General features: G+C 42.9%; 1 protein-coding gene across 1 annotated transcript; it reads left to right on the top strand.

The window, feature by feature from the left end:
- Window positions 1-715: 715 nt before the first annotated feature.
- Window positions 716-40,694, top strand: Ppp4r2 (protein phosphatase 4 regulatory subunit 2). Its single transcript, XM_032906014.1, has 9 exons — window positions 716-973; window positions 1,756-1,839; window positions 23,071-23,241; window positions 32,181-32,274; window positions 33,800-33,837; window positions 35,284-35,358; window positions 35,722-35,865; window positions 36,542-36,840; window positions 36,993-40,694. The coding sequence occupies exons 1-9, from the start codon at window positions 942-944 to the stop codon at window positions 37,307-37,309; spliced, it is 1,254 nt and encodes a 417-aa protein (XP_032761905.1). The 5' UTR covers window positions 716-941; the 3' UTR covers window positions 37,310-40,694.
- The last annotated feature ends 20,254 nt before the right edge of the window (window positions 40,695-60,948 follow it).

The following is a 60,948-nucleotide window of genomic DNA, read 5'->3' as shown; positions in this document are numbered from 1 at the left end:
AGAAAGCCTATGGGTCTATGTATGCTTTCATTCATAGAATCCAAGCAGAAATGAGAGAACCAACTCCCCCAAGTTATTCTTTGATCTCCACATCCATGCTGTGGTACACCCCCTTCCTGATTATATATATATATCGACACACACACACACACACACATATGTAAAGGCTTACAGGCTGGATTATGTCTCAGTTGGTAAAATGCTTGCCAAGCACTTGGTTTGTATCCCAGCACCCATAAAAACAGGAATGGTGGTTCACCTCTCTCGTCCCAGTGCTTGAGAGGTAAATCAGAAGAATTAGTAGCATAAGGTCATCTTCCAGATCCTCCAGCTTGGGAAACATAAGATCCTCAAAAATCAAAAAAAAACAAAAAAACCAAAAAAAACCATTGAAAATGTATTCTCTGAGCCCTTGTGATGACAACAACAGTACACATGGACCACACCAGAGCCTTCAGTGTACGGATGGGGAAACGGAGGCGCAGAGAAGCGACGTGGACACTCCGGTTACAGTCCTGCTCAGCGCCACAACAGCCTGCAGCGCGCCACAACAGCCGCGGGCTCCGAACTCGCACCTCCGTCCCTCGCGCCTCCGCAGCGCACGCGCACTCGGCGGGCCGGGAGCGCTCCTGGGCGTGTGTGGGTGCGCGCGCGCGCGCAGCGGGCGCGAGGACGACAGCTGTGGGGAGCGTGCGCGCGCTGACGTGCTGGGCGCCATGTTGGAGGGCTGGTGGTAGCGGCTCGGGGAGGTTCTCGCTCTGTCCGTCTCGCTCCGTCTCTCGCTTTCCCCCGGCTCCCTTCGGGACCCCCCTCCCCGATCGCCGGCGTGTGGCGGAGTGTTTGCGAGGGCGGGGGCGGGCGTCGGGGGGGCGGGGGCGGGCGCCGCGGCCCCCGGGACGGCGGCCGAGGGAGGCGCCGGCGGCGAGGGACTCCGCGGCGCCATGGACGTCGAGAGGCTGCAGGAGGCGCTGAAGGTGGGGGTCGCCGCGCTGCGGCCGCGCGCTCGGGCGGAGGCCGCCCCGCCTCTCCGCCGTCGCCCGCGCCGGCTTTGTGTGGGTTGCGGGAGTGGGGGGAGGGGAGCGCCTGGCACCGGCGCGGCCTCGTCGTGTGGCCGCGGCAGCGGCCTCAGGGCCTGGGGAGGCTCGCCTTCACCATGCTGAGGCTGAGCCTTGGCAAGCAACAGGCTCGAGAACACTGCTTCCCAAACTTGGAACCGCGGGGTCCCGGCGTTCTGAGGACCCCCGCCTTGGACGTGCAGGAGCATTTGGAGGATGGCAGCTTAGTTGGGTGGCTTGGGGCTGGATTCATTCAGATACACGCTGCAGCGGTCGGGGCTCCGGTCGGATGCCGGTGCTCCCCTGCGCCGCTCTTGGGGAACACTGAAGGATGGTCTGTGAGGTGGAGTGCCCCCTTTAGGAGACTTCTCACTGCCGGTGGAAAAGGGTGACGAGGTAGGGATTCAGGGTTGCATGTATGTGGGTATTTGAGTGAAAGGCTGATTTTCTTTAAAAATAATTTGGGGGGGCGGGGGCAGGGTTTTTCTGTGTAGCCTTGGCTGACCTGGACCTCGCTCTGTAGACCAGGCTGGCTCCAGAGATCCGCCTGCTTCTGCCTCCCAAGTGCTGGGATTAAAGGCGTGACCCACGGGCGCCCAGCTGAGGCTGATGTTCTTGTCTCGACATGTAGAGAAAGAGTTTGAATAAAGTTTTCTTGGCGAGGACATAGTGATAACCCTTCTTTTCTTTCTCTTAATCTAGATTTTGAGAAGAGAGGGAAAAAGGAAGTTTGTCCTGTACTGGATCAGTTTCTCTGTCATGTAGCCAAAACTGGAGAAACAATGTAAGTAAAGAACATGGGTTCGTGCCGGCAGGCCTACCTGTCATTCAGAGTTGCTCACGATTGTGGGGGAAAGAGGATTTCTGAACACTCCTGAGATAGATCTTTCAGAATTGGAGAGCCCCGGGGATGGGAGAGAGAGCCCAACAGGTTAAGGTGCTTACTTTAAGCCAGGCCTGAGGACTTGAGCGTTTGATCTGGGAGGCCCACATAACAGAAGAGATTCCCAAAAGTTGTTCTCAGACACGTACACAAGTCAAATAAATAAACGAGTGTAAAAATTGGAGATGTCTTAAAGATCACACACAGTAAAGGTGAGAATCCTTTCTGTGTGTTGCATAACAATTGTTAAGAATTTATCAGAGTTTTCTAGATTTTTTTTTTTTTTTTTTTTTTTTTTGGTTTTGTTTTTTTATTGTACTGTTGCTTGCCAGCCTTTTGTTGTCTTGCTAATCCTTGTAGTTGTTTGAAGTCTTAACTTGTATTTATTGCCTTGGGGACTTAAGGTGATTATCTGACACATTCCAGATGGTGAAGTGTCACTGTCTTGACTTTCTAGGTTAGCTAACTTAGGTATGCCCAACATCTTACTAGGCTTTTTTCCAAGTGTTGATCTGAACTTACACTGTACTTTTTCAAAAGGAAGGAACTGGTTTATTGTTTTGTAGCTTTGTGAGAAAAGTTGCTTTCACAGTTTGGCTCAATTACTCTAGAAGATAACCCATCTTTGTGTGCTGCTCTGAGTAGTGTAGGGTGTGGGGCCGGAAAGAGGAAAGGTTATTTTGGGTTCAGTGTTGTGAGCTGTCTACTTAGTTTGAATATAACACTCAGCCGGTGATTATATAGCTTCTCTGTCATTATCAGTTTTTAGTCAGGGTCTGTAGCCCTGGCTGGCCTGAACCAACAACTGTATAGAACAGGCTGGGTTTGAATTAAATGATCCATATTTCCCCTGCCTTCTTTTGTTTTTGTTTTTGTTTTTTTTTAATATTTTATTTATTTATTTATTATATATGAGTACACTGTAGCTATCTTCAGACACACCAGAAGAGGGCATCAGATCTCATTACAGATGGTTGTGAGCCACCATGTGGTTGCTGGGATTTGAACTCAGGACCTCAGGAAGAACAGTCAGTGCTCTTAACCACTGAGCCATCTCTCCAGCCCTCCCCTGCCTTCTTAATTAAAGTCTTAGGTAGTCAAGTCAGGCTGTTTTTATCTTTTGAGATGCAATCTCCATCTAGCTCAGGTGGTTTGGAACTCAGGTAGCCCAGACTGACTTCATACTCTTATCTAGTCAGTCACTCAGCCATCAAGTGCTGGGGTTAAAGATGTGACAGCCACCTCAAGCTTCCTCCATCCTTGTCATCAACATCTTAGTATTACTCCCAGCGGCACTGGAGCTGGAACCTAGTGCATGTGCTAGACAAGAGCCATAACACCAAACTATATTCTCAGCCCCCTTAAAAATTCATCTTGAAGCCTTTAATCCCACTACTCAAGAGGCAGAGGCAGGCAAATCTCTTGGGAGTTCGAAGCCAGCTTGGTGTACAGAGTGAGTACTGGGGCAGCTAGGGCTGCACAGAGAAACCCTGTCTCGGAAAAAAAAGATTTTGAGAATTACTGTCTCTTTAAGCTACCCGTACTGACTTTGAACTTAGGGTCCTGCTTTTTTACCTCAACAGTGCTGGGATTACATGCATGCCCCAACATGCTCAGGTCTCTGTCTTTTACAAGATTGATTTATGGTTGTAGTTTAGCTTTCTAATAACTAGCTGCATTTTAGGAAGAAAAAATATCTGGTGTAGTGCATAATTTAGTAGTTACACAGCAGGTTTTCACTGACCTGTTAAAATATATCTGTCAAACTAATGTGACTGATTCATTTACTCCACTTAATATTTCTGTGCATGTCAGTTTTTTTTTTTTTTTTTGGTTCTTTTTTTCGGAGCTGGGGACCGAACCCAGGGCCTTGCGCTTCCTAGGCAAGCGCTCTACCACTGAGCTAAATCCCCAACCCCTATGTCAGTTTTAAGAATGAAATCTTTACAGGACATGGTGGTGAACACCTTTTATCTCAGTAGAAGATTAAAGGCAGAAACGGGTGGATTTTTGCCAGTTCAAGGACAGCCAAGGCTACATAGGTCTGACTGCTCTTCCAAAGGACCCACGTTTGATCATTGGCACCCACATGGAGGCTCATAGTAGTCCCTGGAGCTCCAGTTCCAGGGGATCTGATGACCTCTTCTGGCCTCCAAGGGACAACATACTCACATGGTGGATATTTATACATGCAAGCAAACACCCCAGAAAGAATGCAAGTCACTAGTTTTACTTATATAGAAAAGCCTAAAAATGACTAGGCACTATTTTTCAAAAGTAGTCCCTAAATGAGTCCCTAAAATATCATTGCTTATATTGCTTCTCTTCCTCTGGAGCTGTTGACTGGACTGAACTATTTTTTTGTCATTACAAGAAAAACATTTCATTTCTGCAAAGTGGGTTTTTTATTTTACAAAAGATTATCTTAACTTGGAGGTGGTGACTTACACCTTTGATCCCAGCACTTGGAAGGCAGAAGCAGGCAGATCTCTGAGTTCCAGGCCTGCCTGGTCTACAGAGTGAGCTCCAGGACAGCCAGGGCAATGCAGAGAAACCCTGTCTGGGGATAGGAGAGTGGTATCTTATCAGTCAGGTCTATACAAGTTGCCCTCTTTGATAAGTACAATGCCTATAGTTGGTCTGTTCTGATTTAGGAATTGAACTCTCACTACATTGTTTGGATAATGTTTGTTTAGATGTTTGTAATTAAAATGACTGGTGCTTTTATATTCTTCATTACATTTAGTGGAGTTTGAACAGTATTTTTCCCCCCCAAACTAGGTGTAGCCTTTGTTTGCTTGTTTTTCACTATAGTGTCCTTGGGGTGGAACCTAGGTCTTGCATATGTTAACCCACTGCTCAGCCTTTGAGTCACAAGTGCAGACTAGATAGCAATTACTTTGTTTAAATGGTTCTGGAGATGATACTCATACCCGTCTGTGTTCTAGGCAAGTACTGTACCACTGAGCAACATCCCCAGTCCAATGCTGTGAGCTTTTTTATGAACTTTGTCCACAACAAATCCCCTGGTTCTGGATATTGAATGATCGGATCAGTATGTCTCACAGTTACTACACGAATCTATTTTACAGGAGAAAAGGTGGAAATAACGCCAGTGTAACTTCCATGAAACAAGAATGTTAGATTTTTAAGGTTTACTTACTTAACTTACTATTAATGAATTATCTTTTTGGCTTTTGAAGTTAGGTTCACTGTATAGTCCTGGCTATTGTGGAATATACTCTGTAGACCAGGCTGGCCTCAAACTCACAGAGATCCTCCTGCCTCTGTTTCCCGAGTGCTAGGATTAAAGACATGTGCCACTCCTGCCCGGCCTTATTTTAATGTGTATGGGTGGTTTCCCTGAATGTTTGTCTGCATTGTGTGAATGCTCTGCCTGCCAGGATCAGAAGTGAATAGAGTTTTAGGGGGTTTTGAGCTGCCTGTGGGTGTTTGGAAATGAATTCAGGTGCCCTTAACTGCTGAAGCATCTCTCTAGCCCCAAGAAAGTTATTTTATTTTTTAACAAAAATGTATCCACTTCATAGCGTTTTCCTCTCTACCTGTTTTGAGGCAGGGTCTTACTCTGTACCCATAGTCTCCTTATGTGGGGTTGGTTTCTGAACATGAACTTTGTTAATGTCATATTTAGGAGCTCAGTGAGCACAAGTGATTCCTTCACATCGTCTAACTCACTGGTGGAGTGGCCAAGAGTATTTCATTTGTAACTGCTGCTCTCAACTCAGGCTGCCATGGCTCTGGTGATACCTGTTGGACCGTGTGTGTGTGTGTGTGTGTGTGTGTGTGTGTGTGTGTGTGTGTGTCTGTCTGTCTGTCTGTCTGTCTGTCTGTCTTAGTCTACCATTCATTGTTTCCTGTTGAATAGGTAGGTCCCAAAGGGGTTTTTAAGAGATGAACAAAGCCAATAGCCAATAATGCCATTCTTTTTGGTTTCTTTTTTTCTTAAAAGAAAACTTAAATCCTTGCTAGATCAATGTTGTGTGACAAAACTTTTTTAGGGGAACAGGATACTCACCCCAGATAGGGAGCCCGCAACAGACCAAAGTATGGATACCACCAAAGTCCCACTTGGTGAACCAGTGAATTTTACTGGGGTTACTTAACAGGAACAGAATGACTCAAAGACACCTGCATTACTACCAAGGCCCACCCCAGGTAGAGTGACAGCTCAAAGTCTGATAAACCTGGAGCACTGCACAGCCTGCAGGTAGCACAACAGGTGTTGGAAAGCGCACTTTCCTTGTGTTTAAGTTGGAAGTAAAACCTTCCAAGCAGCTTTGCTGCCTTCTGCTCCTTCCAGGCAGCTGGTCTCTTCTTAGAGTCTTTGAAGCTCAGCTTCTCTTCCCCTGAGAGGGACTCACTCTTAGCTTTATTGTTTACTCAGTCAGTGACAGGACTAGTGAATCTGTTCAGCTTTAGGGAGTTCTTGCTTTGTTTACCTCTTGCCTGCAGGATGGAATGTTTTGGTCATGGAGGAAAATGTTACACAGCAGCCAGTTAAAATAAAACTAGTACCTCAAATAGTATGGAAATATATGCAAAAACCCCAGACCACTACTTGGTGCTAAATAAATAATAGCTGTGGTACAGTTTGCAGCTGTGGCTGTGGTGGGACTTGGAAGAGGTCTAGCTATTGTCCAGGTTAGCCTGGAGCTTGGTTTATTGTGTAGGTTGGTTCCAGCTGGCAGTCCTAGCTGACTTTCCTTATGTTTATATATATGATACTCAGGAAGGAAATAAAGTTAGGTAACTTAAAAGTAGTTACTTGTCACTAGGAATATCTACACTATTACAGCATGAGGTTGGTGGGTCTTTTATAATCTTGTATTGCTGGAGCATATTGATTTTGTTTTTCAATCTTAATTTTTTTAGTGTGATACTTTAAGTGTGGAAGTCAGAGGACACCTTGCAAGAATCAATTATTAATACTTTTACTATGTGGCCCCAGAATCAAACTCAGGTCTTCAGATTGTGTTCCATCTTACTAGCCCCAGTTTTTGTTTTGTTTCTTTTTTTATGAGGGGGAAAAAAAAACCCTATAGATTAAAGACTTTGTTTTTTTCCTTCCTCAGGACTAACTTCTGTTAATTTTCCCTTTAAGGGTGTAACATTTAAAACCTAGTCTGTTGTATGAGCTGTAGTTTTGTAAATTAATTTCAGTGTGTCTATAAACACTAAAGTATATATTCCTTTTGTGTTATTGTTTGTTTGTATGAGCTCTGGGGGCACGCCTCTGCACATACATGTGGAGGCTAGAAAAGTGGAAACTCAACTTTTGTGGCTAAGCTGGTTTGGTTGGAGCTCAGTATCTGCCTATCTCCACCCTGCAACTCTGGGGTTATATGCACGCAAAGCCATACTTTGCTTTTTCTGTGATGCTGAAAATTCAAACTTAGTTTTGCCAAGCATTCTTAACCCTCAAAACCATCTCCCCAGCTCTGCTGCTTAAGATTTTCTTATTAGTATGTATTCATACATAATGGGTTTCAGTGTGAGGTTTTTATGTTTTCAGGGTTTCACTGTGTAGCTCTGGGTGGCTTGGAAATAGCTATGTAGATCAGGCTGGCTTTGAACTCAGAGATCCTGCCTCTGTCTTCCAAGTGGCTAGGATTAAAAGGCATGTACCACCATGTCTGCCTGGCAATTTTCTTTTTCCATTGAGTACAACTTTGCTCTGTAGCCCAGGCTGCCCTTTGACTTGTGACCTTTCTGGTTTAGCCTCCTTAGTACTAAAATTGCAGGTAAGCATATGCCTGGCTTACATGGGAATTTCTGTGTAGGGTTGTTAACTGTCTCCCACCAAACCTCAAGGAAGACAATAAACCTATATTGTATAAGACATCAAATATTTCCTGTACATACCCTGCCTTAGTCCTTGTGACTGTTTTCTGTGATGTATGTATTCTGTTTAAAATGGGACTAGGCCTACAATCTTCTGTGAAGGTGATAAGCGATGCAGTCATCCTTGGGTATGGTCAGTATCACGTCCTATCAAAACTCCTTCCTTGATGCACTGCTTGTGCTGTGTTCACTTGTGCAACATCTTCCCTCTCCACCAAAGCGATCTTACTTAAAACCACCATGAGAATTCATTGTCATCGTTGTTTGAGGTTGTCATAGGTCACCTAAACTGACTTCATATACCTGCACAGCTTTCCTTCCTGTGTTGCGCATACAGCACATGTCCCGATGCCTGAGTCCTGTCCATGGGAGAGGTGTTTGGACAGGTATTGGAAGGTTGTGTTGGGGATGCTTGAACACTGGCAGGAAAATAGGTGACCCACGTACTCGTTAACACTTTGTATTTTGACATTTCTAGCAACTTCAAAGGCTGAATAGTTTATGTAAATACTGTTTTTGCAGAGGCATAAATTTGGTATGACATTGATGATTAGATCGATGCATGCTATTTTAGTTTGTAATACATAAGCCTAGCTTTTTCATTATATGAAGGCATAAATTATGGAAGTATTTGAAGTTTGAGGGATATGAGAGGTTTCACTGACACTGGTATAGATTTTGCTCTATTGTGTCTATAAAAGAAGATAAGGTGGCTTATCAACCATTATCAAATTGTCTAAGTTTTGCATGCTAAAGGGAATTTGTTTTTATAGATTTTTTTTTTTTTTTTAAATTATGATCGTATTTTAGGGATCTTTCCACAGTGACTTGCAGTTATTTCTGAGATTTCTGCATTCTGTATCTCCTACCAGTTCTGGGAATGGAAACTGGTCTCATTTTTTAGGGGTTTTACAACAGTATTTCTTGATAGAACAATCTTGAATGTGGGTAAAATTTGAACATTTTTCTTTTTAGAGACAGTATCTTGTGGCTCAAACTGGCTTTGAACTTTGTATATAACCAAGGATGGCCTTGAACTCATGATTGATCTTCCTGTTTCCACCTCTGTAATGTTAGGATTAGAGGTTTGTGCTACTGTGCCTGGTCTAATTTGAAGGTACTTACTAACAGTGAGTAGATACTTTGTTGAGTTCAAGATAGCTCACAGTGCTGTTGTCTTTCATTTTGGTTATTTTCTGGTCTTTGCTACTGTTCATTTGGTAGGTTCATAATTTCCTTGTTGCTTGGCTTTTTTGTATTTTCTGTGGTCGATGGTCTTACTGTCCCACACACTCTAGGATATGATTGAAATCACTGGTACAGCCCAAATGTGACTACTTTAAAAATACTGTTGATGGTTCAGTGGTTAAGATCATTTATTCTTGCAGAGGTCTTGTGTTTGCTTCCTAACACCCACACACCTCAAAAACCATCTGTGTGGGGCTGGAGAGATGGCTCAGTGGTTAAGAGCACTGATTGCTCTTCTAGAGGTCCTGAGTTCAAATCCCAGCACCCACATGTGCTGCTCACATGTGGTGACTCACAACCATCTGTAATGAGATCTGATGCCTTCTTCTGGTGTGTCCAAAGACAGCTACAGTGTACTCATATGCATAAAATGAATAAAAAAATTAAAAAAAAACCATCTGTGTAACTACTTTCAGGGATTGACATCTTCTGGCCTCCACGGGCACTGCATTGTGTGCACATGATGGTACATGTACATACATGCAGACACAACTCATACTGATAAGAATAAATCTTTTTTAAAATTTAAATGTCTGTTGACAATTTTTTAGGCTTTTCTCTTTTCTCTCTAAGACAAGGTCTCTGTGTAGCCTTCCTTGGCTGTCTGGGTACTCTCTGTAGACTACTAGACTGGACTCTTAAACCCATAGAGATCTGTCTGCCTCTGCCTCCTGAGTGCTGGGATTAAAGGCATGTGCTACCATGACCACTTACCATATTTTAGATTTTTCACCATAGAATTACTTCATCTTGTCATTTAAGATTGTTCAAAGGGCTCTCTACACACAGTCCTGTATCACTTGATGGGGTTATTTTCTGAGAACCTTGAGAGTTGATACTGTTTGCAAACAATGAAGATTGCACTTACAAACATAGGTGTGGTGGTCAGGCAGTACGTCCTCTTGGTGTCTGGGTCTGCAGTTTGCTGTTATTTAGTCAACTTCAGCTAGACTAGTTTTAGCTAGAGACATTTCTCTAGTAATAAAACGTATGTAGGCCAGTGAGTCACATGTTCTTACCAAGAACTATGCATCATAGTTACTGTATATGTATTACAGTTCTAAACTACACAGTGCAGTGGGTTCTTGGGAAACTCATGTGACTGTAGTGTGTTGCAATACATTATTTTGATGGCAAGACTGTGCCATCACACTAGGCAATAGGAATTTTTTTATTTATTCTGTTGATGACCATAGTTATAAAGTATCTGACCAAATATTTTATATGCAAAATTTTTCATGGTTGTATTTCTTCATAGAAACTTCCATGATTCATATGTGTTGATGATTTGTTTTTACTCATGGTTCTGTGAGTGAATAGAGCTTGACTTGTTCTCCAGTGTGGTACACAGCTAGGTTAACAGAAGAAAAAGCTTTTAAAAAAATTTACAGTGAATAAAACTGATGTGCATAGTAGTGCTGAGAGGTGTAGAGGGAGGGGTTGATGCAGGTGTTGGTTTTCAGTGGTCATCCACATATATCTATATCTAATCCTTACCTCATCAATAGGTAGATAGGTGGGTGGGTGGGTGGATAGGTAGATGGGTAGGTAAGTAGGTAGATCTAGAACTCATTATGTAGATCAGGTTGTCTTTAATTCACAGAGAGCTAGCACACTTGGCTACCTTGGTTTTGAGATGAGTTTTCTTACTGGGACCCTGGACTCACTAATGATGGTAGAGCTCATTCGTTGGTCCTAGGAATTCTGTCTTCACCTATCAAAAACTGGGATTACATAATTACCCATCACCATCTCTAGTTTTTTCTCAGATCCAGAACAATATTTTAACTCTAGAAAACAATAGAAAATATCTGAACCTTGACTGTCTTATGTATACATATCTGGAGTGAGTATACCTTGCTTACTTTCAATTTCTGTATGTCCAGAATCTGTATATTCTTTAATTAGTTTATCCATCTCTTAAATCTTTGATTGTCGAAGAATACAGTGATCTTGCCCATTAAGTTCTCACTTTGCTATGAATGTTTTGTTAAAACCATGTCTCATGCCAAGCCAGTTTCCTTTGGATGTCTGGTCATTATCTGTGTATTTGTGTGTGTGTGTGTGTGTGTGTGTGTGTGTGTGTGTGTGTGTGTGGGTTTTAGTTTTTTATTTTAGAGTCAGAATGTCTAGTCCTTGATGGTCTGGTATTGTTGAGATTAAAGGCATACACTAAGATGCTTAGTATTTTTAAATTTTTATTGGACATGGATCTCCTTGTAGCCCAGGAAGACCTTGAACTCTTTGTCCTTATTTGTAGCTGTAGTCTGTCTTTAGCTTCTAAATACTGGATAATAGGCTTGTCTCGCTTTATTTACGCATGTGTTTATTTGGGACTAGGCCTCATTTTGTAGTTCGAGCAGTCCTTGGACCTGTTAGGTTTATGTAAGGCTGGCCTAGAACTTGTTATATACTCTTGTTACTGTCTCTCCTGATTTTAGGCTTGCAACTACCACAACAAGCTGGAATACTAAGCTGGGATCATGCTTTTGTATCATTGGTCTTTTAAAATGTAAACTTTTTATTTTAGCTTGAACTGATGTAACAACATAGAGGCTGCATGGTTTAGGGAGCAGGTTTCTGCTCCCAGTTTCTTAGACTATGAAATTTAAGATGAGGGTGTCCTCGGGTGGTGAAACTTTGTCTGCCTTGCCAGTATTTCATCACACTTCAGAACATGTCAGCTTCTCGTGTCTCTAGGCTCTAAACATCTCATGAAGGTCCCATGCAGCTATTCTTAACTAGCCATAAATTACCTGTGAAAGACACCATCTCTAAAAGCATTGTGTTGAAGTTTAAGAGCTTCAAATTGTGAATATTCTAAGATCTCATAATGGGTTAATATTTGTCACAAATTTGTACAGTGACTGAACCTCAGGTTTACTGATTAAATTGGAGTGTGGGTGCACTGTTGAAGATGACTTTCTTGTGAGTGTATGTTGAGTTGTGGGACATTTTAGCTGTCCCCTTTAGCTGTCTTTAAAAGAGCTATAAGGAGCTTGGATTTGTTAAGAATAATCTGTGTGGCTACTTAGGTATTCAACAGCCTGTACATGTGAGATGCTTTGTAGTCCTTGATCTCTTACTCCTGCCTCTCAAGCAGCTGTTATAGTGAATGTGTGACACTGGGCCTGACTGAAAATTTAGTTAGGAGAAATTTCACATTTTTTAAGAGGAGTCTAGGACCAGTTGGGACCAGAATGAAGTCAGCAAATGACTACTGATTTTGTTTTGCATTCATCCTAAGGATGAAGTTCCCTACATGTATATGTATGGGGGTGTATGGGGTGTCTGTGTGTGTGTGTGTTGTATATGGTATGAGTATGTAGGTTTTTTCCACCTTGAAGTGGTGTCTTTATCACTGTGAAGACCAAAGACCAGATAGGTTGGTCCTCAAGCTTGGGTTGCAAGTACCCAGAGTACCTTGGGGGACTAGGGAGATAGATGCTCAGTGAGTCGGTGTCATGTTGTTTGTACTAGCCTAGCATTCTAATGTGTACACATAACAAGGGAAAATGAAAAATTGAAATTAGCTTTAAATATTTACATTTATGTAAAGTTCTCCTGTTTATGAATATTTATGTAAATTCTTCTATGATTTTGACATAATTATAACCCAACAATGGCTTGCCTTAGTTGGGGTTTCCATCGCTATGAAGAACCACCATGACTATGGCAACTGTTATAAAAGAAAACAGGCTGTTTATTTGTTGTTCAGAGATGTTCAAATTATATGTGCTATTTTAGGTTAATAGGGTTTATGGCAAAAATCTTAATTTGTGACTAATTGAAGATTGTACAGAGTGCAACATTAAAGCTCAGATTCTCTGATGCTAAGGTGAACCTTTTAAGTTAGGTAATCTGCTAGGGTGAATGTTTGAATGGCTCGTTGGGGAGTGTTCACAAAGACTTGAGTTAATAATGTGGGTAGTCCCACAACATTTTTAGTATTAAACTATAAGAAATAAAAATTTAAATTGTAATGGGAAAGTCCTAAGAGACCACCCTCCGCCTGTCATTTCTGATTGAAACAGAAGCATTCTAAATGTTATCCTAAAAGAGTATTTGGGTTTTAGAAAGTATCATATTAAGTTTAAGGACTTTTGCATAATTTATTTTGATTGACTTAAATCCAAAAGGAAACAGGAAAAAGATACCTTTTTTTTTTTTTTTTTTTTTTTTGGGGAAGGATGTTGAGTTAGCAACAATAGGCTGAGTAGGAGGATAAGGGACCTGTGGGAGACAAAGCCATGTAGGGTAGAGTGTTCTTGGGCCGCTTCCATAAGGCTGATTGTGTGTGCTTCAACTGGTTTTTCTTTGTTTCCTTTCTGCTCCACATTTCCAAGGCAGAGTGATTGATCTGTTTGGCTTGATCCACTCTTTTGAGGACACCTGGTAGTCACCATCCTACCAAAATTAAATCGAAACAGCTTGGGGGAGGGGCGTCCCAGTGTTTAAGTCTTCACAGAAAAGTAGTGACTGCAAATGAGTTGGGGAGCCAACTCCTGTGTTTACAGCCAGCACTGTAGGCCACTCAGTTGATCTCTAAAGTTCATCAGTAAGGGTTACAGTTGCAACTTCGTAGCAGTGGGAAGAGCAACTCCTGCCTTGAGGATCCAGATACATGCAGTACCTCGGTCTGTAGAAGTCTTTGAATTGGTGGTGTGTACTTAATGTTTTCATAACAAGGATGTTTCCCCCTAAAAAGAAGTGTCCCCTATCCCCTACATGCAGACTCTGCTGGCAGAACTCAGAGATTCCAGCACTAGGAATAAAGCTGTGAGCCACAGCCTGACTAAGGAAGGTAGTGACTTTCTCAGGCATACTTTTTAGCATCGAGGTATCTGATGCTTTAACAGTTATAGTGTATGTTTCAGTAAGTAAATTAGGTCAGGTTCCTGGGAAGGGATCAGTAGTTTTTACTAGTTATACAAGGAAGTAGGTGACTACAGTGATTAAAATTAAATCATAAAATGTAAGGTTACTGGTTACCGTAGGGGATCAGAAACTTCAGTAAAGACTCATTTTTAGTGTAGAAAGACTAGAAGTGTTGCTTAAGGATCTTGTGCAAAGAGAATCCAGGGCTTTGTTCTTGGGAATCTAGCACACTTAGGACAAAAGAAAATTCCTCAGGAAACTACTATGGTGTGTTAAGTTTCAGGAACTGAGACTTGCAATAGGGGAAATAAGATTATCAGACAATTTGGGGTTTTCCATCTGGGACCACTCTCTTTTTTTTTTTTTTTTCGGAGCTGGGGACCGAACCCAGGGCCTTGCGCTTCCTAGGCAAGCGCTCTACCACTGAGCTAAATCCCCAACCCCCTGGGACCACTCTCTATACACTATCCATTGTTTCGGGATTTTTAAAAGCTCAGGCTTTAAAACAAATGGCTTCCTGAATTATAGTTTCATTTGCTCTCTTTAGACATCATATTGAAAGTCTTCATGAATTTAGACGTTAAAGCCCTGTGAAGTTTTAAGAGTCTGAGTGCACGAGCCTGCTTAAGTTGTGGCCTTCACAGTGACTGTATATTCCTCCTTTGTGGGTGCCCAAATTCAAAGGCATTCTAAGGGGTCCCTCTGGAAAACCTCCTTTCCCATGTTAGTGCTTATGACACTTGATGACTTATATAGTCATGTGTATGATTTGCCATGCTGATGCTTTTGGTTTGAGTGTGAGCTTCAAGGAGCTATCTGGACCTTTTACCTGTTGTGTAGTCACAAGGTAATGTAGAAATGTGTACATTAAGGTAATGTAGGGGTATGCAACATTTTCCCAGATTAGGGAGAGGCTGGAGTGGGATGACCATGACATTGCAGACCTCTTGAAGACTTGGGTCTTTACTCTTAGTGAAACCTATGTTTGAAACAGAGAGAAGTAATGTTAATCTGCATTTTCAAAGGAATTGTACTGTGAGTGTTTGTGCTGAACCCTTTTAGGTATGGGAAAGGAGATGTGGGTGCTGTTTTTTCTTTGTTATTTTCCCCCCTTCATTTGAGCTTTTAACTGAACCCAGCTCTCAGGCACAGTGTGCACACAGCTTTACCACTGAGCTTGAAGCCCTGTAAAAGGCACAGCTTGAATTCAGGCTAAAGAATAGTGGTACTTTTGAATAAGTGACAACCAGAGGTAGTAAAAATTGGTTTGTGTATATATTTATTTATTTTCAGACAAGGTTTCATTGTGTAGCCCTGGCTGGCCTAGAACATTGTGTAGAGCAGGCTAACCTTACTTTTGGAGGCCTTGAGTCTGTTTCCTGAGTGCTGAGTACCACCATACCCAGCTTTCTGTTCTGTTTTTGAAACATGATTTCAATGGCCCTGACTAGCTTATAACTTAATTTATAGTGTAGACTTTTTTTAAAAAAAAAGATTTATTCATTATGTATACAGCGTCCCACCTGCATGTACACGTGCAGGCCAGAAGACGGCACCAGACGCCTGCACCGACACGGTACCGAGAATCGGGCGAAAGCCTGTGGGATTCAAGAAAAACACACACACACACACACACACACACACACACACACGTTATTCGTGTCAAGCCAGAAGACACACGGCTCTCTTGTAACTTTATTTACCAAACTATATATCCCAAGTACACCAGTTAGCAGGTATATGCGAAGCACAGTGGGAAACCCTGGCTGGAGACTTCGGTAACAAAAGACCCGACCACGAGACCTGAATAAATTAGGGAAATAACCGGAGGGCCAGCCTAATTCTGACTCAGGTGAGAAGTACCAGGCCAGACTGCTCATAGTAAGGAACAAAAGGCTTCCACATGTATCCGTGATTATTTTCTTCCTGTGCCGTAAATTCATGGGAGAGGTTTTCGTCTAACAATCTACCAGGCGACCAGGCCCAAATCCAAAATGGCTCCCTACACCAGATCTCATTACAGATGGTTTTGAGCCACCATGTGGTTGCTGGGAATTGAACTCATGACCTCTGGAAGAGCAATCAGTGCTCTTAACTGCTGAGCCATCTCTCCAGCCCTAGTCTACACTTGAACTCATAGAAATCCTCTAGTCTCTGCCTTCCAGGTGTGCACTATCATGCCTGGGCCCCAGCTGTATTAATTTAAAGGTATAAATAGATTTTTGACAGGAAGATGTGATGGGGGAAATGAGACAGTAGTGAAATTAGGGATTTCATCATAGGGAGAAGAAAATTCTGGTAGGCACCATTGGTGGGAAAAATCATTAAAGCAAAGTGGAAACATGAAGTATGTGGTTGAATGGATGAGTCTCAGAAATGATATCTTATTGATATACATAGGTATAAAAACCATGTTGGGCGAAACCATTATCTGTTCATAAAGAAAAGGTAGGTTGTACCCCTGAATGCTGCAGCATTGAACATTTGAAAATGAGGAAGAATGGTAACCCTGCAGAATGCTCTTTGTAGAAAAGGAAAGCTGAGGTGTTAGAATTACCACTGAGGCCTGGAGCGATGGTTCAGCAGTTAAAAGCACTGTCTGCTCCTCCTGAGGTCCTGAGTTCAACTCCCAGCAGACACATGGTAGCTCACATCCATCTATAATGGGATCTGATGCCCTCATGTAGTGTCTGAAGACCACTACAGTGTACTTATTTAAATATAATCTTTTCTTTTTTTTTTTTTAAATTAATCACTAGATATAGCAACACGGAGGTGCTGATGATCCTGATGGGGCAAGTTAGATTTAGCGATAGAGCTGTCAGCCTAACTGGGAGATATCACTATAGGAATTTTACTGAAGAGGACAATGAAGAAATGAGGTGGGAACTAGGAAAGGGCAGTAAAGGAAAAAATGAAGATGGGAGAAATAGGTAGGTGGGGTAGTTTACCAATGAAGTATTATGTAGGTATGTGATAAGAAGGGAAATTGTGCACTATTGTGCATAGGTGAGCATATACACTGTTCATCAGGAAGTATGCAAGAGAAAGCTGGGTATTTCTTCCCTAATGCTTCAGTTTTGAAGAAACAGAAAGTGAGGCCATCGAATTGGGTAGTAAGGTAAAGTACTGAAGAGAGTGAAAATAAGGGTGAGTGCACTGGAAATCCTGGTGGAGTCAGACTTGGGAATGTGAAGTACATAAATGTCTTGCCCTTATCGAGTACTATAAAAGTAAATCTCACTGGAGTAGGACAAAGTCAAGTGATAGTTTGTATTGGTTGTTATTTTCTATACTGTGTCTGTCATTTGACATCTTTATCTCTAAATAAAGAAATATTTGAGTTGGAAATCAATACTGAGAATTTTCATTCTCTTCTCCTTAACAAAAGGGAATAAAGTGCTCTGAAAGTATTTCTGGGGAAGAGACATCCTGAAGTTAACTATTATGTGATACTATGTTATGAACTCAACAGAAGTCCATTTTGTTGGGTGGGGGCTGCACAACACTTTTAATCTCAGCATTTGGGAGGCAGAGGCAATCTGACCTCTGAATTCAAGGCCAGCCTGGTCTAGAGTGAGTTCCAGAACAAACTGTAAAATAAGTCTTTAACTGACCCATTTTACTGTTAATAATGTCATCTCAAAATGTTGCAGTCATCCCCAAGTTTTTTTTTTTTTTTTTTTGGTTCTTTTTTTTTTTTTTTTTTTTTTGAGCTGGGGACCCAACCCAGGGCCTTGCGCTTCCCTAGGCAAGCGCTCTACCACTGAGCTAAATCCCCAACCCCCATCCCCAAGTTCTTATATTTCTTTCAGCTTTACTACTTTTAAAGATTTATGTGTATGAGTGTTTTACCCATATGTATGTATATATACATATACCACATTCATACCTGGTACCCCTAGAGGTCAGAAGAACATCAAATCTTTTGGAATTGGATTTACAAATGCTAGTCAACCACAGTGTGAGTGATGTAAACCTACCCCCAGCCCTCTGCAGGAGCAGCAAGTGTCAGTCTGATAGCTGAAGAGGGGAGCATACATGTCTCCTCAGAGTGGTGGTTTTCAACCTTCTGAATGCTACTATCCTTGAATGCAGTTCCTCATGTGGTAACATTCAAACATGAAATTACTCTCATTGCTACTTCATGACTGTACTTTTGCTACTGTTATGAATTGTAATGTAAATATCTTGGGCAATCCCTCTGAAAGGGTCGTTGACACTCTCCCCCACCAAGGTTCATGACAAACAGGTTGAGAAACACTGCATTAAAGTATATTCATTCCTGTTAGATGTACTCTTCATTCTTTGACATCTCAATCTTGAGGTGAAACATGCCTTTGTCTGATAAAATAGAAACAATTTATGTAGGAGCCATGGTTGACCACTTAGTCAGTGTCATATGCACAGGCTGCTTCTGCATCATTCTTTGGTTTTGGAAGGGTTGATTCAAGTAGTCCTATTATACATGCTTGAGACAGGACTGTCTGCTAGGATTATAGACAAGGGTCTCCATGTCTAGCGATGAAGATACATTTTTAAAGTTTCAATTGTGTGATGGGCATAATGTGTAGCGGTGCTCATGTGGAACTCAGAGGATAATTTGCAGGAGCTTATTTCTCCTGCCTTGTAGGTTCCAGGGATTGAACTCAATCAAGGTCATAAGGCTTGGCAATAAGCTCCTTCACCTGTTGAATTATCTTGCTGACCCAGAAAGAGCCTTTCTTGATTGTTTATTCCAAATTGATTGCCTTTAGATTTTAAATTCTACCATGTTATAAAGATAAGAATCTTAGTCTTATAACTAAGATGCCAATTTTTATAATGAAGATGCTCTTAATTTGATTTTTGATTTTCATTTTTCTATGCAATATGCCATATTCACTTGATTTCATTGAGCAAGGGCATACTGGACAGGAAACTGGTTAATTCTGCTTTCAGCGTTTAAAGCTGTATTGGCATCATCTTAACGATGGATAGTTTGGGCATATAGTTAAAAAATCATCATCTCTTTGGATTTTGAAGGTTTCTTCTTCCTATTGCTCTTATGACACTGACTTATACATCTGAGGTCCTCTGATGTGTTTCTTTTTCTTTTTTTTTTTTTTTTTTTTGGAGCTGGGGACCGAACCCAGGGCCTTGCGCTTGCCTAGGCAAGCGCTCTACCACTGAGCTAAATCCCCAACCCCTCTGATGTGTTTCATAATGAAATATTATAGTACTTTTTTGTAGGGCTCTAAGATTATGCACTTTACATTGTGCCTTGATACATGTATGTCTTGTCAACTCTTAGCGTGGCTACTTTCACTTACCCTTAAACTTTTTGACTGTGAAAACTGATAGTCATCCTTTGATGTCTTCAAGGTATTGCTATAGGAGCCCTGCTGATACCAAATTCTGGATGCTCAAGTTCCTTAACATTTATTATGTTCAACCTACAGACGTCTTTCATGTGCTGCTTGTCTTGGTGACCTCAATATTGTGATAAAATATCCTGACAAAAGCAACTTAAAGGAGAAGGGTTTTAGTTTGGATTACAGTGTCATAGTGATGTCTTATGGTAGTGCCAGAAGACTGAAGTGGATATTTTTAAAGGTCACAGTGCCAGAGTATTTTAAATGAACCATCTACACTTTAGAATTTGTCTTTTCACCTGTATGTTATGTCCCATTGTGAGATTTCAGTTGGAGGTTCTGGGTTTCCTATTTTCATTTTTCATTGTAGTCCTCAGCAGAAGGGAGGGGTTAAGGATTGTAGTGGTTCTTAACTGGTGGCAGTTCATTTAGCAATGTCAGGAGGCACAGGTCACTGTTACTTCTGAGGTGTGACTGGTGCTCCTGGCACAAGTGAATAGTGGTTGGCCATGCTGCAGAAAACCAAAACACATAAAGCAGCTTGCCATAACATAAGATTCTCTGGCCCACGGTGCCAGCATTCTGAGTATGAGAAGTTCCCTTTATTTACTTCTTTCCTTCTTGCACTGGCTTTACTTGAGTATTTGACCTTTTCTATTTTTTTCCTATACTCATCCTTCTAAGAACTAGCTTATGGTTGGACTATGTCCTGATACCCTTGTGCCATAGTTGTAAATCATTTGATCTTTTTGTGAGTTCTGTGTGTTAGCCCTAAAATCTCTGTTGTGAATTTTCTATTTAATATCTTAAGTCTTTTGAAATTAATTTTGCTAATTGTGGATCTTCCTTTTCTATTTCGTCAGGAAATTTTATGTTGAGATAGGCTAACCTGGAACTGTTTTCCCGTGATCTCCTAGCCTCAGCCTCTTGACTAGCTGAGACCACAATCTGTGACATCACTTCAGGACCTTTTAACTGCTCTCGACCTTGTGGGTTGTTAAAATGAAAAGGGTGGGGTGGCTTATCTCATATAGCCCCTGCTGACCTTGAATTTCTGATCTGGGGATGCAGTCTTACATCAACGTGCTCAGTGCTAGGGATCAAGCCTAGGGTATCCATCAGGTGAGCATTCTACCACATCTCCAGCCCCAGATTTAAAAGAACAAAACAAACCTAAGTGCTGTTAGTGCAGTTTGATGTGCTTCTGGATTGCTGTTACGTTGTCATCAGTTCATCCATCATTGCTTTTAGGGTCATTATTAGTACATTGTCAGCACAGTAAAGATGTCTGACTCCTGATTCAAGCCTTAATCTCTTGAATCACTTACTTATAGAAGTATGGATGAATGATCTATGCTACTTTCGTAGTTTACAGTACTGCTAGAGAGTTGTATGTGTAGCATTTTTATTTATGCCATTGCGAATTATTGCTGTTTTTTATAATTATATTAAACAGTGAACTTACATGAAATTTCTGTCTGCACAAGAAAATAGGAGCTACCCCTAACTTTTTTGTCTCCTAGAACTTAGACTGTTTGCTCAGGTACCATCTTTACTTTTTTTCTTACACTAATGGTGAAGCGTGAGGGGAGGATAAAAAGGTCTGGTTCTATTCCTAGGGGACGTGAACGAACCTTGACTCATGCTTGATTAGGAGCCAGTGTCAGACCTAAGTAAAGGATACCGCCACCAAAGTCCAGCTTGGTGAGCACTGGCTCTGTTTACATTTACTGGTTGTTTTAGTCAATGTTCTATTGCTGTGAAAAACACCAAGACCATGACAATTCCTATAAAGGAAAGTATTTAGGGCTTGCTTACACTTACACTTTAGGTAGTAGTTCTTAACTTTTCTAGTGCTGTGACCCTTCAATACAGTTCCTCATGTAATACTGATTCCCCAACAATAAAATTGTTTTTCTTCCTGCTTCATAGCTGTAATTTTGCTACTGTTATGAGTTGTAAACATCTGTTTTCTGATGGTCTTAGCTGACTGGACCCTTGTGAAAGGATGTTTAGTCCCCAAGGGGTCTGGACTCAGAAGTTGAGAACACTGGTTTAGAAATTTATCCATTATTAGTATGATGGCATGCAGGCAGGCAGAGTGCTAGAGAAGGAACTGAAAGCTATATGTCACTATCTACAGGCAGCAAGGAAGAGACAGTCACTGGGCCTGGCTCGAGCTTTTGAAACTCCAAAGCCCATCCCCAGTGACATACTTCTGCCAGCAAGGCTGCACCTACTCCCTCAAGGCCACACTTCCTAATTCCTGTCAGGTGGCATCACTCCCTAAAGACCAAGTATTCAAATGCACTGATGGTCCTTACAGAAGTGTGGATGAAGGGTTTCTTACAAGAACAGAAATGCTTTTTCACCAAAAGCTCACTCTGGGATGGGTAGCTGGTTACGGGGGGGAACTGGAAATAAGGAATGTACTGTGCTGCTTGTAGTTAGCCGAGCATGTCAGAGGGTGTGTCTTCCAGGCACTGTGGCCTTGGAGTGAGACAGTGCTAGTGAGGTGGCTTAGTGGTTAAGAACTCTTGTTGCTCTTCCAGAGGACCTGAGTTTTGATTCCTGACACCCATATGGCAACTCACAACTGTCAGCAAAACTTCAGTTTCAGGAAATCTGACACCCTCTTATGGCCTCTTTGGGCACCAGGCACCCAGAAAGTTTACAGGCAAACATTCAGACAAAATACCCATACATACTAAAAGTAACAGTTCTTCATGTGGCTGCCATGGGCATAAGGCATGTTTGCATGATAATGGACACATTTTACAGTCCTCCTTTAAGGAGTGTCCTCCCTGTTACAGATGACTCCATGATAATTAGATACAGCACAGGTGCAGGAGGCAAAGGCTAATATCTTAGCAAACGCTGGGACTAAAAGTAACAGTTCTTACAGATTATATAAGCTTGGGAAAGCAGGTTGCAGGGAGTTGGTCAGTGTCAGGATCCCAGGTCCTTATGAAACAGCTAAGTTGTTTACTGACTGGGTCTTAAGGGCATTCCTTAATTTCCTGAGTCTGAACAGCTTCCTTCAAAGATGGAGCATTTTATCTTGGAGGAAATTGCCACGTAACAATGAATAGAGATGAAAAATGCATATTTCCCCCATGCAATATTTGTGTGCTTGTGTGCATGTGTATCTAAAGTTGGTGTTGGAATTGATTTCTCCACCATATTTGTTCAGTAGAGTCCGTGTCTCTTGTTAAACCCAGAGCTTGCTCATAGCTTGTCAGGCTAGTGAGCTAGCTTCAGGGATCCCGTCTTCACCTAAGCACTGGAATTATAGTAGGTGGCTACCATACCTACCTGGTACCTGGTTCTGGGAATCCAACCTCTTGTCCTCATGCTTGAGCTCTTCCTTCTTCCTAGCTTAGGCAGTTGTATGCTTTACTTACTTTGTCAGACAGGCTAGGACCAGCACCCTGAGTACCTCAAATGACAATTGACTGAAAGTGTCAGGAGTGGGGGTGAAATTAAAGTTATTTTGGCTTAATGTAGTTATTTGTTTATATTTTTGAGTCAAGATCTCACCGTGTGGTACTTACATTGTAGACAAACCTGCCCATAAACTCTTAGAGATCCCCCTGCCTTAGTCTCCCAAGTGCTGGGATTATAGGTGTACACCACTAAACCTGGCATATTCTGTACTTGTAGTGGTAAGAGACTTTCCTAATCCATATAAGCATTATAGCATGAAAATTATGAACGCATTTATAATGTCTGATTTGTGTGTTTAGTGTTAAGTAATTATTAATATTTTGTGACTTTTTTTTTTTTATAGGATTCAGTGGTCCCAATTTAAAGGCTATTTCATTTTCAAACTGGAGAAAGTGATGGATGATTTTAGAACTTCAGCTCCTGAACCAAGAGGTCCTCCCAATCCTAATGTTGAATATATTCCCTTTGATGAAATGAAGGAAAGAATACTGAAAATTGTCACTGGATTTAATGGGTATGCACATAATGATAGTGATAATATTTTCAAGAGTTAATTTTAACATCAAATATTTTTTTTCTTAAGTTTTGCTATATCAGATTGATAATTGACTTTTATCTTTAGTGTTTGCCAAATTTTGGTTCATAAATATTTTAAATGTTTACAATCTTGAAAAAAACTCGAACTGTTCTTATGAATTTCGAGGGTGTTCAGATTTTAAACATGCGTGTTAGCAGTGATATCCTATATCAAATTATGTTTTAATATTTCTTTTGTTTATTTGATATTATCTTGATACTTGGTGAAGACTTATTTATAAGAGGTTTATTTATTTTAGAGTTTATGTGTTTTCCTTTCTTCCAATAACTCAACACTTTTAACCTTTTGTAAAACATTGAAAACACCAGGAACACTAAATGAGTGTGATGCTATAACAGCAGCGCTGTGCTTCACAGTGTCGTGCTTACGTCCTCAAGGGACGATGACACGTTTGTGAGGGTGAACTGCTGAGCGCACTGCATTGGCACTAGCGATTTGAAGTGTGTGATAACAGTATGAAATACAGTGACTTGGTTTATGTTAATAAAGTTCCTGCTTACTGGTAGGTTTTGTGAAGAAGTTTTAATTCTATGTTTTTAATCCACAAATAGCCTGATTGTTTTGGGGGCTGGTATTTGGAACAGGGTCTTACTATGTAGCCCTGACTGGCTTTGGATTCACAGAGATCCACTTGCCTCTTTATCCTTTGTTGGGATTAAAGGTGTGTACCAACATTCTCAGCTGCTTATTATTTTAAGTTTAGGGGTTTGCCTACAATATCAGAAGCTTATGCTTTGACATTGGGTCTATTAATAAAACTGCCTTTTCCAGGAGATGCCATGCTTGGTGTGTAAGTTCCATCACATTAGTTTTCCCTGGCTCTGGAATGGAAGGAGACTTATCTTGACCATGCACCTTAGTCATTTACCACATGCCTGCCTGGTCACTATGAGTTTAGTTAGGACTCTTAAGAAATTAAGCACCAGGAAAAAGCCACATGTTATGTTTGTTATATGTTGCATAAGATTTATTTTTGAACTGGGTGTATGCAGGATAAACAGACTTCCTTTGTAGAATTCTTGTGTCTGTATGTATGTGTACACACACAAAATGCATAGCCATTTCAGATATATGAGTTAAAGTGAATTATACAATTTCATTGTGAATTGAGCTAATTTATAAATTAGTAAAAGCAAATATTCTTAATTGTATTAAAGTTAGAATAGATAACAGATAAGTAGGTTATTGGATAAAGCTAAAATATTTCTAATTTTTAACCTGTTAAAACATGTATTCATCTACTTCAGATGATTTGAACAGTCATTAAATGCCTAAGCACACTTAAGCATAATTGCTCTTAAGGTGTTTTTCATCTTTGAGCCATAAGTATTTTAATTCCAGTTTTCAGAACGACTGTTTTTTAATTATTTACTCTAATTAGGCAGGATCTAAGTCTTAATTAGTGGTACGTTATGAATTTTCATTTTATACCTGCCTTTTTGGTCTATAATTATATATTGACATGTTGAAACATGATAACCTTTTAAGTTCTGAATATAGATTTTGATAAATTAAAAAGAAACCATATCATTTTGCTTTCCATCCAGTTTATTTTCTTTCTTTTTTAGTAATATTGTGTTTGTGATGTGTGCCTGTGTGTGCTCATCTGTGTAGTTTACTGTGGTCACCACAGATCTGTCAGAGTGTCATCTTCAACTGCTCACTGACCCTGGAGTTCATTGATTGGCTGTGATTGAGCTCCAGGGATCTACTTGTCTCTGCTTACAGCATTTGGGATACAGATTTGTGCTGGCTATTCAAATTCAGGTCCTTGGGTTGAGGCACAGCAAATACTTTACCCACTGAGTCATTCCTCAGGCCTATTCATCAGTTGGGAATCTTTTTTCTAGTATACATTAATCGTGTTATAGGTTGTCTTTGATAAAAGTGATATATTTTTAGGTCCAGAAATACATACAGAAAAGAATATATTGGAATCATGGTGCATGCTACTTGTATGTTTATTTTACAAGGGATATGATGCCTCAGTGATCAGTAGGTACTTGTATAGCCTGGTGTGGTAGCTCATCACACATGTCATCCCAGCACTCAGGAGTCTGGGATGATTTAAGACTCAGTGCTGACCAGCCTGTGCTACATAGTTAAGATCTTCTGTCTCAAAAGCAGAAAGGAGAGGGGCTTGAGCCATGGCTGAGCTGTTAAGAATGTGTACTTCCAGAAGGCCACAGTCGGGTTCCCAACACCCATGTCAGGCTTTTCAAAAACTACCTGCAGCCAGGCTGTGGTAGTCCATGCCTTTAACCCAGCAGTCTGGAGGCAGAGGCAGGCAGATCTCTTGAGTTGGAGATGGCCTGGTCTTTAGAGTTAGTTCCAGCACAGCCAGGCTATTCAGAAAACTGGTGGGGACACACACACACACCTTTTAAAAACAAAAAAGAAAGCATATATATTATTAGCTCAGAATGTGTCTTTTTTTTCTCTAGAGATAGGCAGGCTTTTTTTAAAAAAGTGACTCGGGGAGCAGTACTGTGAACCATGCTTGTTTGTAATATGTTTTTACAGAACATCTTTTGCTGATTTGTTGCTCTAGGGAAGAACATAACACAAACAGGCTGTTAACTTTGTGTGTGTGTATGATGCCACAGATTGAAATCAAGCCACTCCAACTTCTAGGCCAACATTTTATCACTGAGTTACCTCTTAGCTTTATCACAAAATGCCCACGTATACCTCTGTGTTTGGAGTTTTGTGTATATCTTTTCTGTCTACATTCAAGGTGCCAGTTTGTACTTTTGTAAAATAAAATGAAAATTTTTTATTAATTGTTTTTTGTCGATGGGTATTTTGTTAGCATGTATGTTTGTGCACCATGTCCATGGTGCCCTTGGAAGCCAGGATACTGCATCAGCTCCCCTAGGACTGGAGTTACAGATGTTTATGAGTTACCATGTATATGCTGGTCCTCTGCAAAGCAGCCATTGATCTTAGAGGCTGAACCGCTTGTTCTATTTGTGTTATTGTATTGCTGCTGTGCTTCTAGTTTTATTTAAAAGCTGTAAATTAAATGCTTCAAAGAATCTTAACACATCACTATTTTCTAAAATTGTTGTAAATTTTGAGTAATTTTTGCTCTTTGAATTGCAAGTTGTCTACTTCCTTATTTTAATTCTTTTATTGAATGTAGATTTTGTTCTTCACACAATATATTCCAATTATGGCTTCCCATCTTTATAACATTTTTCTTTGGTCTCTCCTAAGAAAACAGTCATCTAAGGAATAATAATAAAGTAAAATAAGATAAAATAACAAATAAATTGGAGTAGGACAAAGCGAACAGAAAATAAAACACAAGGAACACATACACACATTCACACAGCAATCTCATGAAAACACAAAACTGTAAACCATAATTTTATGTATTCGTAAAGGACCTGTAAAATTAAAAAGAAAAAAAGGCCCTGACACATTATGAACAACTTCCCAAGATGCCATTGGGTTCATTTTATGTTGGTCTGCTGCTGGGAATGGTGGCCTATCCTTGCTTTGTTTACCCAGTGAGATTCCCCTGGAGAAAACTAATTAAGTGGCTATCAGTTGCATGTAATTTTTGATTGGAGATCAGGATTTGTGTCTAGTTAGCTCACAGTTCTAGGACATCCTCTGATGCACTCTGTACATCTTCCACAGCCTCTGTAAGTGTTCGTATGTGCAACACTCACTCATTCTGTGCTTAGAGGCCTTGTTTCCTTGGTATCTTCCATCTCCTCCAACTCTTAGCACTCTTCCTGCCTCCTCTTCTTCAGAGTTCCCTGATCCCTGAGGAGAGGGATTGATAAGAGACATCATTTCCCTTCAGGGCTAAGTGTTCCAAAGTCTTTTACTCTGCACAATGTCTGACCGTGGGACTCTGTATTTGTTCTTATCTGTTGGAGGAGGAGGAGGCTTCTCTGAGGATGGCCGAGCACGCCACTGCTGATGTATGAGGAAGTAGAATATCATTGGGAGTAATTTTATTGCTGTGTTCTTTTAGAACAGTAGTATTTGGTTTTCCCTTGGGTATCTGGACTATCTAAATGAGGTTCTTGGTCTTCTAAACATTGTCAGGTATGGGTTCCATGGGTCTCATCTCATGGAGTGGGCCTTAAATCCAATCAAGTATTGGTTGGTTACTCCCACAGACACTATGCCACTAATGTGCAAGTATATCTTGAGAGTAGGTTGCCATTAACATTGAAAATTGAAGTAGCTGGGTTAGTTTTCCCTTTTCCTTTTCGGTAGGGTGTAGAGTACTTGTAGTGTCATGAACACTAGTTCATACAGGTAAATGCTCTTAAGTAGTATCAGCTTGTCTTTATGTTAGTTGAGTCGAGTCAGCAATAGGGTTTGCCATCAGTTTATGGAAAGTAACCAATAGCCTTTGAGGGTGTGCATGGGACCCCTTTGGCCAACAACTTGATTAGATGTAACCTATCCTTAGAATTGGAGGTTTTATTTGGTGACAGTGTCTAACTGGGGCTTTATTTCTCCCATTATATGGTGATTTCATTTAGATATGTATATATTTCAAGAAGCTTCTACTTTATGGGTTTTTATACCTCTCAAATGGCACTTAGTTTTTGTCCCTTTCTGTATTCCCTACCTTACTCTCTTTCACCTTCCCCTCCCTGTTTTATCCTTATTTTAGTAAATTTGTGTATGTAAATTTTTTGCTCTTTGAATTTCAAGTTGTCCACTCACTTTTCCCTTTTAAAAAGTAGAATAATAATTTTTTTAATTACTTGAACTGTTAGCTTCTACGATAACTGACTTCCTTAAACAAGGCCATAGAAGACTGCAGGTCTAGACTGGTAGGTTCTCAAGTGTGCACTGAGAACCTGGGTGGTGGTTTTATGTGCACTTAACAGCACTAGTGAATCTGTTCATTAAAATGTACTTATTTTTTCTCTTCCTTTTTCATAGTATGATTAGTTGAGAATTGGTATAATTTGGTACTCCTTATCCTATCCCCTCACCTTGCCTTGTGATGATAGGTCTTGGTATGATAATCAAATAAAATTCTTAAAATTGGAAAGTAGGATTTATATAAAACTAGTTAGTTTTTGATACATATTTAATAGAGATATTAGAGTACTATAAGTATTAGTAGAAATGATTAACTTGTTTAAAAACTTTGACATACTGAAGATTGGTTTTGGGATATGGACTGATACAAACATTAATATACTTTTAATCTTGGCTTTTTGCCAAGATTGAAAGAAGTTGGTACATTTAACTGCTAAGGCTTAGTATAGAGAGGAGTCTATTCAGCTTTTATTTAAGACAGTGTCACGTATGATCAAGTGAGATTATGAGTGAATGTGTTTGACAAGACAAGGACCCAGGAGAGTGGTAAAGCTTCTAGTAAATGTTGACAGTATGTGCAGAAAGAATCCAATAGCTTTCCTCTCCTGGATATTTATGGCCTGAAGATGGCGCTCCTACACCTCCTTATTCCCCTGTAAACACTAACAAGCACACTGAGCTTCCTGGGTGTTACAGCGTTTCTCTGTCTGAGAGCACAGACCACCTGGTCTTAGCTTCTCTGTGTTAGTGTGTCTTTGCCCTTTCTTCATTCCCTCCTCACTGCCCCCAGTCAGGCTTGTGGGACCTTGAAAGGATGCAGCATCATCTCACTGTTGTCTCACTTGTATCTCTGACTGGTCTGGAGTTCCCAGATCCATCTGCCTTGTTCTACTGAGAGCTTTTAATGTTGTGCCCTGCCACACCCAGCTTCTGTTCAGTTTTTGATATTTATTAGGTTCCATGAATAGTGTGTAGACTGAGTAAAAAAGAAAGACATAATACTAAAGCTACATGCTTGCTACATACAAAAGTGAATGGCTCTTTGGACCTTTTCCTTCCCCCTAGAATTAAATGCGTAATCACTACATTTACATAATTTCCACTCCTTCCTTTCCTCCTGTTGCCCCTACTCTCAAATTCATGACCTTTGAGAGAGAGACAGAGAGAGACTGTGTGTGTGTCTGTTTGTCCGTCCATCTGTCTGTCTGTGTATGGTATGTAAGTGTGTAGCATACTGAGTTGAGTGTTGCTCCTGTATATATGTTTTGGGCTACTCACTTAGGATTGGATCATTTATCAGGGGTCTCATTCCTGAAGAAGAATGATTTTCTCTTTTAGTATCCCTTTATTGCCTGTAACTTTATATATATACACACCCAAGTATAGGTTTGTGTACCTTACGCATGCAGGAATACTTTAAGGTCAAAATCCAGATCTTTGGCAGGAGCAGTAAGTGCTCTTAACCGTGGCTATGCCTTTTGCGGTTTGCCTGTGATTCTTCACCCGGAGGAAGGACCTTGTCTGAGTTCCCTGATTCGTGCCCACACATCAGCTGATGTTGTCATTGTGCAAGTATTGTTTGGACAGCAATACTGTTGAGACTTAATGGTGTAGCTTCCCTGTTAAGTCTAGAAGACACTGTTCAGCAGCAGACATCTTTGTTCTCTGATTCCTGCAAATCTTTCCACCCCATCTTAGGCTTTGTTCCTGAGCCTTAGGAGCAAGGGTTGCATTGTCGATACACCAGTTGTGGATTTTGTATTTTAAACATTTGTGGATTTCTATAATGGTAGTAGGGCAAGGTAATAGAGAATGGGTCTTATTTGAGTTTTTCACATGTGGACATCCAGTTTCCCCAGCACTATTTGCTGAAGATGCTGTCTTTCTATTCATTGTGTAGTTTTTGGCATCTTTGTCAAGTGTGGGATGATAGTAACATGCACACATTTGGGTCTTCTGTTTTGTTCCATCGATCCACATGTCTGTAACTGTCATTTTTTTGTTGTTTTCTAATATTAGGCTGTCTGATGTTATGGTCATCTGCTTAGCTTTGTACTCAGATTGTCTCTTTGGTGTACTTGACATTGTTTTGTGTTGTCCGCTTCTGATGTGAGGCAAATGCTGCTTCTTATTTTACATTCTTTGGCAGAACAATGTCCAGATTTGACTGCTGGTGGAATAAAGATAGAGCCTTGGATTTTAATCAGAAAACATTTGTTTTATTATGAACAATATTTTCTAAATCGTACTCTGACATAATGCAAGAAATAGTATTGGTGTTAAGAATGTTTTGGACTGGAGAGATGGCTCAGCAGTTGAGAGCACTGACTGCTCTTCCTGAGGTCCTGAGTTCAGTTCCCAGCAACCACATGGTGGCTCACAACCATCTGTAATGAGATCCGATGCCCTCTTCTGGTGTGTCTGAAGACAGCTATAGTGTACTCATAAATACTTTAAAAAAAAAAAAGAATGTTAAGTTTTGACGGGTGTGGTGGTGCACGCCTTTAATCCCAGCACTCTGAGGCAGAACTCTTGAGTTCAAGGCCAACCTGGTCTGTGAAGCAAGTCTAGGATAGCCAGGGCTCTGTTACACAGAGAAACCCTGTCTCTCACCCCTCCCCTCAAGAATGTGAGTTTTGTTAAGTATGATGGCACGGTGTCTTCAATTGTAGTACTGAATATGCAGAAGCAGGCAGATACCTGAGTTTGAGGTCAGCTTGGTCTACAAAAGTGAAACCTTGTCTTTTAAAAAAGCGTGAGATTTAAGTATAGTTTATTCAGTAAAAAAAAACCTACTATAATTTCTACCTGATGTGTGTGGTACAAAGATGTGTGTGTGTTTTGATGTGTTAGGGGAATTGGGTTCAGGTTATGGCATTGCCATACAGTATCTGCATTGCTTGTAGGGTAGACTGTTGAGTGGAAATGAAGGCACTGTGAACATTGTGAATTTACGGCTTTGAAATTCCCTTCATAAGCAGCATAAGTAGGTTTTAATTTAATTTAATTTTTAAACACTGAAATCCAGAGATGTATTTTGTGCATTTTTTCAGCATGCCATTTTGTACTCACATTTCCCTTTGCTGTAATTTTGATGATTGCTAATAATTCTGAGTCCAAAACCTTTTTGAAAAATGTCTTTGTTTCTATATGTTGTTTTACCTGCATGTATGTCTACGTACTACTGAATGTGTGCCTGCTTCCCACAGAGACCAGTGTTGTTGGATGCCTTGGGGCTAGAGTTAGAGAAAGTCGTGAGCTGCATGTGGGTCCTGGGACTCAAATCCTCTGGAAGAGCATCCAATGCTCTTAACTGATGAGCCATTTCTCTCATTTCTTCTAAATTCTTTGTAAAGTGATTATTGTTCCAAGTCTTATATTTTGGATTTGCTGTGAAGTTTAAGGGAAAACTTCATTCTGGCAAAAGTGTTTAGTATATTTAACCCCACAAGTTTTTAGAAAATAGTAAAGTTTGACTAAATGTATAAAAGTTTTAGTAATGGAGGAAAGTCTACTTAAAATACTTTTGTGTCAGAACTAATTTATTATACTCTAGTAACAGAATCATAATCATTTATGATGTTCAGTAAAAATGGGAACAAAAGAAAGCTTGAAAGCTTGCTGTTGTTGAATAATTGTTTATGTTAGCTCTTTTATAAAAAAAAGTTCAAATTGAGTGGTCAGAATTTAGAATATTGTACTAATCTTTTTCTGGAATGAGTTTTTAAAGCATTCTTTTTTAAAAAAAAAAGATTTATTTATTTTTTACCCATATGAGTGTACTGTAAGCTGTCTTCAGACATACCAGAAGAGGGCATCAGATCCTGGTACAATGGTTGTGAGCCACCATGTGGTTGCTAGGAATTGAACTCAGGACCTCTGGAAGAATAATCGGTGCTCTTAACCACTGAGCCATCTCTCCAGCCCACTATTCTGTTTTCTGTGTTCCTTTTTATTGCTCTAAGTGACTCCTACATTCATTCTCTGTAGCTTACTTAAACTGCTCCTAATTTCTCACACTAATATCCTCAAACTATAAAATTATCTTGCAGTATCCCTTTTACTATTCAACGACTATGTGAATTGCTAACAGATCCAAGAAGAAATTATACAGGAACTGACAAATTTCTCAGAGGAGTAGAAAAGGTATGTATTCTATCATGAGAATTAAGTTTGAAGAGATCTGCTTATTTACTTTTATTTTGTTTTCTTTGTTAAAGCATTAAAAAAAAAAAACCACGGAGACACGAGAATTAGCAGTACATTGTAAATGTCACTGTGGAATTCCAAAAGTCAGAAGCACTTGGAAACTTGAATGTAAAACCATTTAAGTGGTATATATTGACTAGAAAGATCTGGTTTAGATTATGGGTGGAAGGTAATAAAGGAAAGAGTATTGGAGAATGGAAATACTCCATTTTTTTGTTTGTTTTGTTTCAAAATCAGTTCTTTTACTCTGGGAATGGAATCTTAGGACTGTTTTTCTTTTTTTCGGAGCTGGGGACCGAACCCAGGGCCTTGCGCTTCCTAGGCAAGCGCTCTACCACTGAGCTAAATCCCCAACCCCGAATCTTAGGACTGTTAACTTTGGTATTTTTCAGTAGTTAGGACTTACCTAACTACTGAGTCTTTGTTACCTAACTTGCTGAGTCTTTGTTTATAAATGAGGTTCCGAAGGTCAACTTCAGGAGTCATCAGTACTTCAGCTTAAGGATCCAAAGTAATTGTGTTTTGAAGTAAGTGTGTGTGTGTGTGTGTGTGTGTGTGTGTGTGTGTGTGTGTGTGTGTGTGTGTGTGTGTGTGTGTTAGATGAACAGACAGGGTATTACAGCCTGCATTTGTCAAATCAGTGCTATGGTGTTTTACATTCTGAGCCCAGGGATTTGAACAAAATTTGTTTCTTCTGAAATTTGAATGACAGGACTAAGAGACAAACTTAAAAGTACTTTTCTGGTATAATCACCAAAAGAGGGGGTTTGGTCTCTCTTTGGCTTCCAAAATATGATTTTTAAAAGAAAGTATTAAGAATTATTTTAAAATGAACCAACATTCTCCCCTACAATATGATGACGAGTTTTCAGAGGTCATAATGCCACTTATCTGATAAATTATTGGAATTGTCCTTCCTGTAAGAAAACACTCTTTTTTTTTTTTTCTTTCTTTTTTTCTGGAGCTGGGGACCGAACCCAGGGCCTTGCACTTGCTAGGCAAGTGCTCTATCACTGAGCTAAATCCCCAAACCCAAGAAAACAATCTTGGTGTGGTGGTACAAGCCTCTAATTCCAGCACTCAGAGGCAATCTAATTCATCTCTGAATTGGCCTTCCTGATCTATCTAGTGAATTCCAGGGCTTTAAAAGATGGGTAGGAGTGGAGGTGAGGCCTGATCTTGAGACCTGTACAGTGGGAAGGTTCTGTGGACTTGAATTCAAAGACATATACACATCTGAGGTAAATACCAACATGGTAAAGCAAGCCAGCGGCTGCTGCAGTCAGACCTGGAAGTCTCGCTGCTCGTAGTTTTTGCTGGCTTTCATTTTTAACCAGTCCTTTGTGTTGGAGTAAATGGAGGCTTGCCCATGAGGCTGGTTGTGAAAGTCTACCACAAGGTTGACATTTTATGTTCTGTGCTTTCCTTCCATTCACTGACATACCGGTTTCTGTTATTTCAGAATGTCATGGTTGTTAGCTGCGTTTGTCCTTCTTCAGAGTAAGTATATTTTCTGCTTTTGGTAGATAATACTGTAGTCTAGTTATTTTAATGGTGTTATTTAAACAATCTACATTTAGTATTTCATATGTAACTAAGCACGGTGGCATCCATTCGTTGTAATCTGCACCTGGTCCCTGAGGTAGAATGTTGCCAGACTACTGTTCAGGTGCTTCCAGTAGAAAGATGTGAACCAAAGAGACGAGTTAATTACTCCAATTCTGGCCATGTAGATGTGTTTGTAGGGTGGCAGTTAGGTGTGAAATAAGATTTACTTCATGGTATTCTCCATGATGGACGGGTATTGCTAATTGTCAAGATAACTATCCAAATTAAGGACTTGATTCCAGACATCTGTTCAGCCATGACACCATTAGTATTTAGGCCACATGCATAATTCTTTGTTGTCTGTGGATGTCCTAGAAATTTCAGAAGGCTAGTGAACCCTCACCCCTCAACCTTACCCCAGCACATTCAGAGACTAGGACATGAGAAGGGCTGGGAAGAAGACACTGCTACTTGCATAGATCCACTGACTTATTTAAAAGCAAAAATTTTATTTTTAGAACTTTTTTTTTTTTTTTTTTGGTTCTTTTTGGAGCTGGGGACCGAACCCAGGGCCTTAGCTTCCCTAGGCAAGCGCTCTACCACTGAGCAAATCCCCAACCCCAGAACTTTTTTTTACCTTTTTTTTTGTTTTAACTAAATCAGATACTGAAATAATTTATTGCTGTCTCTGGGTAGAACCAAAAAATTATGCTACAAAATTGATTTCCTTTTGAATTAAATATTTTGCTTTTCTGATGAATGTAAAGTTAGATGACATTTCAAGAGTTTGGAAGCAAGTGTCATTGACTAATAGTTTATTTTTAAAACCAATCTCAATATTGGTGTGTGCCTGTGCTAATGTGTTTGAATTCGGCAGCTGTTTACACAAGACCTTCTACTTCTAGACTTAGATTTTTCTTTCTAATGTATTTATTTTGCTTATGTGTGTGAGTGTTTTTACCTGAATGTATGTAAGTATGCCATGTGTATGCCATGGTGTTCTGAAGGTGGGCATTAGCTCTTATGGAGAAGGGGTTAATGGATGGTTGTGAGCCTCCGTGTGGGTGCTGGGAACAGAACGCAAGTCCTCTGGAAGAGCGGCTTGGACTCTTCCTGCTGAGTAATCACTCCAGACCTATACCCAGATTCTTACAAAGTAGCCATTCATGACCTCCTTCCTTCAGTTTCTTCTTTATGGCTTTATTTTATTTTGAGACATGGTCTGAGTCTGTGGCCCTGGCTGACTTGGAACTTGTTATGGTCCAGGCTGGCCTTGAGCTCACAGAGCTCTACTTCCTCAGCCTTTCAGTGTTAGGATTAAAGTCATACACTACCATGCTCACCTGAAGTGTTTTGTTTGTTGTTGTTGTTGTTGTTGTTGTTTTGTTTCAATTACAGGAAGAACAATTCTAATAGTTTAAACAGAATGAATGGTGTTATGTTTCCTGGAAACTCCCCAAACTATACTGACAGGTGAGAATATTGTGGTTTATTTTCTTTTTTAAAATTGCCCAGAGTGTCTGTTTTCTGGTAGTATTTGAGTTAAGGCTCAGTATACTTTGTTTTTTAAATAAACATTTTATGGGGAAGATATGTGTTGGAGACACCAGGCTACATTTGCTAATATAGGGTAAGGCACAGATCCAAAAGCCAGAATTATTGCAAATACTTGTGATGTGTAGTTTGGAAGGGGTGATGTGTGTGTGTGTGTGTGTGTGTGTGTGTGTGTGTGTGTGTGTGTATGTGTGTATGTGTGTACGCGCGCTTATTTTTGTTTATTTTTATTTTTATATTATTTCTAAAAGTAGAAAATGATGTTCATTTATCTCATTATAGGTCTAATATAAATGGGCCTGGAACACCCAGGCCACTTAATCGACCAAAGCTTTCTTTGTCAGCCCCCTTAACAACAAATGGTTTGCCTGAGAGCACAGATAGCAGAGATTCAGACCTACAGCTAAGTGAAGAGAAAGGACACAGGTTTGTGTGTTTTATATTTAAAGAGCAAGAAATGCATAGCATCTGTTAAAGGTTTTATAGCATGATTTACTATTTACAAGATAGAATGGACCTTCCGTATTTAATGGGCTCCATCTATGGGTTTGAAAGATTTAGTCAGTAAAAGATCAAAAGTAATTGAGGGAGAAGGAGAACGTTTGCATCTGTCCTGGTTAGCTATAGACTTTGTCCCCTGTGCCCAGAGTGCTCGTTTGCATTAGGTATTGTGTCCCCTAGCAGTGATTCATATATAAAGGGGATACATGATTTGGTGTGTACTTGTAAGGGAGGCTCTGTGTATGTACTTGGAGGTCTTTAGGCTTTGGTGCCCTGGGAGTCCCAGAACTTTCCATGGGTTTGAGGGACAGAACAGGCCTTAAAGTGACCGAAGGGACAGGGCTTATGTATTGCATCAGTACAGCTGAAGATGAATGTAGACAAGATTTCCTAGAGTTTTCCAGAAAGCTCCCAGAACCTGACAAATTGGTCCTAATGGGAATGTTCATGAAACAGTTCAGGTTGCTTTGGAAATGGTTTTCTTAACGCAGATACTACCATTTAATTTCACAGTCAGTTTCTTAAACTTAAAATTAGAGGTGAGAATGCAAATTATGAGGAAAGTAATTTTATTAATGACACTTTAACAAACCATCTGCAGTGATTCTTCAGCATCTGATTCAGAAGTTTCCTCTCCAAGCTCTGGTAAAAACAAACATCCAGATGAAGATACTGTGGAATCTGAGGAACGTGAGGCGAAAAGACTGAAGTTTGACGATGAATGTGACGTCCGAGAGACAGCTAGCCAAGCGGTGTCCAGTGAAGTCTCTTCAGTTAGAGCAGAGGAAACAGAAACAGCATCATCGCCCCCTGAGAAGGACAGAGAAAGTCGAACCAGGCAGCACTGTACAGAAGAGGAGGAGGAGGAGGAGGAGGAGGAGGAGGAAGGTGAGAGAGGGGGTGGCGATCACTCCTTCTTTCCCACATACGTGTACACGGGGTTCCTGTGTGCTTGCTGCTGAGTTCGCGGAGCCATGAGCTATAGACACAGAAATCAAGAAACTTAACTGGGTGTATTTTGAAAATTAACTGCAACATTTGTTTATTTCCAGAGTCATTTATGACACCAAGAGAAATGGTTCCAGAAAGAAAAAATCAAGAAAAGGAATCTGATGATGCCTTAACTGTGAACGAAGAGACTTCAGAGGAGAGCCATCAGACGGAGGGCTCTGGTGCGTCTCCATCTCAGACAGACTCCGCTTCAGAAAGGAGTGACAGTGCCGGGGCCTCGAGGGGTGGCTCTGACTGCCGGGAGACACAGGAGTCAGGAGGGCCCCCTGCCAGGAAAACTGGAGAGTGTGTGTCAGGGTCAGCCATGGAGAATGATGAAGCCACAGAAGTCACAGATGAACCAGTGGAACAAGAATAACTACTTAAAAACACTTAGAGGCAGTATTTTACATACAGTTCTGGTTTTACACTGTATAAAACTTTTAAGTAATAAATAAAGTGGACCTTTAGTTTTACAAGAGAAACAGGCTGTAAAATAAAGAACCTTAAGAATAAACCCTGAAAGAGTTGTACGTGGAAGAGCTGTGAATACCGGCTCCTCTGGGTCCCGCTTATTGCTGATTTTCTTGTTTTGTTTGGTTTTTTGTTTGTTTTTTTTCCTGGTGTACTCAAATCAGTGGTTTGTGTATAGATTTTTTTTTTTAATTTAGAATTAAAGTTTTTAAACTGGAAGATAATTATAATTTTGAAAACTTTAAAGATGATCTCATTTGGTTTATACATACACAAGGAAGATTTTTGTCTTTGTCTCTAGCAGTTTCATATTTTGGTCATAGTTTAAACATGTTAACATGTGAATTATAGGGTTTCATGTGGTTTCAGGTTTTTATTGTTGGACTGTACAATGGGACTTTAAGTCCTATATACATATGTAGATTATCCTGGGGGAATGTTATATTTTTCTGTTTCTATAAGAGATGAATACAGTGGATACTTTTTTATTGGTAATAACTGAGTTCACTTCTTTCAGAAGACATTTTCTTTCTCTTCTGAGTAATTGAGACAAAAATCTGGCCCCTGTGAAACCCTGGGAATCTTTAAGTCTATTGAAATACCAGGTTAAACACATTCCAAGAGATCTGTGCAAACTGAATTCTTTTGTATACTTCTAAGGTGCCTGAGAAAAAGACTTCATTATTTATGAGACAGCGTGCTTTATCTTGGGAGTTGCGCTCCAGCATTAGCTTACTGTGTGTAGAATGAGCGCTTAGGAGCTGACGTGACACCATCTCAGAGGAGCCCACAGCCCATAACCCTTGATTGCTTTCCTGCACATTGTCAACGTTACATCTGTCTTTCTGAATTACCCTGTGTGCGCATGGCACTGGTGTGAAACGTCACTGTAAGAATTCATAGAGTCCTTCAGTAATGTACCTGAGCTAAGATTAGATGACTGAAGCTTTAGGGTACACAGAAACCACCATGATTTGTATAACATTTTGAAGTGAATTAATATTTTTGAACATGCTTCTTCAACAGCCAGTGTTATATTTTTCAGATCAACACAAAGCACAATGGTTATTACTCTAAACTCAACATTTTCAAATTCACATACTTAAAGTCATGCAAGCTGCAACTTCCCTGTCAGAATTACTGGCTGCCAAATTTATACCTGTTTCTTCAGCTGTACTTTTTGATATTTAGAATTTTTAAATTTCTGTAAAGTAGATTTTGTAGACTGTAATGTGTTCACTGCCTTTGTGAAGCGGTATATAATTGTATAATTTCGTGTGTAACCGAATGCTTGGCTTTCAATACAGTATTCATATAAAGCAATAAATATTAATGTTATGAAATATTCGAGTACATTTTTATCAAAATACAAAAAAATCCTTTTTTTAGTTTGAGACATCTGAGGTACACAGATGGACTTACTAGCTGATGCAAACAGTTTCTCACACTGTATCCTAAGTTTTGGGCGATTTGGAGGGGAACCACAAGGTTTGGATTTTGACTGCTTAGACATTACTATGGCTAAAAAGATATTTGGCTCCGTTTGTTCATAAAGTAATATACTACTGACTGATGACCTTCAGGTTCACAGCAGCTGGATTTTATGAATCTAATAAAATGAATGTTGATTTACTGCACCCAAGAGGGGTGAAAATCAAATGTAACTCAAAAGGGTTTTGGCAAAAAGGTTAAAATGAAGCAAGTTTTAAGTGTGACATTCATTTGTAATGACTTGTTACTCTATTTAGTTGAGGGATTGCCAGTAAGAGCAGATTTTAAACATTTTAGGTTTAGAATTTTTGAGATTTTCCTTAGGGTATTTATGAGATTGTTGTCAATAAACCTGTTCTCTAAGCTCCTGTGACCTTTGATAGTCTTTCTTTATGGTGCCACGGACCATTCACAAACATCAGTTCGCTGCTGGTTAAAAGGTGAAGATTTAGCATCATGAATAGAGGACTGTGGTTTTATTTGTAAACTTGCAATTGCTATCTTTGCAAGGGGAAATGTATTTCTTTATTAAATAAAGTACAATTAATAATGGTGACTGTACCAAAATGACATCACTCAATTCTATGAGAGGTCTGCATTTTAATCTATAGTTTAATAGCTTTAATATTTATTAGCTACTCCTATGTTATCATAGATGAAAGTTGTTGCTGTTTATGCAGATACGTGTAGGGTACTGGTGAAAGGTCTCTAGGGCAGTTGCAATATTCACATTGTGAAACCATGTTCAGGCTGTGGATGCATTGGCCCCTTGGAAGTCCATTTTCACAAGTCTTGTTAGATGCACTTACAGGAAATGCAAGGAAAGCATCAGTTCTAACAACTCAGTCATATGTGAATGATGAAAAGGCAAGTTTTAGGCACATTTCCTTAATGTACCCAGCAAAGTCCTGTGAGAAGATCCAAGGGAGAGGCGAGGCTTTGGAGGCTGAAGTAGCTGGCTCTTTGTCTTGAACAGATCCTAACATGTTTCTCCATTCCCAATCCTAATGCAAGAACTGGCCAATGCCACTGAGACAGTATACATATGACATGGTTTTGTCACTTCTCTTTAAAAAGTGGAACTGTTTTTGAAAACTTCTTCAGTTCTGAAAATGTAGCAGAAAAGACGTAATGGAAATATATTTTGAGTGTTAGATAACTTTAATCCACTTAGTGTTCGTCACAAGTACAGCCTTTCCCATGTGGAACTCCAGAGCAGTGGAGTTATAGCTCTGGCTTTGGAAAGCTGTTCCAGGAATCCTGCATCGGAAAGTCTTAAAGCATTGAGATCCCTGTGTTTTATTTTGGCAGTGTAGATAGGCATGTATTTATGCATTTGTAAAATCAATTTTTCAAATAATGTATGTAATGTACTAGCTTGAACGGTGCTGGGCAGAGCCTGAAGCTGCTGCAATTTTGAATGTGAAGCCTGTACCGAGGGTGGAAATGTAACTGCAGAGCCAAAGCAAACTACTCTGGGTAGTGTTTCAAACTGTCTCTTGAGCAGGAGTTTCTTAGATCTATTGGTTTTGACAAAATGAAGATCAGTTCTTAAGATTTGTTCTAATAAGATGAATGGATGCAAAAACACCTTGTAATTTCATGGAATTATGAAAACTATCGTGATGGGGTTATTGACCTAACGAGGATGCTAGTATGCACTGGCCATGATTCATATATCTCACATTTAAAAAATAGTCCGGACACCAGAATTCTCTTACAATTTGGAGCCTAGATCGATCACTTTGCCAAATAAATGTATTATTTTCATAATGCAATAAAGTATGAACTAGAATGTTCTCATGTGTGGAATCACTTTATTTACTATTTGGATACATCTGTCTCTTCCCCATTGCCCTTCAGGGAGGAGCCACAGGGATGATGTTTAATACATGAGGGTGTCATCAGGGAGATGGGTAGCATGGGCGGTTGGGTCCCAGGCCTGTATGCGGGTCTCTGTTGACATAACATGGCATTAGTTTTCATGTACTGATTTATGTGTGTGTGGGAATCATCTGAGAAACCCCACCTTGAGGCACCTGCATGGTAAGTGTTGCAGGGTAGGATGAGAGCATCAAGATTTCTTATTTCTCATTCCTGAGTGACCTTTGTGATGTCACAGAATTGGCAGTAATAATGGAAATTTAGAATTGACTTGTCCTTCCAGGAATTGGGTGGCCAGTTTAGAGTTCATGGTCTTTAGGTTTGGCATACAAAAAATTTTTAGTACCCAGAAATGAGTAGCAAAAATACATTTTGAATGTTGATCCTGGGTTCGATTCCTTGCACCCACATGTTGGTTCACAATTATTCCTGGGGGATCTGACTTCATCCTTAGGTGGTATGGGCATATGGTAGAGAGACATACATGCACACAAAACATCTATACACATAAAAAGGGAGGCAAGTAAGAATTGGGTGATTGGACTTTTTGGTTATGAGGGAGGTCAGGATGGTCTGCCCTAATGTCCTGCCAAGGACACCAGATAACGTGGATCTCTTCAGCTCTTCACCTCTAGTTTCTGGATAGCTTACATACACCCAGCAATAGCACAAATAAGACAAATTCAATTTCTGTTTTGCTGCTTTTATTTCCACATACCCCACTTAAACCCTTTCCCTTACCCATGGAGCATAGCACCGTGTGCGCATGTGCGTGTCTGCATATGAATTGAAGCCGGCCAGATTTCTTGGGTTTGAATCCTAACTCTGCCACAACTTGTTGCCTGGGTAATCACCAAAACAAGAGGGCAGTCTGTTAGGAGTCTAACAGGCTCTGGTGGGCGTTAGTTGCTACATCCATGTAAGATCACCTCCACCCTCACCTTGGCTAGAGTGACTTCAGTGTGACCACTGTGCCTCCTCTAGGTGGTACCAGCTGTGAGTTCCAGAGACATGTCTACGTTTCCAAGTTGAGAGGCAGAACTTCAACTTCTCTGGAAGAGCCATCAGTTATGTGATACATACTCATGTGTTCATAACTTCAAACTCCAGCTGGGGGGTTCAGGAGATAAATACACATTAAGATAGCGGTGAGCGCTTGATCCTCAACAGTGGGGGACAGAGCTGGCATGGAAGGTATCCTTTTGTAGGATACCTTTGAAATAGCACACTGAGCACAGTGTGTGACTCTCCTCCATTGAGGGCCCCAACTTTAAAACAAACAAAACACAGAAACATAGTTATTTACACACTCTGACACTCTTTTCCAAGAGACCAAATCCCAGTGGCTAAGAGCCAGCAGCAAGGGGGCCATGAGCTGAAGATGGAGGCAGGCAGATCTAAGGCTGCAATGCAATGACTGGGTGACTTGGCTGGCTAAAGTGCCGTCTAAGGTGTCCATGCGAAAACCACAGCTCTCATCTTAAAGGGAGCAAGACAGTTTGTTCTGGAGCCATTTTGAGTAGCCATGACCTGTGAACATAGATTTAGGTAACTCCAAATTCCATTTCCAGTGTGGAAGCAGTCTCATGAAGCCTTATAGTTGGATAGGTCGTAGAACGTCATAAATCAAGGCAAGTTTAAAATGTATTGGCGAGAACACCAGAGAGGCAGATTCAGCACAGGGAGCTCAGGGGAGCTTTTCGGTAGGTCTTAGATGCTATCTGATGACATTCTTAGCTTTTGGGTTGGTGGAAACTAGTGGTCTGCTGAGTCAATAGATTCCAAAAGGTTATTATCCATTAGTCACATGATGCTAATTTTGAGGAAGAGGTGGGCAAGGAATGGCGGTTCTTCCAGAGCATCAGAACTAGCCTGAACTAAGGTACTGAGTCGCTGAGCCTGCAACACTCCAACTTCTCAATAGAACTGCGGTTCAGACAGGTCAGTCAGTCCCTGCAGACAGTGTTCCCATCGGAATTCTCATTCAAAAGCTCACAGCAGGACGGTCAGTGCTAGAAAGGTCTTCTAGAGTGCCCAGCACGACGGCTTTGGAGACTGCCTTGGTCGCTCCAGTAGAACTCTTAGGTGATAGACCCATCTCCTTAGACATCGTGGATGGAAAAGGAAAACTCCTCATTTTGGTGGTTGGAACAGAGATCCAAAGAAAACCAGGACTTTTGTGACATGTGGGGAATCGGTGCTTAAAGGTCAGCCTCCACATTAAAGTGGTTTTAAAAACATTTTTTTTGATATTTAGTATTACTTTATGTGTATCAGCGTTTTGGCTGTGTGCATGTCTGTGTATCTAATGTACTTGTGGAAGCCAGAAGAGGCCATTGGATCCCCTGCAACTGGAGTCAGGCTGTTGTGAACTGTCATGTAGGTGGTAGGAATCGAACCTGGAAAAAGCAGCCAGTGTCAGTATCAGTGAGCCGTGAGCCATCTCACCAGCCCCATTAACTGTTTTTTTTTCCTTTTTTAAAAAAGATTTATTTATTTTATGTATTAGGGTTCTATCTGCATGCAGACCTACGTGACAGATGAGGGCATCAGATCCCATTACAGATGGTTGTGAGCCACCATGTGGTTGCTGGGAATTGAACTCAGGACCTCTGGAAGAGCAGTCAGTGCCCTTAACTGCTGAGCCATCTCTCCAACCCCTACCTTTTCAAAAAAGCATGTATTGTGTTTTATTTTTTGTGTGGGTGGGGAATGAGGACACCCTGCAGAGAACAGCTCACAGGAGTCCATTCTCTGTCCTAATGTAGGCTTCAGGGATCAAACTCAAGGAGAGGGCTCAGGCGTGAGCAGCAAGCGCCTTTACTTTCTGAGCCACATTTTCCAAAACTGCTTGTATTTTAGCCACTGATCTGACGTCATGTCCACTGAGAGAGAGAGAGAGAGAGAGAGAGAGAGAGAGAGAGAGAGAGAGAGGACCAAGAGAGTCGGTTCTTAAACCCACCCTGGTTATGAGGCCTGGGGTAAATGGTGAAACTGAGAATGACACACATTTCCTCAGCTCACCTGAGAAGTGTGCTATTAAAGCTGGGCATGGAAATCCCGGAACTTGGGAGGCTGAGGCAGGAAGGTTGAGAGTTCAAGGTCAACCTGGGCTGGATAGTGCAACCCCATCACAAACAAAGCAAAACATTTGCAAGCTTTCCTGGCATCTTTTGAGTGAAGCGAAAGGGGTCATTTTATCATCCACAGACGTGGAGTCATTTTACTTTTAAAGTTGACATCAAGAAGTGCCACTCACTGGGCTCCAAGTCACATAACCTGAAATAAAGGTCATACAGAGGTTATTTTGCAGGAGCAGAGTGAGGCAACCACTTCCTACCTCTTACCCACCTCAACCCAGGAAGTAGATCCTGCTATCGTCTCCTCTTCGGAGATAAGACAGCATCTCAGAGGCTGATTCATTTCTTTAGGGACACACGGCGGTGTGAACACTGAATAGGATCTCAAGTTCAGTTTTTTCCTTTTGTCTAACTCTTGTCTGTACAAGGGAAGTTTGTAATAACTTGGTGCTCATTAAAAATCCTTTCCTGTTCCCTTTTCCCTACTTCTTCCAAACTCATCAGCTGATCTTAGTAATGGCATTATTCAAGCCCCCTCGGAAGGAATCAATATTTAAAAGTGGGTGGGGTTCAAATGCCTCCACTGCTTGTTGGTTCTCTCTCTCTCTCTCCATCCCTCCCTCCCTCCCTCCCTCCCTCCCTCCCTCCCTCCTACTCCCTTTCCCTGTCTCTCTCCCTTCCTTCCCTGTGCTTCTCCCTTTTCCTCTCTACTTCTTCCTCTTCCTCTGTCTCTGTCTTCATCTCCCGCTCCCCTCTCTTTCCTTCTCCCCTCTCCCCCTCTCCCCTCTCCTCCCCTCTCTCTCTCTGCTCCCCCCTCTCCTCTCCCGCCTCTCCCATCTCCCCTACAAACACACACACACACACACACACACACACACACACACACACACACACACACACACACACACACGCACGCGCACACACACACACACAGAGCGCGAGCGAGCGAGCGCGCACGCGGAGGGAGGGGGGGGATCTGACTGACCTCGTGAGCACCCATGTTCACAGCCCGTCTTCACTCTTTTGAAGGTTCCATGTGAAGAAAGACTTTCTGAAGGCGTCAGCTAACAGGATGTCCGGTTTCCTCAGTGGATGCTCACTGCTGTTGCTCTCTGTACATTTCTCCCAACTCTGACTTAAAAACAAACCTAGGACAAAAAAAAGCTTGAATCGCAGTTGTTATAAAGCCTCAGGCACCAAGAAGAAATCATACGTTTTGTTAGTGCTATCACGGTCTCAACAGGTAGCTTCTTAGTCTGCCGCCCCAAATAAGTGTTCCCACTTAGAGTTTTATGGCTTAGACAGAAGAAAAATCGCCAATTTGCCAGTGTACCAAACCAAGCCATCGCGCGGATGGATCAGATGAGTGGCCTCATGGTGCCCCCTTGTGGTCATGAGTCAATCTGCAAGATGGTGTTGGTTTTTTCTTTTAAAAAAGACAGAAGGAAGGAAAGAAGAAAGGAAAAAAAGGGAGGAAGGAAGAAGGGAAGAAAGAAGGGAAGGAAGGAAAGAAGAAGGGAAGGAAGGAAAGAAGAAGGGAAGGAAGGAAAAGTCTTACATATGCTTTTAGCCAGCACATTTTAAGACTCGCCAAAGCAATTCATCAAACTTTAACCTCTGCAAAAAGTGGACATTTTCCTCAGCGTTCTCCACTAGCCTTACAGTGAGAGCTGCCAGAACATTTTGAATGGCAACAATGAGGCGGGGGAGGAAGCTGGGCAAGCCATGTGCACGTGTGTGAGAACCAGAGCCTGGGCCCAGAAAGGCATCGGAGAGGTGGAGAGGGCATGAGTTCAAGGACCTACGGCTGGAGGCTGAGCTCACTGTGTGCTTTGCAAAACGAAATTCCTTCCTCAGTTGTTTGCACCCGGCCTCTGCGATCATGGGGAACGATTTTAAAGAGGGAGGGGTACAAGTAAACAAACACAGAATAAAGACAGTTTCAGAAGGGAAAGTGCGGTGAAGAAAAGGGAATAAACCTGTGAACTTTGTGAAGAGGCCTGTCTAGACCCTCGGTGTGCAGTTGGAGGAGACCCCTGGGCTGGTGAAACGGCTCAGGGTATAAGAGTGCGTGACACACAACCCTGGGGATCTGAATTCCATTCCATGGTCGAAAGAGAGAACTGATTCCCAGAAGTTTTCCTCTGACCTCCACATGTATGCTGTGGCATTCACACCTGAATTCACACATATACATCCTACACCACCTTTCTGTCTCTGTCTCACTGTCTCTCTCTCTCTGTCTGTCTGTCTCTCTCTGTCTGTCTCTCTGTCTCTGCCTCTGTCTCTCTGTCTCTCTCTCTCTCACACACACACATCCTATACCACCTTTCTGTCTCTGTCTCACTGTCTCTCTGTCTCTGTCTGTCTCTCTGTCTCTGTCTGTCTCTGTCTGTCTCTCTCTCTCTCTCTCTCTCTCTCTCTCTCACACACACACACACACACACACACACAAATTTTAAAAATCGAAATGGAGAAGTCCTTCCTTATTAATGGCCTTGTGACATTGTCATTTCAGGGTAAGTTATGAAGAGAGTCTTGAATCTAAAGCTACTGTCATGGATAGCCCTTATTGTAAAACATGGAGAAATCAAGCCGGTACTCACCTGGAGGCTTCACCCGACTGTGGCTTTCACAGAGCTGGAAGATGCTGTGCATACTTCTGGAGTAGAAAAGAAAACCATCAGACACGCCCATCTGCAAATCCCTCCCACGAGCTACAACAACTGCAAGATACACCCTACGTGGTTTGAATAGGTTTGCCCTCCATCCCCAACCCCATATACTCATGTGCTTCATTGCTTGGCTCACGAGAAGGGGCACTAGTAGGAGATGTGGCTTTGCTGGAGGAAGTGTGTCACTGTTGGGGTGGGCTTTGAAGTCTCTGGGCTCAAGCTCCGCCCAGTGTGGAATTCTAGGCCCCCTTCTGTGGATGAAGATGTAGAACTCTCGGCTCCTCCAGTACCATGTTTGCCAGGATGCTGCCATGTTTCCTGCCGTGATGATGATGGACTGAACCTCTGAAACTGTAAGCCACACCCAATTAAATGTTTTTTTTTTTAGTAAGAGTTGCCTTGGTCATGGTGTCTCTTCACAGCAATGAAACCCTAAGTAAGACACACCCACTGAAGCAGTGGAGGCATAAACGTTATGGGGGCAACCACCCACCTTTTGGCTATGTCTAAGGCCTGCTCCACGAGTTGGAACTCATACTTCGCACCATTAGTAGGGTCACGGACTGTGTCTAGATAGCCCTGGGAGGGAACCAAACGCTGTTGTTCTGCTGAATGGACATCCTATAGAAACCACTCCCAGTACTCAGCGTCTCTCTTAGAAGAGAAACTTCTTCTTACAACAGAGGTGATTAATTCTAAGGTGCTCAACTTAGCCTGGTCCATGCCTGGAGAAAAAGAGATTGTGGAGTGCTTAGTCCTAAATGAGACGTCTGTAGCACACGCCTATAGCCAAGGCTCTGTGACCTTCAAGGTAAAGGTGGCAGAAAGATTGTGAGGGACAGAGGTGACGGATAACCCCAAGAAAGCAGCGTTATCCAGCCACATCAGGAGAGTCGCACGTGTAAAGTGACAGCAATTGTGGCAGCATGCACAAGCCCCTCACAAACTCAAGTCATCACGGACGAGAGGTGGACGAGAGGAAGTCCTACCACTACACTGGCCGAGGGGCTATTAACAACTACTGGGAAAGGGAGAGTCAGTTTTCTTTCAAGTTGTTAACCCGGGTAGGGTGACAAAATGCAGGGCAGTTCCCACTCGCAAGAGTACTTAGGCAACAGAAACTGGACTCAATGGTTAAGAAAAAAGGAAAGAAAACTAGAAACTGAGTACAGGAAGGTGAAGATAGAGAGGGTAGATCTTAGAGTTGGTGGGTGGGAGTTCAAATTGATCAAAACGCATTGTATATGAAAGATGCTCAGTGGTTGAAAAGGAGAGAGCTGGATGCCCACAGGGTGGCTCACAATCATCCATAAACCCAGATCCAAAGGGTCCAACGCCCTCTCTGTCCTCCTCAGGTAGTGTATGCATGTAGCACACAGAACCACACAGGAAACACACACACACACACACACACACACACACACACACACAGAATTAAAGCAAGCAACTCTTTGAAAATACATTGTATGACATTCTCAAGGGGTTAATTAAAACCTTGTTTAAAAACTTTTCATCCGGGGTTGGGGATTTAGCTCAGTGGTAGAGCGCTTGCCTAGGAAGCGCAAGGCCCTGGGTTCGGTCCCCAGCTCCGAAAAAAAGAACCAAAAACAAAACAAAACAAAACAAAAAAAACAGAAAAAAAAAACAAAAAACTTTTCATCCATGTGAAATTTGAATTTCCCTCAGTATATGAGAAAGTATGAGTGCGTTTGTCCAGCCACGCTTGCTGGACTCTGTCCTCGTGTGAGGGGAAAGGATCCGGGCGTGGACCCGTGCTGTGCCTGCCTGGGGTTTTCTGATGGTCTGTGGATGAGTTTTCCCTGCCTGCTGCTTCATTCTGCCTGCTGATTTCCCACAGCCTTAGCACACTCAGCTTCCCAGGTGTCTGAGTGGCAGGCTATTGGGGAAAAACCATGGGCTCCTGTCTAGGTGCCTTTCTGCTCACTGGTGTCCCCACTGGTGTTGACAAAGAGGGACCTTCAGAATTTCTCCCTTAGCAGGTGGAGCAGGGTGACTCCAGATCTGGACCCATCTGGGGTGAAATCCCAGCTCTTAGTCTGGAAGGCCTGGAGACTTCAGAGAGAAACATGTCTTTACTCGGCATGACTTAGGTCAGGCCGATAACGTCTGAGAGTAGTTTGTAGACTGGAGGTCACTGTCAAATGGGGGTGACCATGTCCCTGAAGAGTCATGTGAAGATGAAGCCATGGAAGTGTGAACCCATGCTGCTGGGTATGGTAGACAGACGCCGCTCTCAGGGAGAGGGGGCCCTGACGTGCCTGAAGCTCTGCTCCCATGGGTGTTGTTTCCCACAGAGTATAAAGCGGTGTTCTTACGCATGGCATTCTGGAACTGTGGCAGGAGGATGGAGAGTTGGAGGCTAGTCTGGGCTAGATAGTGAGTTTCAGACTGTCCTGGGCTGTGAGACCCGGTGTCATTGGAGAAGGGGAGTACTTGTGTCCCACACTCAGAGTTCCCTTGTGGCTCTGCCACTTGTTCTTGCCTTGTAAGCTGTTTCAAACTTCAGCCGCCCTGGTGAAGAATGCTCGCTCATGGTAGGGAGGGACACACCCAGGTGGGTTGGTGGTACTGGCTTGACTCACTACAGGAAGTGCTGAAGAAGCTGGCCCAGGTGGTGGAACGGATGGAGGATGCGAGGGAGTGGTGGGTGTAGGCACATTGCAGGAGCGCAGAGGCAGTTCCAGAAGCCAGGCAAGGGCAGGGCTCTATTCTTCGTCACCTTTCGCAGCCTGGTGCCACGGGTGGGTGAGGGAGAGGCCCTCCCTGGGTTAGAAAATCCACCCATGAGAGGCCTGGAGTTGTCCATGAGTAACCTGTAGTGACAGGATCGAGAAATTGTTGTTTGGAAATCTTTCTCTATCACACTGCGGAGGATTCCAGGTTTTTCTTAACATTTGAGCAGATATTTATCTGTCTGTCTGTCTGTCTGTCTGTCTGTCTATCTTTATGTATAAGAGTGTAAAAGTGTTGCTGGGTTATGGTGGCACACACCTTTAGTCCTAACACTGGGGAAGCAGAGGCAGGTGAATTTCTGAGTTTGAAGCCAGTCTACAGAGTGAGTCCCAGGACAGCCCAGGGCTATACAGAGAAACCCTGTCTTCCTTGTCTTGAACCTCCCACCAAAAACAAAACAAAACAAAACAAAACAAAAACAAAAACAAAAAACCCAACCCCCCCAAAAACAAAAAACCCCAAACCCCAAAACAAACAAACAAAACCCCCAACACCCCCCAACCCGTGTGTTTTGTTTGTATGTATGTATGTATGTATGTATGTATGTATACCACATGCATGTAGAATGCCAGAAGACACTGCTGGATCCTCTAGAACTGAGTTAATAGACTATCGTGAGCTACCATGTAGGTGCTAGTAACTGAATTCATGTATCTGGAAGGGAAGCCAACGAGTGCTCTTAATCTCTGAGCTGTCTCCTAGCACCTATAGCAGCTCTTTAAGCTGAGTGGCCACTTGGCCCTCTACTGCACCCCTCCTCCACCCATGGTGTTAAGATAGGGTCTCACTGCGTAGCCCAGGCTGGCCTCGAATGCACGGTAAAACTCTTGTCTCGGCTTCCCACATTACTGGTGTGTGCCCCACACCTGGACCCCTCTTTCAAGGTTCCTTCTCATCTAAATGGAGTTTAAAAACCAATCATGGTAACTCTGAAACAGGTCATATCTTAGACTCATGGAGTGAATGTTAACTTTAGATGCTGGCTTGCTGGGAACCTGCATTCTAACAAGCATGGGGGCCGAGGGTGGCACGACGTTAGGAGGCTCAGCCAAGCCTGGGAACTATTTGGCCAACCTCTCTTCCATTTGTCATTTCCTCCTTTGCTTAGGTCTCACAGCAGGACCAGTGGTCACCAGTTCAGTGGTTCCCAGAATGGGAATTGCATCTTCAGCGTCATCCTGGAGCCTACAAGATGTGAGGCCCTGTCTCCTAGGTCCCAATGGAGCCCATTGATCGAGCCACCCTGGGATGCCCTGACTCCCTCCGGAGGCTTCTGTTGCTGGCCAAGGTTCAAGAACCAACCAGCGCATGTCATTTTTTGGTTCTGTACATGGAGCCCTAGAGTTTGAACTGTGCTCAACCACTTTCTTCAGTTGTGAGGCATTTAGCATAAATCCTTTGGAAAGTAAATCTTTCATAGGGAAGAGAGGGGCTTCGGGAAGGTGCGGCACACAAGGACCGTATCCTCTTGTAGCTATTAAATAATTAACTAGTCCTGGGGGATCAAACCAGGACTTGAAGCATGCCAGGCAAGTGCTCTACCACCGAATTACATTCTCGGCTTCTTAACCAGACATATGATACAACTACGAGGGGAAAATGCCAAGCTCCTACCCCCACCAGCCTTTTGAGCCCACTACTGTTAACCGTTTGAGGGAGCACTTCTGTTTGTATTTGTATTACAAACCGAATATCCACTTGCGGGGAGTGGATTGCGGGAACTGTCCTTCCCATAACACCGTCTCCTTCCTTTTTTTTTTCCCCACTCAGCTGTGCCCATGGCCACTCCTCCAGGCCATGGCTTGTCCCCTACACTCTTTTCTACTCCTGGATGTGAAATCTTCGGATTGATATTTTCACAGATGAACTAGGTGCCTAGTTTGTGGCCACTTAGGGTCAGCAAGGTGTCCTTTGGACTGCAAGGGATGGCAGAAGGTGGAACTCAGAAACCTGGCGGCTGCTCCTAAAGACACCTGGGAAATTTTCAGTGTCGGAAACATTATCAAGAAATACAGGATGGAAGGCGTTCCGGTTGGAATTGTGTACAAAGTGATCGAGGATTGGAACTTAGTGCGTCTCCCCAAGGAATCTCCACCCTCCTAATGAGCCTGGGTCCTTGCTGGCCCACCACACATTCAACTGAGGCTGTCTCTCTTTGGCTTGGCAGCCTCTCTTTTCTGCCTCGAGCTCCGGCTTCTCTTCTTTCTCAGGCCTGGTGGATTTCTGTGAAAATCACCCTGCGTGTTCTATGTGTTTCCATTAATTGGCAGCAGCCTCATCAAAGGAGGTTGCTTAAGAAAATGTTGGCAGCCAGAGGAGGCTCGGAGCTCAGATCCGGTCTTCTTACAGCAGGAAACCCTTTCTTCCCCAGCCTAAACAAATCCCAGGACTTCCCCCAGCTCCCCCTCCCCTGCAGGCACAAGTTGGCTTTGAAATCCAGGGGAAAGGTTCAGGTGTAGCCTTACTTTGGCACAAGCCCTAATTCCTGTTATTTTATGAGTTTATACACATTACCTGTCTTCCCACATAAGACTTAATAAAAGTCACGTGTATCCCCCTTTTCGGGTTAAAGTTCATCAGCCTGTCTCCAAGGCCAGTTGGATCCTGGTGTTGCAATTCATACTCTGGCCACGAGAGGGAGCACGATGCTTTGAGAAACAGCAACATTTTCCTCAATTTTCTGGCCACCCTCCTCCCCTCACCCTCCCACCCCTCATCTTGCAGGTTGTTGCTACATGTGGAGCCGCTAATGAGAGATACAACCAGAGACTGTTGCGGGGAACTTGAGAATTCAAGGAGAGATGAGGCCACTAGTGTTGTTCTGTAAATAATTAATACCTCTGGTCAGCAGGTGGGTGTGGACCGTGCTGGCTGTAATCATTGGCATTTAAGGCTTTAAGTGGACAGTGGCTACGGGCCGGTTTTCTACCTTAATGAGTAAGTTAGGATCTGCCCCCCAGGCACCGTTAATTGCTAAGAACTGACCTTTGAGCAGGACTGTAAAGAAGCACGGATTAATAACATTTTGGTCCCCAGAACTCGTGTGATAATTATCTTTGGCGGTCTGCAGCAGCCGTAAAGGGATCTGGGCCAGACCTTTCAGGGTAGAATTATGAGTTTGGAAGTCCACGGGAGGACAGAAGGGGGCGGTGGTGCCTGACATAGCTGAACTCCTTTGGACAGACCTGTGGGCCCTTGTATAGTGCATGGAGTGTTCAAGGGTGCTGCTTAATGTTCGTGACATTCTGGTAAGGCGAGAGCCTTTCTCTATTTGTTTGTTTGTTTATAATAAAACATTTTATTTTCTGTGTAAAAGGTTTTTTTTCCTCCTGCATGTATGGAACTGCGTTACACGGGTGCAGTACTCCCTTGTTGCCAGAAGAGGGCATCAGATTCCTTGGACCTGGTGGTTCAAAAACCTTCCTGTATTGCTGGGAACTGAATCTGGGTCCTCTACAGGAAGATCCAGTTATCTTTAACGACAGAGCCATCTCTCTAGCCCTCATTCTCGTTTTCAGAGAACAGAATGGGTGGAAGATAGCTGAGTATGTATTTGCTCAGTTCTTTTAGTGGCAGAACCCTGATTCGAACCCTGTGCTGTGTGGCTCCTCCCTCTCTGTCCTATGCAAGGCAGTATGCAAATTTGGGATGGGACGAGGCAGGGACAAGGCAGACAAAAATCTCTGTCGTTGCAGAATTTACACTCTAGATTGGACTAACCAAGAAAACAGAAGATAAACTTTGTTTTCCTTGTGGCCTTGCACTTGCTTGGTGTATTAGTTACTCTCCTCACTGGGGGGACAAAATACCCAATCAAGATAATGAAGTGCTGGCCATAGTGGTGAACGTTTTAAAAATCTCAGTACTCAGGAGGCAGAGGTGGAGGTGGGGGCGGGGGCGGGGAGGCAGGCAGACCTCTGTGAGTTCAAGGCCAACCTTATCTACACACTGAGTTTCATGACAGACATTCTTTGAACCATAGATAGATGATAGATAGATAGATAGATAGATAGATAGATAGATAGATAGATAGATAGATACATAGATGAGAGAGAAAAGAAAGTAACTTAGAAGGAAGAAGCGTTTCACTACGGAAGGGCAGGTCATCGTGTTGTAGAAACTGGCATGTGGAGCAGCTGCTCAGTCAGCGTCCACGGTAAGGAAGCAGAGAGCCATTGACATTGACATCAGCTCATTTCTCCTTGTTATTGAGTCCGGGGCCCCAGCCCCAGGGATGGTCTGATCCACACTTACAGTGACTCTCCCCTTCTTCACCCAATCTAGAGAGTCCTTCGTGGGTGATTTTTGTCCTAAAAGATTCTAGACCCTGTGAGGTTGACAAAGTTGACTGTCGCGCTGGTACAGGTGCTGTACCACCAAGCTGTACCTTGGCCCCAAGAAACTTTCCATGGCTGTGCAGGAGGAGCCAACGGGGAGCTTCAGTGGGCCGCGTTGTAGGTGCGGGGAAGAATGGCTGCTTTCCAGAGGGTGCCCATGGCTGCGGGGAGGAGGGGGGATGGAGAAAAGCTGCCTAAGGAGAAGACTCCATCTAGGCGAAGAGCATCCCAGAAACAGGGTCTAGCCTGCGCAAAGTCCCTGACACGGTCTGGGCTGTGTGAAATGGGCGGAAAAACCAACCAACCAACGAAACGGGTGCGGGAGGCTGGCCTTTGTAATCCTGTGTCCCTCGTGTCACCATGGAGTCCCAAACTGTCTCCCACGAGTCTGCCTTTGCCAGGCATGTGTGTTGCTGTCAGACACAAGACAAGCCTGTGGCTAGATTCCAGCTCATGTCACCTTTTTTTTTTTTAAAAAAAAAAAAAAAAAAAAAAGCCCATTTAATTCATCCTTCCTGGCCTCCCTGGTTCCCAAAGGAAGGCCCAGCTGCCAACTCCCTCTTTATTATAATCTCCCTCTGGCCGACTCCATCTGCTTTGGACCCCGGTGGAAGCCAGCACCGTCATCCCTGGACCATCAAGCCCTACATCTTGTTTAACCTGCTGAGGTCTGACACCAACCTCGGTTCAAGGGCAAGCCAGACCTGGGGGATGGGAGGAAGAGAGGAGTGGGCCAGGTGGAGGTGGAGGAGGCTGCTGCAGGTAGACAGTGCGCGTGGTCCGACGTGGTGGTGGTGGTGAGAGACGGAGGGCGGGCTGCTCAGCTGTCCATCAACAGGAACTGGCCAGCCGAATTCTGATTTCTCAGTATCACGGAGTATCTAGCAGTCGTTAAAATGAGGATCTGATGTCGTGTTTGGCCTAAGGAGTTAGATTCAAAAGTCTCCATTATATATCGTGTGGGGACCTCTGTATGCAGAGGAATCAGCTCAGAAGGCAGAAGAAGGGGTGTAGAGCTGAAGGGCTCCAACTGAAGTTAGGGGTACAGTCACTGCTCAGTATCCCCAGGGCACTTAAAGAGACCGGTGGCTCTATGCTTTCTCAGCACTAAGGCAAGGCTGGATGGAGTGTGTGTTACTCTCCTAGTTTGCCTGGCTCGGCTGGTAAAGCGAGGATCTCTGAGCAAGCATCCGAGTGGGATCCCCAGTGCCTACCCAAAAGCTAGGCATGGTGCTGTGTGCTGAGCACTGGGGAGGCAGAGACAGGAGAACCCTGGAACTCGCTCTACAGACAGTCTAGCTGAATTGGGAAGCGCCGTGAGGCCCAGGCTCAAAAAAGGTGGAGAGAAATTGATGAAGACGTCTGATGTTGACTTATGGGTTTGACAAGCACACAAATATAGGTTTGCATATACACAGGACCACATAATATGTTCTAAACACATGAAGCTATGATGAAATTAAAGTTCTGTCATGTGTTGTAGCAAACGAGTGAAAACCTTTATAAACTGTAATGCATAGCTAACATTTTATCTGGTAGGTGCTGAAGGATACACACACACACACACACACACACACACACCATATGTTATACACATACAATACATTCTATTATGTACAACATATATAAATATAATATATATACATACTAAATATAATATATATTTAGTTGATTGATCCACTGGATTCTTGTTGGACTGATCACACATACATCCAATCAGTTCTTATGTCAGTCTATCAGTGAAGAGACAAAGGAAGCACCAGAGAGGGTGCCTAACTTTCCTGAGGTCACACAGCTTGTGCTGAGTAAGGATTTGAACTCAGGCGCTGGCTCTGAGCTGCAGTGCTGTGCTGACCTTCTCCAGGCTTTGTGCTGCAAGGTTCCTCAGAGCCTTACTGCGCTGTTACACACCGTGATTCTCTAAAGGGTTCACCGGGCCACAGCACCCCGCTTCAGGAGTTGACTATTCTCGGACCTTCAGAGAGGGGTCTCTAAGTGACTCGGTGGTGGAGCACGTGTCTAGCAGACTCATAGCATCACACAAAACACACAGAGAGAGCCAAAATGCCAAACATAAGCTCTCTGAGTTATTTTAGTAATTTCGGTGAATTTTATTTTAAAAGAGTCCACTGCACACAAGACGTTTGTTCCCGGGATTGAGCTACCATTCCCAACCCCCAGTGCAAAATGAGCATAATTTTGTTTCTCTACCTGACTGATTTTGTATCAAATCTATGGTTCCTTTCTTGGTACTGATGGGCACAGGTTGGGAGCTCTGGAGCCTGGCATTACTTGGGGGGTTTATTGGTAGGGCCCCCATCCTGCTGTGTCTAGGGTGAGGTCTGCAGCTCAGTTCCCCCAGGTCTGGTGGCAGCTGAGGATGAGCCCCAAGCTTCAGGGTTGTCTTGCAGAAGCCACAACAAATCTAAGTTCTGGGGACGTAGGGGGAGAGGGCCCCCAGTCCCAGCATGGCTGGCGACATCGACTCTTTGCTAAGCAAGCAGAGGCAGCCAGGCATGTGTACGTGTCGGCCGCCCTTCCTGTGGTACACCCTGGCAGGGAGATGGACTATGCTGTGCTAGGAACCATTTTCATAGGACCCACCCTGGTCCACTTAGCAAGCGGGAGTGAGTGCCAGCATTTTAGCTATTTCAGAGAATGAGCCAGTGACTGTTACTCCTTCACAGCAACTCCCATCACTGCCCTGGCTCACTATCTTGGTCCCACTGCCTTGGGACCACCAAGCGATGTCTCCATGGCACAGTGAAACCATTTTCCATCAAGCAGCCTTTCTCCTTGGTTCCTGCCAGCTACCTATTTAAGCCCTGTCTTGAGTCACATGTTTCAGTGACCTCACATGAATGAAGTTGTATAACGTGGCCATATGGAGTCTTCATTCCGAATGGCATTTGAGTTCATGCATGTGGCAGCATGTATTAGTAGAGCATTCCTTTTTATGGGCCGCATAATATTCCATTATAGATATACCATACCAACTCTAAACATTATATTTGCACACATATTATTGCTGCTGCTGGCTTTACTCAGAGACGTTTCTTGATGTGGATGGAGGTGAATGCAGAACCTCACAACTGCCTAAAGGGCACAGCTCAGCCCTAAATGGGACATCTATTTCACCCCCTCAAGGGCGTGCTAGGCAATGCTGTCTCCTGGACATGACGTGACATTGCATATGAATCCATGGAAGCTGGGGTGCATGCTCGGGCCCAGCCTTCTCATCATGGACAGAGGAGGAACTCCTAAGACACCACCCTTCCATGGGAATCTATAGGTAGTCAGTATTGCTGGGAAGGACATTTCTGAGTGGTGAAGCCATGTTCCCATAAACAGCTTCTCGCTTATGCTCCTATAAGCACCCCTAAACTTGTGGGATTACAAGAAAAAAGAGACAAGGGAGTTGTTGAGAATAGTGGGGGAGGAGTGTTGGTGGGGACAAGAGAGAGGGAAGTAAGATTCAGTAGTGGGGGATGAGAAAGAATAGGACACACACACATCTGTATGTATAAAAATGTCACCGTGAAAACCATTATTATATGTAGTTAATGTGTGCCAATAAAAATAATGGTTCAGGGGCTAGAGAGAGGGTTCAGTGATTACAAGCGCATACCAGTCTTGCAGAAGACCCAAGTCTGGTTTTTAGCATCCATGTGGGTAGACTACACTGCCTGTAACTTCAGCTCCGAGGGGTTCTGAACCCTCTTCTGGACTCCGAGAGCATCTTAACTCATGCCTATGATCCTCATGCACAGACACAAATGTGCACATGTAAATGGAACAGCGGACCTTTAAACAGATAGTACTCCACTGTAGATGCATGTGTGTAAATCTATAATCACACTGCACTGCCTGCGTAGAGCATGCAGGTCTCGTGCTGCTCCTTTGGAAGACATGCATCCACATTTCTGTATGCATACGTAGCATGATCTGTTCATTTGCTTGTTCACGTCTGACAGTTTCCACTGCGTGCTACCAAGGAAGTTTCCTTGGCTCTTTGAGCCTCAGTCTTTTGATCTGTAGCAGTAACCTCCCACTAGAGAAGAGGAGTGGCATGGGTGTTACCGGTCTGGCAGCATTCCAGGTGTGTACTGAAAGTGTTAATAGCACCCGCAAGTCTTACTGGTGATGTTTTGTCTCGATTTAGTGTTTATCAAAAGTAGACCCTTTGATAAGGATTTGCCTCCAGGTAGCTTCAAAGAGTCATCTTGGGAGGTAAGATTCAGAAAGGGACAGAGCCCAGCTGGTTGGGTTGTGAGTCCTCCTCACTCCTGGGTACCTGAGTATATACTCTGGCTTTCTGAGTATATCTCAGAATTGTCTTGCTGGGGACCAAGGGCTGAGCATCTAGTCCTGAATGTCTGTCGCAGTCCATGAAAGCCTCCTCTAGGGGACTGGGAGAGTCTTGATGCTCCCCACTAAAGGCCACAGAGAGCCCTCTGGCACAGGCGCTATGGTTTGTGTGAGGCCTGAGTGCTGGGCAGTGGGCAGCTTGGCAGATGTGAGCATCCAGGCTGTACCATCTGCTGTGTGCATGAGTGTCCAGCATCCCACTCCACTCCCTGCCTTTGAGAGTCCTGTAGGACATCACGCTCCATCCCCACATCAGGAGTGCAGGCAGCACAGCGGGCTTGCTGTCTCAGTTTTGTTCTAACTGCTGACAGAGCCTAGTTCTTTTGGAAATGCTCCCCTCACTGACTCACAGTGAAGCCTGGATTCTGTGTGATACAGCCCTCCGCAAAGCACTCCACACCAGGACCTCAGAGACCCACCCAAGCCCGGGCTTCGATCCCTGCTTCCTGGGCGGTTCCAGACCGAGTGCAGAGGCCCCTGAGAATAATCTGTGCTCAAACCCATTCAAGCCATCGAGATAATTTCATATAAACTATACTGGGTGGATTAGACGGTGTCTAAGAGGATAGGAAGTGCTCAATTCTCAGACAACAGAGGCAAACCCTTCACATTCAGAGCTTCACATTGGCGTGGCTGTGAAATGCTCTTAGGTTCTGTCTCCTTTGGTGGGCAGTGTTGACTGCACATCTCCTCACCTGTCTCCTTCCCCATCTGCCTCTGCGCTGGACTCTGGAAAGCACCCCAGTCACATTTCCAGCTTCTTTCAGAGGTGGCTGTGCCTGTGATCCAGTTTTCACCAAGGACAGGTCAACGTCCTCTGGGTGCGGGGACTCGTTATGAGGACAGCTGCTTTGCAGGCAGCAGACACACCACCTTCTCCCTATCTGGAGTGTAGGCGACACGACTGGAGATTTAACCATCGCTTTTGTAACCAGGTAGAGTGCCTGCCTTCTCAATACCACGTGGAGAAAAAAAATGTTAGTGGAATTCAAATAGAATCTGGAGGTGAGTGAACAAGATTTGCCAACGACAGCCTGGCTTTGAGAACACCGCGATGGTGCTCCTGATGGGGGAGCTGAGCGAGGCTCAACTGTGTCCTGTTGTGGGACTGTCCTGTCAATCACAAAGCTCTTGAAAATAGTTAACTTAAATATACTACTCCTGAGTGGCTAACACAGACACTTACCTGGCCCAAGTGCCGTACGAGCATTTGTGACTGTGGAGTACTTGGCTCTGAATGTGGCCTCCGTACCACACTCTCTTTTCCCAAGGCCTGGGGGACATTGAAGAAGAGGGATGGGCAGGTTTTGAGAGTTGGAGGTATGAGGTAGGAAAGGGTTGCTGGGATGTGGTGTCCTCAGTGCACGGCAATCCCTGTTCCCACGATCTCACAGGGATCATGGCTGCTTACACATGACCTTCCCAAGACCAAACAGCCAAACTTACAGCACAAATCAGGGAAAGTCACAAAGCCCCACCCCTGGCTGAGTTACTTTTCTTCAGGGGCGTGGTCTGTGGTCGTTGCCCATGCTCCAGTGGACGGCTCCAAACCCATGTGCCAATGGGCAGCACTAACCAGACTCAAATGAATTACATAGAAAAGAAACCAGAAGGGGTTGGGGATTTAGCTCAGGGGTAGAGGGCTTGCCTAGGAGGTGAAAGGCCCTGGGTTCGGGCCCCAGCTCGTAAAAAAAGAAAAAAGAAAAAAAAAAAAAAAGAAAAAAAGAAAAGAAACCAGAGAGGGCAAGAAGTTGGGAGGGAAACACACTGAGGAGGAAGTCTGGGAGAAATAGGGGGAAATAGGGTAGACATCACCAAAACACAGTGTGTGCATGCACGGAACTCTCAAAGATTAGATGGAAAAACATATTAAAACACCATGCATGCATTCTTGATTGTTTTGGGGTCTTATTTGTGTAGGCTTGGACTTAACTCACCGACTACCAGATGCTGGGGCTTCCAGAACACAGCCAGTGCTTGCCCTTTGTTTTCATGGACAAAGGATCATTTCACAGCTTCCTTCCCTCCGTTTCTCAGGCATCTCATAGCTACTCAACCCCAGAGATGTTCATGCCTCTTACCAAATTTTTTTATTTACTTAAAATTTACATTTGTATAGCTTACTTATTTTAAATTGATGCAATTACATTCTTACCATTTAATTTGTAATTTGATTACTTTCATTCATTGAAATTTGTATTCGATTTTGGGTTTTTTCATGTTATTATTTTATTGTCCCGGGAAGGACAGCAAACACAGGCAACGGTCATGGTTGGCACAGCGAGCCCTCTGAGATCATGACTGCTCCCCTCCTGGAGCCAGGGTGTCTTCTCCGCAGCCCTGTCCTCAGCAGCTGGGGCAGGCACGGTAGAGCATCCAGGCACACACACAGGGCTTGGCGCACGGGCAGGGGGTGGGCTCAAGACTTGGCTGGAGCTCCTGGCTGTGAGGCCCTGGGTTTTGGCAGGAGGTGCCAAGCTGTTCCGTGTGTTCCTGGAGCTGGGGACATCTGTGGTGTGGTCAGAGCAGATGCCCACCTGGCAAGGCACCCAGAGGACAGCAGACCCAAGACTTGGGGACCAGGCTTGCTGACACTGTGGGAGCAGCTGGGTCTTGCCACAGTTGCATCTCGGGATTTCTCCCGTAAAGAGCCCACCGGGCTTCTTTGTTTTCAAAACCACTTTGAGCTGGCCTTCTGTGTCAGTCACAAGGAACTTCAAGACTTGTTGAGCAACCATGGTGCCTGACTCTCCAAGTTACAGTGCTGTCCCTGACCTTATCCTTGACCCTGTCACAGTCCTTAGAATAAAACTACCACTGCCTGGTCTTGCTTAAGACTCTGGGCTCACTGGTTAAGCAACCTTGCTTTGGCCCTTTCCTGCTACAAGCAAGGCACAAGGCCCACAAATCCTGAGACTCCTCAGAGCCTCGGGTTCCTTGTTTATACAATATAAA

Source organism: Rattus rattus, chromosome 6, assembly GCF_011064425.1.
Source record: "Rattus rattus isolate New Zealand chromosome 6, Rrattus_CSIRO_v1, whole genome shotgun sequence".
NCBI classification, from domain to species: domain Eukaryota; kingdom Metazoa; phylum Chordata; class Mammalia; order Rodentia; family Muridae; genus Rattus; species Rattus rattus.
This window is presented reverse-complemented; position numbering and strand designations above follow the sequence as displayed.

Coding starts and splice junctions, on each gene's coding strand:
- Ppp4r2 (XM_032906014.1), top strand. CDS start 942: ATGGACGTCGAGAGGCTGCAGGAGGCGCTGAA. Junction 974..1,755: donor AGGCTGCAGGAGGCGCTGAA/GGTGGGGGTCGC, acceptor TTCTCTTAATCT/AGATTTTGAGAAGAGAGGGA. Junction 1,840..23,070: donor GCCAAAACTGGAGAAACAAT/GTAAGTAAAGAA, acceptor TTTTTTTTATAG/GATTCAGTGGTCCCAATTTA.